At 43.6% G+C, this 72089-nt stretch overlaps 3 protein-coding genes across 4 annotated transcripts in view; all 3 read right to left on the reverse strand.

Annotated features, from left to right (window-relative positions):
* LOC143102091 (BAR/IMD domain-containing adapter protein 2-like) overlaps positions 1-14041 on the reverse strand; it is a 49665-nt gene extending 35624 nt beyond the window's left edge. Inside the window, exons 1-2 of one of the 2 annotated variants that reach the window (XM_076265475.1) lie at positions 13729-14041; positions 1544-1619 (exon numbers count right to left, since the gene is read on the reverse strand). In XM_076265475.1, the coding sequence (XP_076121590.1) occupies positions 1544-1619; positions 13729-13800 (148 nt within the window). In that variant the 5' untranslated portion in view covers positions 13801-14041. The remainder of the gene's footprint in view (positions 1-1543; positions 1620-13728) is intronic. The other variant, XM_076265476.1, reaches the window with a different exon arrangement.
* A 1133-nt stretch (positions 14042-15174) lies between these two features.
* On the reverse strand, positions 15175-20192 carry LOC143102092 (charged multivesicular body protein 6-like). Its single transcript, XM_076265477.1, has 8 exons — positions 19624-20192; positions 18936-19045; positions 18179-18266; positions 17921-18007; positions 17148-17213; positions 16609-16689; positions 16068-16134; positions 15175-15953 (listed from the first exon to the last, which is right to left on the reverse strand). The coding sequence occupies exons 1-8, from the start codon at positions 19687-19689 to the stop codon at positions 15904-15906; spliced, it is 615 nt and encodes a 204-aa protein (XP_076121592.1). The 5' UTR covers positions 19690-20192; the 3' UTR covers positions 15175-15903.
* A 7889-nt stretch (positions 20193-28081) lies between these two features.
* ttyh2l (tweety homolog 2, like) lies at positions 28082-55936 on the reverse strand. Its single transcript, XM_076266864.1, has 14 exons — positions 55555-55936; positions 50759-50931; positions 45345-45456; positions 41445-41665; positions 39867-39962; positions 38384-38456; positions 34241-34310; positions 33983-34038; positions 33238-33330; positions 32739-32831; positions 32436-32578; positions 31842-32030; positions 29973-30051; positions 28082-28400 (listed from the first exon to the last, which is right to left on the reverse strand). Exons 1-14 carry the CDS (start codon positions 55681-55683, stop codon positions 28320-28322), a joined length of 1608 nt encoding a protein of 535 aa, XP_076122979.1. The 5' UTR covers positions 55684-55936; the 3' UTR covers positions 28082-28319.
* Between the last annotated feature and the right edge of the window lie 16153 nt (positions 55937-72089).

The following is a 72089-nucleotide window of genomic DNA, read 5'->3' on the forward strand; positions in this document are numbered from 1 at the left end:
TCCAATATGCTCTTAGATTAAGTGTGCACTCCTCCTACACACTGAGAAGTGTGTGTGTGTGTGTATGTGTGTGTGCATGCATAATGGCTCTTATTCTGATTAGCTGGGGATGTGGAGGTGGATGCACCGGGGGGGGGGGGGGTGGGGGTTCCCCCAGACAAGAGCCCAGAGTGGGGCGAGAGGTCCTGGGGTGAGGTGGGGGCTAGACTGGGGGGTTGTGACAGTAAAGAGGATTTGGAGCTCAGGTTGAGGACAGATCCCCCGAAGCCAAGAGCCTGCAGTGTCCTTGACTCACTTCCCTTCAAAGCTACATTCATTCTTTCATCTATCCCTCCCCTTAACCCATTCACACATACCAGTTTGTGAAGATATGACCCGTTTGTTTTATCACACTTATCTTTCCTTCCCCTGATCTTCCACCTGTCCTCCTCGTGTCATATCTCACGTGTGCTAGAGTAGTGGATGTGGGGGGCAGCAGATGGACCTCAGCAGCTCCAGTCCTCCAGAGTCCCTCACCAGACCAGACCAGACCAGACCAGAGCCTCTTACCGTCCACTGACAATCTGCCCAAAAGCTAAAGCTAAAGCCTCACCAAACAATAGTGCTCCATTTAGATCAAAGGGATCCTTTTGGGTGTCTGCCACTTTGTTTTATTATATTCACCCTAATCAGCAATCTGCCAGCCACTGCTCTCCCAGGGCTTTGATGCTGAGATCTCACCCTCTAGCTCTAAAAAAAAAAGGGGGGGGGGGGGGGGGGGGGCAAAAGCCACCTCTGGGTGTTAACAACATGTGATCTTCCCTGCAATTGCTGTTGGGCAGCATTGCCACCTGGCCATCCTGAGCCTACCCAAGAGTGAAGCCCAGGGACAAAGCGAGAGAGAGAGGAGAGAGAGAGGAGAGAGAACAAGAGCGAGAAACGGTTCCTTTATTAACAATCAAATGGAAACCAAGTAACAATAAAACCAGCCCATATTAAAAACTCAACCCACCCTACCCACATACAAGAAAAACAAATAAACCAACAACCCAAAAACAATCATTAAACCAGAGAGAGAGAGACAGATACAGAGTCAGAGAGAGAGAGAGAGAGAGAAATCCCTCCTAGCTGTTTATCTTGGCTGTGATTAGTTGTGTCCCTCGCCAATCAACAAAAAGAGGGCTGGGAACCGCTATATCTGCACGGGCAGATCTACTTATCGGGGGGCTCTTGTTTGTGTTCGGACCCTGGGCAGTGGAGATGCCTGCGCTGCAGCAGAGTCCTGCTGGGGGGATGATAAGGGTCTGGGCGGCAGCAACGGCGGCAATGGTGGTGGAGGCTATCTAACGTGTCGCTCTGCGTGATAAAATATTGTCTTTTCACTTTGCGCAAAATGGAGCGGCACAAAGGAAGCTGGAGGGTTTGGCTTTCTGCCTGGATCTGGTGAAAAATGAGGACAGAGGGAAGAGAAGAGAGAAGAGAGGAGAGGAGACGTGAAGAAACGAGAGAGAGAAAGGAGACAGAGAGAGAGAGAGGAAAAAAAGAAAAAGAGAAATGCTCTTACTGGAGAGGGACTTCTCGTAGTTCTTCCCCATGGCAACGAAGTTTCGCAAGCAGGGGTTGAACTGCTCCATGATGTTCTGAGAGAGAGAGAGAGAGAGAGAGAGAGAGAGAGAGAGCATCAGCTGTCTGTCTGTCATGCCGAAGGAAACATAGCAGTACGGAGGACAACTGAAAACGTCATACATTAAACAGACTAAACACACACACACACACACACACGCATACCCCTGCTCTCCCATACTTACTCTCTGCCACACACACACACACAGAAAAAAAAGCACAAACACAAATACAAACAACACAAACACAAATAGACATAAACACACACACAAGCACATTAGAATTCTTCCCCTCACATTCTCTCCTGTACAAACACCATTTCAAATACACAGACATTGTGCACACACACACCATACAATGTGTGTTTCGGAGATAGCGGATTTTGTGTCAGACTTTGATGGCTGTGCATAGAATTGTAAGTACAGCCTCCTTTCACCAGTACAGGGGACATTTAAGTCTCAGTGGGTCACCACCAAATTGGTGCAAATTTCACCATGCGTGTGGGAAACAGACAATGTGCATTCAGAAAGATTCAGCAAATCCCTACCAAAATAAATTTCACCTCCTGAAATCATCTCCTTGTCCATGGAGTCCAAATTGAACGGAAATAAATGCATTTGGGAGAGTGCGTTGTGCAACCTCACAGTGTTGTGTAGGGAGACAGTAAATGGAGCAGACACCTGTCATAACAGCCCAGCCTCCCTCCATTCTCCCTGCAGCCTCCACTCCAATTAGAGCAGCTCCAACCAGCCAAGGGCCTGGGGTTAATAAACTACTCCCCCGAAACACACACACACCCCAAAATCAGTAACATCGCATTTCGCTCTACACGCTCTGTCTGGGCTGTTTTGACCTCTACCTCATCGGTGGCTTGAGTCCACAGGGGGAATTGTCCTGAAGAGACAGAACATGTGCATCTCACAACCTGCCTCCACCATTAATGTAACATCGTCCCGCCCACAGAACATGTGCATTACATTACATTACATTACATTACATTTGGCTGACGCATTTTTAACCAAAGCGACTAACAACATGGTAAACAGTTTAAGTTTTAGAGCGATTCTCAACAATATTAGGACAATTTAAAAAAAACATAAGAATAAGTACAGTAAGAATAAGTGCATCAGTGAGTGCTGTTTTTAACAGTTACGTGTCCGTTTAAGACGGCTGGTGAGTGCTAAGATCAGCAAGACTTGTTGTAGTGTTGCTATGAGAGGAGATGTTCTCTAAAGAGCTGGGTCTTCAGGAGTTTTTTGAAAATGGAGAGGGATTTCCCTGCCCTTGTAGGAACTGGCAGTGTGTTCCACCAACGAGGAACAACAGATGAGAAAAGTTTGGATTGGCCTGAGCGTACCGGAGGTAGAGATAGACGTCGTTCGTCTGAGGAGCGCAGCGGTCTGGAGGTAGCGTATGTCTGTATGAAGGCATTCAAGTAGGTGGGAGCAGAACCGGAGACTACTTTGTAGGCAAGCGTTAGAGCCTTGAATTTGATGCGGGCCGCCATAGGTAGCCAATGTAGCTGGATGAGTAGCGGGGTAACATGTGCCCTCTTGGGTTGGTTGTAGACCAGGCGCGCCGCCGCGTTCTGGATCATCTGAAGTGGTTTCACTGCGCAGGCTGGGAGACCTGTCAGGAGGGCGTTGCAGTAGTCAAGTCGTGAGATGACTATTGCCTGAACCAGAAGTTGGGTGGCATCTTGAGTTAAGTAAGTCCTGATTTTCCGTATATTGTAGAGTGCGAAACGGCATGACCGGGCGTGCACTCACAACCTGCCTCCACCATTAATGTAACATCGTCCCGCCCACAGAACATGCGCATGCGCATCTCACAACCTGCCTCTATCATTAATGTAACATCGTCCCGCCATGCAACAGCCCCCCCCTTCTTCCCCTCTCCTCAAGCCCCATGTCATAACTCAATTCATGTAGCAATTTTATTGCCTTGTGCACTGCAAAGAATAGCACAACATTGAATATTTCTAAAAGACAGTTAGTTGATGCAAAAGCAATACAAACACACACAATTTTGTTTTCAGCACTCTCCATTGAAAGTGGGAAATGAATAAGCATGGCTGGGAATCAGCTGTTCAGCTGGGGGGGGGGGGGTGGGGGCAGGCCTCGTCGTCCCACTGACATTAATAGGCCAGAATCAAAGGTCACCTTCCCGCGCCTGCCAAAGTTTCTGCACAGCCGAAAGTGGGTCTGGCCCTGATGGGGGACACAGATAAGGAGTCTGCGAGGAAGCAGCATCAGAGAGAGAGGGAAGGAAAGAAAGAAAGAAAGAAAGAAAGAAAGAAAGAAAGAAAGAAAGAAAGAAAGAAAGAAAGAAAGAAAGAAAGAAAGAAAGAAAGAAAGAAAGAAAGAAAGAAAGAAAGAAGAGTGGAAAATAGTTACAGTAAACCACCAAACTTGAAGATTGATAGAGGACAAGTAAAACAAGAGAAGAGAGAAAATAAATGGACGAGATGGAGAGTAAAGTGATCCAACTAATCTGCAGTATGAAGAGAAGAGGGAGCTTTGAAGAGCTGTGTGCATTCAGAACATCACTGGTTTGAACACACACACACACACACACACACACAGACACAGACACAGACACAGACACAGACACAGACACACACACAGACACAGACACACACACCATTTTCTTTCCCTCCTTGGCATCCATCCATCAGAAGGATGAAGGCAGCACATGCAACTCCACACAAGGACTAGAACACTCATTAAGACACACACGCACACTCGCACACAACACAACACAACACCGCGCTGATTGCAAAAATCACAAATGGGAGACTTGGTAAGAATCAACTGGAGTGAGGCTGAGTAGAAAAAAAAAAGTGTCTTCGCCGCCTTCATCTCAATCCCTATCTACAGCTCTCCTCACCTCTGTCGCTGCCTGTATACCATTTCTATCCATTTCTCTCTTTTCTTACATAATAAAGTAGCATGAGCTCCCCTTGTTGAGGAAGATCAGTACAGAAACTCTTCCACTACACAAACGCGCACACACACACATAAAGTCTCTCTGTTCCACATAGACACAGACACACGCACTGAATGCATAGAGCAGGGAGCCGTGTTATGTGGAGGTGGGAGGCTTATGTAACGTACGCCCAAGCCCAGGCCTGAGCTGCGGTGGCAGGACTCCTACAACCAGAGCAGGCAGGAGCCCAGGGCCCCACAGCCAGCAGTGGGTGGCAGCAGCGAGAGAGAGACCAATCCAAATGCTTCTGAACGTGTGAGTGTGTGTGTGCTTGTTTATGTCTGTCTGTGTGTGTGTGTGTGTGTGTGTGTGAGAGTGTGTGATACGGGCTCCTACTTCCAAGCAACTCATGCAGTTAATCGACAGGGAGCTTCTCACCCTCGCCATCTGAAAGGCCTGCCATTTCTAAGGTCAGGGAGGTTAATCAATCTCAACCAGTCATCGCCATAAATGTCTTATGCCATTGGAACATGCAGTGAGCCTCTCACAAACACAACCGAACGAAGTCTAGCATCCAATGGCATCTGCACTCCATATCACCAGCTTGTGATTAAAGATGAATTGCATTGCCTCGGTGAAGGGATCACTGATGAGCTTACTTACTGTCAGCATATTTTGCCCTCTCTCTTTCTCTCCCTCTCCTTCTTTCTCTCTCCATCTCTGCTCTCTCTCCCCCCCCTCCCTCTGCTCTCTCTCTCTCTCTCTCTCTCTCATAATGAATGTGATTATCATAATACTTAAGGGAGAAAAGAACAACAATATCTGAGCGGTTAAATAAACGTGTAGGCAGCACAAACCGCACCAGTGCATACGAAGCCAATTATGGGCAGTAATTTCTTTACATGCTTATGTCATGCATGTTCCAATGTGACCGTGTGTGTGTGTGTGTCTGTGTGTGTGTGGGTGTGTGTGTGTGTGTGAGTGAGAGAGAGCGCCTGTTGGCATGCCTAGTTAATGGACCTACCTAAGCCCACTTAAAGGACTTAACTGGCTGTGGAATACACAGCCAGTAAAGTGAGACAGGCGTTGGAAGGAAAGAAGGAAGAGACTGGAAGTGGTTTCTTTTCCCTGTTTGGTCACTGTTGCTAATTTTACCATCCCAGTTCTCATGTGCTACATCTGCCACCCTAATTGTCAGAACTAATTGGACTAGGGGGCCAGGAGGCACATAGTGACATCAAGAAAGAGAGAGAGAGAGAGAGAAAGAGAGAGCGAGCGTTAGAGAGAGAGCGAGCGAGCGAGAGAGCGAGCGTGAGAGAGAGAGCGAGCGAGCGATCGAGAGAGAAAGAGAGAGCGAGCGAGAGAGAAAGAGAGATGGGTTATTCCTAACTGTTTGGGGGAAGGGGGGGGATCAAACTTCAATGACATAGCGAGAAAGTAATGGAGAAAATTAAGGATTTGTTTCCCCTCTGCTGTGTTAGCAGCAAGAATAAAATAGGATAATATGACAAAACAACTGAGTGGAGGAGTGCATTCGTTTAGTTTTGGACTTTGCCACTGAGAGCTCTGAGCGGCACTGATTATGTAAGAGGGTCCAGCTGATGGCCCAGAGAGTGGTCAGATATGGAGGTCAGCACATGCACGAGCAGCAGTGGATTGTCTTCTTGTCAGCGAGGCGTTTCACAGGAGTCCACTTGTGTTAAGGGGAGAGCGTCGCAAATTCTGCGTTCCAGAGGAAGCAGGCCATTGCGTGCTCAGCAAGAGCCCAAACTGAGGTCTTACTAACAGGCCCTGGGCCAAAAGATTTCCAAGACATTACCCTCACCTTCAGTGCCCGCTGACTGCCCTCTACCGCACCCTCCCTCGATCAGATTCTATCCCCCTCACATATACACATGCTCATCTCCCTTTCTCTTCTGCTCCAATGCCTTCTCTTTCTCCTCCAATTTTCTCTGATTCTCTCCTTCCTTCTTACACAGTCTCCAACAATTTCCCCCATAAAAAAAAATATCCCATGTTGCTCAAAAGCCAAACAAATTGAACATGATCCACACTTAGCACCAGCAATCACAGCTCTAAAACCAGCTGGCCTCACAAGCTGTGACATAAATCTTATTTATGATCACGACTCCTTCCCCCAAATCAGTGTGGCAGAGAACCCCCACACACCACACAGGCGCACACACACCACTCGGGCTTCATGTGGACCATGGTGGAGGGATTGGGATTGAGGAGGGGGTGAGATGGGGGGGGGTGGGGGGGGGGTGAGATGGGGGGATGGAGAGAGCTTGTTTCTGTGCGCGTCTTCGCTTAGCTAATATGAGTTAATCAGAGAGGAATGTGCGGGTTGAGCAACTGTATCGGGATAATGACGAGCACGCTGCCTGTGCCTTTCCCTCCCCCTGACCTGTCTTAATCACATCAGCAGGACACGCTGATCGGGGGGCCGGAGGAAGGCCTAGCCCAGAGGAAGAGGGAGGGGGAGAGGGAGGACCCTGTGGAAAGAACTGCAGGGTGTAATGATCTGAACAGCGAGAGGTTGAGCTTTGAAAAAAAGATGGGTATTGCACCAAGAATCTGTCTTCTGCTATGAGGAAACGTTTAGGAAAAGGAACAAATGCCGTTTGGCTTTATTGTGTTTGCATGTTTGCGCATGCGTGCGCGCACGCGCGGGTGTGTGTGTGTAATTACCTTTGCAGGGCTATCTGTGTGTATGTCTGTGTGTGTTTCTCCACTGCTCTGATACTCCCTGAGGTGTAATGAGGCTCATGGGGAAGCCAGCGCTCGTGGATACCTGTGGAACAGCTCGTGTATGGAACATCAGTGTGCTCATGTGTGCTTCTGTGTTTACTGCAGTAGTAAACCATCATGTGTCCTTGTATTTGCATACAAATGCTTCGCACACCTCATTAGACCATAAAGATCAATTTTTCACACAATAAAGTAGATCTGCAACGTTCTAAGCATTGTGGTGCTCGACCATGTCTTGGCTCAATGGTTCAGAGCCTGAAAACTCACTCTCAAAGTAGTGACTAGCCAATCAGAAAGAGGAATGGGGAGTGGTCCTTCTAATCTTCATGCCATTCAGTATAATCTAAATTAAAAAAAAAAAAACATTAAACTATTGTAGCAGATGACTCCCTTCAGATGAAAAAGAACGAGGTCTGAAACTGGCACTCACACTCACACATGCACGCCAGCATTGCGTAGGACCGCCCTAGAACCCAAAGAAGGTTTGAAAATACAGAGAATTTTTGCTCTCCGCTCGGTCACCACCAAAACAGGGCATCCCGTGCCAAGCCACTTCTTCTCCCTGATCCCCGCCCCCAACTACCCTGCACTCATCCCCATCTCCCATCCCCCCACAAGGCTAAAGGATGCCCCCACAGCACTGTATTATGCACAGGAATGCCCAGAATGTGCTTCGATCGAGAGAAAGAGAGAGAAAGAGAAAGAGAAAGAGAGAGAAGAGAGAGAATGTGTATGCGCCGTAGCAACGTCCACTCTAATGGCCCCCACTCACCGCTGCCAGAGACGCTCAGCAAAGGAACCCAGCTGCCAGGGACCCAGATTCAGCACAGCGTTATGAGTGGGTCGGGCCAGGTTGGGTCTGGCCTGCAGCTTAGCTGAGCGCAAGCATGCAAACACACACACACACAAACACACACACACACACACACACACACACACAATGGGGCACGTGTGCTGCAGTGGGGAGTGCAGCCAAGGTCAGTGTGCTGGGTGAAAGAAGGGACCGGATGCGGTGATGGACAGACAACAAACTGCCCTTCAGAAAAAGCAATTCCACCCACAAGGGACTACATAACCCTGAGAAAAACATTCTACAAAGCAGTTTACAGTGAAGAATCCAAGGAGACTGACAGAATGAGAGTGTGTGTGTGTGTGTGTGTGTGTGTGTGTGTGTGGGAAATGCTCAATGAAACAGCACCACAGCAGTCCATGGCCACAGTGGACTGCAGGGACCCAATTAAGGTTTTAGACCGGAAAGCAAACCTCCATCATCTACACCACATGACAAAATCAAACACCCATCATGTGGCCAGGTGAAAGCAAACTTTTACACCTAATATCCACCAACTCCCTCCTTGCCCATCCAAATAAAATGTTGAGGGCTGCAGGGGAAAAGCAATGATGATCCAGTGGACATGCAGTGATCTTAAACAATATTCTCCTCCTACTCCTACAGACAGACAGACAGACACACACACACACACACACACAGAGCCTCTTCTCTCCCACAAACCCTGCATTACCTGTTTCCATGGAAACCCCCGATCATGTTCATCGTGTCTTTTTTTCCCTGCAATGATTGATTATTTGCCTTTGAGCTTTTTATTGAGTGCTGATCAGAAAGGGATATTTAACGACTGTGTTGTGCATTGTGGGAAGTGATTGAACTGAAGATGTAAAAAAGGCTACTGGAATGGTTTTTTTAATTCCAAGACAGAGGCTATTTTTTTCCCCATTTGTTGCACGGGTATAAATAAAACTATAGCAACATGACTGATAAGATCCTGTATATCAGATATCACTTTATAAAATTTGACTATCAGATTGGTGCATTACATTAACATCTGATTTCAAGTATGTCAATTACCAAATATAGTGATAGATTCCTGAAGGAGAACCCAATGAAAAACACATCTATCAACATTTGTGGCTGCAGTATAAAGAGACCGAGCACAAAAAAAACCCAGCAGCAACAGCTGCTCTACACTTGCATGCAAGCTGCTTCACAGCAGATAAAAAGAGAACCATTCAAGTCAATAAGCTTCAATTGAATGTGTGGACAGGGTTCCTGATAAATTGAACATTAGTGCACTTTACCCTGACTCAAAGCTCATGCACTTTCAACCCCCATTCTCATGCATGCACACACGCACACACACACACACACGCACACACACACACGAGACTTCTACACTATGACATGGCAGGATTCTCTTGCATCATGATGTCAGCGCAGGCTTCTGACAGTTTTCTCCCGCTACATCTAATGTAACCAACCTCTGTCAAATTGCCCAGAAGAACGTTGACAAAAGGAGATGAACATCCTTTAGCAGCCCACTCAGTCGTTCCTCTACTCCTCTGTTCCTCTCGCCCCTCGCAATAATTACAGCGCTGTGTCTCCATGTAGTAATTAGAGACCATTTCCACAAGGATGTGAATCTGAATCTCGCTCTTTCGCTCCTACCCTCTCTCTCCCTCTCTTATGAATCCCTCCTTCTCTAAAGCCCCTTACAGTGAAAAAACCTCACACCTTCCACTCGCCATTGTAGCATGGTAGAGATCACAGGAGAACCAGAGAGAGAAAAGAGAGGGAGACAGAGACAGATAGATAGACAGATAGATACAGCAGATAGCTAGAAATAGAGAGAGAAAGAGAGGGAGACAGAGACAGATAGATAGAGAGACATAGATAGATACAGCAGATAGCTAGAAAGAGAGCGAAAGAGAGAGAGAGAGAGAGAGAGAGACGTGACCTTTATTGCAGACATGTCTTAGGTAGTTTGCATTGCCATTAATTTCTCATCACTGATCCGTCTTGGTAAGACTTGTCAAAACAAATGAGCTCTGCTTGTCTATCTCCTTCTCTGGCAAGGCACACAGAGAAAACCTACCCTCAGGATGTGCTCTTATCAAAACACAGAGCTGCTGCTTTTTGTTGCACTTTCTGCTTAATTTTGTTTCTTTTTTGAGGGGCTATTCTTCCAGATGCCTGGCCAGCTCATAAATTTGATGGGCTAAGGAAGTGCATTTTATCCTTGGAGGCTCTCTCTCTCTCTCTTTCTCTCTCTGAGAACATAAACCACTGACAACAAGACAAGAGAGGCTCGGAGATAATCCACCCCCGTGGTCTGGGGGAGGGTGGGCGGCAGGCAGGCTCCGAGGCCATATTCACCTTGTCTTATGAAACCTTCTCCTAATACACTTTGCACAGCACCAAATTAATGTCACTGCCTCTCCTCCAAAGACAGAGTCTCACAATGCCCGAGGCCCTGTTAAAAAATAGCTTTTATTTCAGTCCAGATACAAAAGCTTTATGCGAATGAAATTCAATCTGAAAGCTTTTAAAGAGCACACAAAGGGGATAGGGGAACTGATGGTCCAATAATGTCCTGTATAGCGATACAGACGTAAATGTCTAGTGATCTACTTCATAGTCGGTGAACGTGTCTTAAATATGCATGGAAATCTATCAGGGTAAGACAGAGGGTTGTGCAGGGAGATTGGTAGTTTAGTTGTGCTTACTAGCTCACCACAACTGTTATAACACACACACACACACACACACAGCTCATATTCATGCATGCATGTATGCATTCACACACATTCTCACTGGCACTGGCATCTAAACTCCTACATCTCACCAGGGTGACATGACAGAAACAGTTAATAATATGTTGTTGCTAAGAAACTACCTGTCCAGGTCTCCCACATGAAAAATAACTGAACTGCCATGCTCACAGCTTTAGGGAGGGGGAAAAAAGTAATGAATGATTTCCCTCTTCGCTCATGGACAGATAACACGATAAAATGGAGTCCCTGCCGAGAGTGAAAATGATATACCTCTCATCACCTGCAAATTGCTCCAAAAAAGTGAAAGTGCACCCAAATGGGATTAGAAAAATGAGTGTTCGAGACACATCAGTCAATTCACAGGAGAACTTATACGCGAGTCTGTTTCAAGAACCTGAATCTTTCCATTCTATTAGCTGTGGCTTCAATGGAAGTCATGACGACATCTGAGGGAAAAAATGACACGAGGGAAGCTCGATGGAAGCCACATTCCAGCGAGTATTATTTACATGGGGATTTATACTGTAGAGGCACACCTTAGTCAAGGAGAGGAGAAGAGGGAGGGAGTGAGCGAGAGAGACAGAGAGAAAGAATGGTCCTTTGTCCTAAGGGGAGGTGCAAAAGGAAAGGCCCAGATTAGGTCTTAAGACTCAGCTCTCAACGAGATGGAAGATCCCCAAGACAGCGCTAAACCAAATAGCCAGGTTCACCCCGCAGGTCTGCCAATTGGTTCAGTCAGGGGGGTGGGTACATACAGGAAAGGATTGGCACTCGGCAAACCGGGACTGACCGCACCAGCTCTTGACCCTTCTCCTGTCCACTCCTCCGCCTCTCCCCTTCTGAGTGATTCCTTCCTGCCTTGCTCTCCCAACCCCATTAACTTCAACCCACGTGCTGAGACTTATGCCATACTAAGAGGCTTGACCTGACCTGAGCTCAGCGACTTGGCCAGACAGCCAGGTGGATCCCGACTGGTGATGTCACCTGTCTGGGGAAACAGACGGCCGGCGTGACTCCCATCACAACTGGACCACTGAAGCGTGTGCCTCAGTCCAGTCTGACCAGACCAGATCAGAGGGAGCCTGTTGATCCACACGCTAGAGGATACTGACAGTGACAGTGATAGAGATAGGAATAGAGAGTCTATATTTTGCATACAGCCGTACGCAGGGATGAGGAGTAGTCCGTGCCTGGGAGCAAGGTGTGCCTCTGGAAAACTACACATCCTTCCCTCAGGTGTGCACACCCTCAGCTGCTCCACATTCTCATACACCCACACACACACACACACACCTCCTGTGAGAGCACATATACAGGCACATACACACCTCTGCAGTCTGTCTGAGTCACAGCACTGCAGTTGGCAACCTCTACTCCTGCCATTAGAAAGCAGCTGTTTGACCAGCTCATCACCTCCGCTCGGATGTACTCACCACGTCTGCCCTCACTTCCAACAGCCTCCACACACACACACACACAATATATATATATATATATATATATATATATATATATATATATATATATATATATATAAATATAAAAACTCTCTCTCTCTCTCTTTGTAAGCTAAACATTGGTAGCCCCTTAATAGTGTATAATCACAAATTCATTTGAAGGGACGTGGCGCGCCAAGTCTCCCAGAGTGTCAGTCACACCCTGATGTCATTTGACTGGTGGTGACAATCAAATCAACAGTAGGGTTATCATGCCATGGCTGTCTGCTCCCATCATGTCATGCTGCACCACTCTGGACCATTGGGCGAGCAAGAGTGTACCTGCCTGAGCTCCAAAATCCACTCACTTACTTGTGTCAGTCATCATTACTCTGTGATCTGTGAGCCTTTGGGTTGCCATGAAAGCCAAAATAGGACAATACTGTGACCTGTTGGTGTGAGTTACTGATGTTGCTGATATATTGATCTGTGGGTTGGAGAACAGGGATAATTGACAATGTTGTCATGGATTCAAAGGTTCAAATAGACCACTGTCACCATTATGATGGCATGGGTATTGGTCAGCACATGATGCGGTCACCAAACATGGAGTTTGATTCAATTGCAATTACACTCAGTTAATTTGATTGTATCCTTTTCTCATCACAGCCTCAGCTCTCACTACGTCAACGATGCAGACCTAAGGTGCTACAGGGGGGTTAAATTGTTACAGTGTCTTAGCCAAACTTCAGATATACCTGTTGCGACACAGCCGCCCGACCTCTTCTAAAGAAAACACACCCTGGAATGTCCCTCAATTCCCAAGTGCAAATGCCAAGAGGAGTTGTAGGCCTACGCTTCTATTCTTTAGCAACTGAGTGCTGCTCGACATGACTGGTGTATCGTCAATCTAGCCGTGCAAAGGCGCAAGTTGTGTGCGTATCCGTGAATCACAGAGCGGCCCTATCGCTCTTTCATTGATCTACGCAGGCAGACGCGGAAAGACACTTCTGCAAACAATGACTCAACTTCGCAAACTACATGCCACGACAAAGTAGACAGCCAACAAAATCCCTATTCAAACACCGGTGCGCCACACACCTAATTTGTAAATAAATCGTCTTAGCGTGAGATATCATTTCCCCAAAACCATAGCCTTTGATGAAACAATATAAAACATTCAAAAGCTATACATTCATTAAAATTCAGGACTACGAACACTACAGTGAAGCTATGACCTACATGGATGCAACATAGCCTATGGTTGTCTTACATTCTGGGAGTGCCAGATTTCATTAGACAACCAGGTACACCCCCTCAATTGTGCGCTCAGAATCGAGTCAAACTATCATGATTTAGAAAATCTAACATGTCAAATGATTAGAAATCTAATGCAATAGACTGCAAACAAAAACTTGTTTGGGCAGTTCAAATACTTTACCTTGTATACATTCTCCGTTATACGGTGGACCTCGTCTGTACGAGACATCTTGGAATCTTCTATCAAAACCATAAACTGTGCTATTGTCCTTGTGCGGGAGTGTTTATCCAACAGTCACTGTTTGGTGAAAAAAGGGGTGTGATGAGATTCAGCTGCGAGTGCTCCTGTAAAGACACGGCAATAAGGCAACTGCTGTCGATGCCACTCACCAACCCCTACAAGACAGGCGCAAATAGGTGGAGAGTCTGCCGATCGCTGAAGCGTAATCTAAACGCACAGCTCTCTTAATGCAACAAGGATCCACCTCCAACCGCTAAAACACCGCCCTATTCTCCACCCATTGATCCTCCTACACCTGCGCAACGGAAGCGATCTTTCAAAACCAGATAGAAATCATCGACTTCTGTTTAGACATTTAAATAGACCCATAGGAGTTCCTGTGCACAATCATTTGTATTTCATTCCAAAAGCAACCAGTTTTCTATAGAAACATAATCAATGCATTATGTTCTAAAGTCTAGACAACAAAACAGCGTGAAATACAGATATTTCCTAGTCATATTTCACTGCATGATAGTGTTTTCAAACCCTAGTTTCAACCCCATAATTCAAAACTTTGAGGTAGCCTATTGGCCTTTATGTTTTGACAGCAAGAAAGTGCAGTTTGCAAACCTTCATCAAATACTGCACAGCAACTCACTGATGTTCTGAAATCCTGTTAAATGTACTGCTCTCCTGCACAGTCACTGATCTTGGCAGAGGCACAGCGCACAAAGGCTTGTGGGTGGAACATTACCCCGCGCCTACATTAGTGAGAACCGAGAGCGACTGTTTTGTGTGCGAGCCAGACAGGTGGGCAGTGCCTGCCTGGAGATGGTCCACTAAAACACAGTGGTAAAATACCACTTCAGTGTCCCTTGCTGTAAATGAACAGGCCAACAGATGCTGAGATGGAGGTCCACTTGTTTGCCTGCATCCAAATACAGCGGATCTTTTTAACAAAAGTTAAAGTCCCGTCTAATACAAGATGGCAGAGCTGTGCTACAAACACTTCATCAGTTAATGGCACAAACAGATCATAAACATATGCTGATTCTCATTTTCACACTGTGGACACCGTTACCATTTTGTGAGGGCCATCCTTTCCTAGATAATTAACGTAAGCCTCATTACCCATACTAATTAAAGTCCAAATGTTCTTCAGAGGCCAATAAACCATGCCTTTGTTGTGGCTGCGTTTATACAATAGAACCCATAAAACTCTTCATCAAAAGGTCCATCCATCCAGGAGTGCAATTAGAGCAGCCAGGCAGGGAACACCTGTTTGGGAATGCGTTAGGTTACCTGTATCACCATCCTCCATCCAACAATTGGTGCTACATCCCTCTTGTGGACATCTGCAGTAAGTGCAGATGCAATATCACTTCAACAGCTGCTCAAACTGGGTTGTTAGAAATGAATTACTTTATTTTACAAAAACGTAACTGTAAAGCAAAGGAACTATTACACTTATCTGATGCAATTATTCTGCCACTTCAGTCTTCTGTTCTTTCAATTAGGTTGAGAGGGAAATTCAAGAGTAGATTTCATTGTGTTAACAAAACATGCTAGTGGCAGCATTTACATGAAAAAGGTTAAAATGTTTCTGATAATGATTAAATGAACTTTGATGAAATTGTATTGGGAGTTATGTCACAATCATGATTTCGCCAATATATTACATGTGGATAAAAACCTTCACATAAACAAAAGATTAAAAACTCATTATACAATGACTCATGGCTCATTAGGTCAAACCAAAAAACAGCTCGCCTGCTGCACTTCATTTACTTATAATACTGCACAGTTCCTCTATCAAACACTGCACTGGCAAATCTAAACAACTCTTAATGTGAAATGCAATGAACTGACAGTACTGAATGGCATGGGGGTAACACAGCAAAAAGGGGGATTTAGAAGTCGTAACCATTTGTCCTATGCATATGAATGTGCAGATACAAAAGCTGCTGCCGAAATCTGCATGTGTGTTAACCTGAATGCTGCCAATCATATGCAGACGTGCCTGCCTTGATCTTCTCGACATTACCAACTACGGTACTTTTATTACTAGGTAAAGTGTCAAGGGGAATTGGTCCGTGTTGATGTAAGCGGCACAGAGGATGGCACCTCGATCACCTAAGCGGCCAGCATCTCTCTGTCAGCGTGGCTTCTTGATGGCGTTCTCTCTGGAGATGACAAAGAAACACGACACAATGAGGCTACAACCCTGCAAGAAGATGCCAAGGTTGTGCGCGCACTGCTACAGAGTTATAGGAGGCAGGATCAACAAAACAACAGACCTGGCTCTGGCTGCGAGACCTCTGGCAAGGGTTCTGCAGGTACTTCTGGAAGCTCAACTTCTTCTCCCTTCTCAGATATGGAAAGACAGGAACAATCACAACAGTATTTCATTCATAACTCAAGGTGTCACAATAACTTTGCATTCTAGTTCAGCATGATCACCATAAGCACACTTAAAATAAAATAAATAAAATGTAGTCTGGAAACAGCTGTAAATTAAACGGTCAGATTTTACAAACTACTTTGGAAGGCACTAGGAAATACTAATTATCTGATTTAAAATGTTAGAAGTTTTGAATAATGAAAGCATTTAAATTAAAACTGGGCGATGTAATATGGGCCATGGTGCTCTGGATATGTTTATTGCACCCATCAGTGCTCATACAATTTTGTGAAGCAGACCTAAGAAGCTGGCAGACGAAACAAGCTGTTAGCTCTAAATCAAGCCAGTAAACGCAGTATGCGGTGATCAATTTTGACTGTTAAGTTAAGGGCATTAATAGGCCTAGCCTCGTGTCTGTGATGGGCAGGTGAGCTCACCTGAGTAATGGCCTCCAGCTCCTGTAGCACAGCCTCCTCGTCCTCTTGGGTCAGAGAGCCCGCCAATAGCTCGTCGATTTGCTACAAGATTATTTAGATCTTCTTTACCCAAAGCGACTTAGCAAAACAACACCTTCTAGTGTTTGGGCTGCCAGGGTATTTGAAAGGGAATGCTAGAGATTCATTAATACAAAGCAATAGGTACAGCACTTGTTGCTGTACACGCTCTACAAAGGTGCATTTTATTCTAAGGCACTCTGAACTCTTTTCTTCTAAACAAGCAGGTAATTGTGCAGTTCTGCAATATTCCTGATATTCATCGTTAGACGCATAACTTTGGCTCACATGGATGCATTACTTAGCAAAGGGGATAAGACATGGACAATGAAAGTCGCTACACAACTTCATATGGATTGATAAGGGGTACTGACAAGGGATAGACTATGGGTAAACATTAGCTTAGCTCTTACACAGTAGTTCAAATGGCAAGCCCATAACTGATAACGGATGATTTTAAAAAGACTAAAAGAAAGGTTCACCTTCTGATACTCTATGCCCTCTTGGGTCTCATCGAGAATTCTCTCCACCTCCTCAATGGACATGACCTAAAGGAAAAGAGTATAACACATTCACTGTTCACACAATCTACATAGATGGATTAATTAACTGCTTTCCTTCGGTTTCAAGCTCAAAGCCATTACCAGTAGGCCCCCGGCTGCACTAAAATCACAATATCTTGCTATTTTTTCAAAGACTATTTCATTGTGAACATGAGCCCTAACAGACTTCTGCTGGCCAGTGTTACTGAGTAGGATGGATGACAACAGTGATTTCCCTTCACAACTTTTTTTTTTTATTTTTTTTATCGCAAGCCTTTCATCAATTACAGTGGTGGTTAAAACAGTCAGAAACTGGAAATTCTGATTGTCAGTTGAAAATGAGTGTCAACTAAGGATCGGCCAACACACAGAAAAGGGAAGGGAGAAACGCAGAGGTTTCCTTTCAAATCTGCAGTTAGCTCAATTACATGCTGTCACTTTCAGATGAATGTCTTTGCAGAGTAAATGGCCAGGCAGGTGTGTGAGAAAACAACTTTTGCAGAAATGGAACACAGTATCTGAGCACAGCAGCACTGCTGCTTCCTGGGATTTACTTCTTAATACTTTAATCTCCAAACAATAGGGAGCTCTAGCTCATAAAATAGAAGAAGGGAGAATAACACCCTGGGCACTCTTTAACCCCACAGAGCATATGAGGTTGACATATCCTGAAACACTAAAAAACAGAGCGAGAAAGGGCAAAGGAACTGTACCTCGTGCATCTTCTTGAGGCATTCATTTCCAGTCTTCAGTCCCTCAATGACTTTCATTTCAATCTGAGCAAATTCAATGTCTTGCACCTAGACAAAGCGAATGCAAACAATGAGAAAAACAAGCTGGGATCATCACTAAGAAGGCATTAGACATAAGCACAGTTAAACAAGCCAACATAGGAAAAACAACAGGTGTTTGTTTATTCTAAACAGGTACAGCGACTGACACGCATTAACTCAATAGTTGTGTCTCCTCACCATGCGCTCCAGATTGCCTATCTGATTCTCAGTCTTGTCCAGTAACTGGTCCTGGTAACGCTTCTTCTTGAGCAAAAGAAGGGCCCTCCTGGACAACAACAATAATAGATTAATTACCAAATGGTGGTCATTAAGTATGCTGAAATGTGTATCCTTCAATATTGTTGTGTCCTATTAATCCATTCACTGTCTGTTGTCTTAAAATTAGAATGCAACTAATCAATTATAGGGACCAAGTGAGATGCTGCTACTGTAGGTCATAGACCAGGAAGAAGAGGAAATCAAGACACTGGCTGTGCATGTGAATGTGGTTTTGTGCAGACACAAGTGTAGCTCCATGAGGATCTTTATTATGGAGTTCAAAACTTGTCATTGTTGGCCTTGTCAGTAGTGAAACGTCAGTAGTGTTTACTTTTGCTTTTGGTTTTACCAACACTTTCATTATAATGGCCTTCGAGGTTGACAGAATTAACATTCTTTCTGACTCAATACAGTCTATGTTAGACACACACTAACAATGACAACCTAGATGAGTTACACATTAGCACATATTCCAATAAGGTGCGTGTCTCCTTCAAATCAAATGTCTAATTGAAACATTAACATAGGGATAGATAGTTGCTGATTAATTTAGTAGACTGCAAAGGTGTCGTAAACCATGGCATTTCTTGTTGAGGGTAGTTGAAATCTTCAGTCCTCTACAGGCAGCATGTGTATAATACTGTCATGTGTATAATCATAAAGTACTTGTCCTTACTCTTTCTTTCCATCCTTCAGGAGCTGCTTAGCTAGAGATCTCTCTTTCTCCAGCTGAAGAGTAATCCTCTTCTGATACTGCCTCAGCTTATCCCTTTGCTGTTTTAGTTGCTGTAACCCAAAAAACTTTGTCAGACTGTAAACAAGGAAAAATTGTACAGTTTCTCTTCATCAACTACTACCTTAGTAGACACCATGTATGACAGCTAAGCTACCTGGATGACCTCATTAAAAATACAACAGTCATCTCTAGGCCTACTACCTCTGCAGGTCCATAGTAAACATGCAAGCTAACTAAAGCCCTGGGCATGTGCTGTATTTACGTTTCTATGCACCTGTCGACTTTGCTGTGTTGGCCATGTACCGCTAACACAACCAACAACATGTTACTTGCACGTGATTTCTCACCAACGTTATTTATTTCATAAAGCATGTGAAAAACACCACCTGCCGTCTTTCCTAAACAAGTGAAATGAATACCTTGAACCAGACATGCTTACTGTAGCTCTGGTAACTTTGCTAATCATCACTTTGGCAAGCTACTAGGCTAGCTGTTGGGCTAGGTCCTAACATAACATCATTACTATTAACGGAAACGTTAACTATGTTGAGTCATAGCTACATGTCAACAGTGGGTTGAGAGGTAAGCTTACAGACACAGGCACATTTCGGCAATCATAATGACTTACCAAAACCGCTCGGTCTTGATCGGTGACTCGACTGGGGCGTCCCTTTCTTCCGAAAACGTTTCCCATTACGAAGCCACATCCCCGCCACTCAGCTGCTGATTAGCAGCTAGCTAGCTAACCTAGCTAGCCAACCTAGGTAGGTTTGTTGTTGAAGTACAAGCTAGCTAGCAGCTACTACAAACGGCATCTTAATAACGTTATCCCTTACCAACAGAATCAGATGATATATTTTCATGTACTTCAATTAGGTTTAGGCTTAACTTCTTAATTCAATCAATCTATACGGTAGCGTTCCAGTAAATCAGCATGTGCTTAATTTCCCGCTAACATCAGCAACACCACCGGAGCTACCAGAGTTAACGGTAACGTAGCTGAGATTAAATCGGAAGGCTAACTGCTAACAGAGGCAGAATTTGTTGTCCTGTGCTGCCACCTTTCGAAAGAAATCTAACTTCAAATCTAAAAAAAGAGCTGTGTGCACTCCGAGTCAGATAGAACTAATCGTTATGGGTCAGTATCATCAGAGAGTAGCCTAGCTTTTCAGCCCTCAAATTTGCCATGGTCTTATTTTTTTTGTTTTAATCATAAATAGGCTACATAGGCTAGCAGACATTCAAGTTGTAGCCTAGAAATATTAGCTGAGCTCAGGGGGCGTATTACAGAAACTTCCTAACTCGAAAATCCTTATCTGTTTGGTAACTACGGTAACAAGGGTTAGGATCGGATTTAGGAAAAAAGTCATTACAGAACGGCCGATCCTAAAGTCAGTTTCTTATCTTAACTCCAGATAGGAAATGTGTATTACAGAAATATCCTAAGTTACCAAAATCCTAAATAAACTGTCCTAACTTTAGGATGACCCATCAGCTCTCCTAACTGTCAAATTACTGTTACAAATAAGCGAGATGGCAGCTCTTTTGTTACATGTAGCGCAGGTAGCACTACTGTCGGTATAAATCGTCTTGTAAATAAACTACCAGTGCTTTTTCAAAGTTCACAATGTCTCGTTTTAAATGTCAAGGCCCTAGGAAGTCTAACAATGAAGTATGGAGCTACTTTGAGACTCGTAAATGGTGTAAAACAGTGATTTATTTGCATGGCTAGGCGGATAACTAGCGCCCTATTTCTGAGTGCAGGGGACAAGCCGAGATGAGCTAGACATACGTTCACACTCGGTATCATGTTTCAACACACTTTAGGTCAATATCACACCGGAATTCTCCTTTAACAGAGGTGGCAAAAGCCATTGGTGGATTAGCGCGACGTTACATCAAGTTTCCAAAGGGTAATGAACTCCACATTGAATTATTATTATGATAGCTGCTAGCTGTCAGTTGTGAAGTGAGGTGATCCAACAACAAGTTTCATCTGTTGCTAAGTAACAGACATAAAAGCTGAACGTCGATGCTAGATCGCCTACTTAGGATATCTTAACCTGAGATAAGATAGGATTCCTAAATTAAGATAGGATATGTTTCTGTAATACCAAATTGAGAAAAATCCTATCTTACACTTCTCCTATCTTAACTTAGGACTTAAGATAGGAAGTTTCTGTAATACGGCCCCAGCTCCCACACCTATTATGATTATGATGATTATGGGACAATATTCAGAGGGTAGCAGCTAGGCTAACTAAAGCATGACATCTGTCCACTCATAGATATAGGCTACATTAGGCCTACCATTTGAGATTTTTTTTAAGGATAAGTCCCTTTCTAAAAGCAGGATATTTGTTTTACATTGTGAGTAAATAAAATATTTTAGGTAAACCATTTGTTTTAAGAAACTCATTGAGTTCGCACACTTTTTTAAAAAATTGGGAGAATTGGATCAGCTGTTTTATTTGCATTTGTTATTCATTCCTACTTATTACGGATAGAATAGGCTACTGTAGATTTTATATTAGGCCTAATATTTCATTCATAGAAAATCTAGGGAGAACCAATGTGTTTTGCACATAGAGGTGCATTCTGCTGTCTTCACTAATGCACCGTCAGGTACATAGGCGAAGTGTCCATCCTTTCGGGCCTAATTTCCGTTTTTTGGACAATGATATTGGCACCTTCGGTTTAGATTTTTATTGTCACTGGGCCACTATCTAGACTTGTTCTAGAAGATAATTTGGTATAGTTAGGCTAGTGCATATTGTGAAAATATTGTATTCAGATCACTGCCAGTGCCAGCGTACATTTTGTCATGAGGTGGACATAAACTTCAGCGGAGCAAAGAACAACTTGACTCACTGCAGCAGGTGAAATTTCTCATCACTCAAGAGAAACGAAACTGTTGCCCTTAAGTTAGTCCTATAGGGATGACCCTTTCTCTCTCTCTTTATATATATATAGGCCTATAGTCAGGTAGAACCCCAGGATAGGTGTGACATAAGGTACTAATGCAATTTTTTTGCATACATTGATAGTTTAGGGGGTGTAGACTCAGAATCTGACGGGTGCCGCTCCGGCACCCTTGAGCATTTTTTTTTATGACCACGCCCCCTTTTTTGACCATAAAAAATAACTAGATGCACATTACTGTATAAACCCATCATGTATGGTATCAAATGAAAGCTCTTCTCAAACAGAAATCAATTATGTCAATAAAACAAGCTAATAAATTATTTCAAGTCCCTCCAGAGAACATAATAACTCTAAAGCCTGGTAAGGTCACACCGCTGAAATGGTAGGCTGAGCAACAAATTGTATCAACCCTCAACAATTAGTCAAATAGACAAAGTTATAAGGAACAAAGTAGAACTTTCTCACAGATTCTGAAAGCAACTATATACAGAACATGTTGCCAGGCTGGCCTGGTACACATCACAAACATCAAATGTCTCCAAAAAACATTCATTCAATCAGACATTTCTCCCTCGCTGTCATCAGTATCCTCCACTGAAAGGGTAGCCATCTTCAAATTTGTATTTGCACACTGTTCACTAGGGGTGTAACGGTACACAGAAGTCACGGTTCGGTTCATACCTCGGTTCGGACATCACGGTTCGGTACGAGTTCGGTACAATGGAGGGAAAAGCAAAACAAAAATGCAGAAAGCATTTTTTTTTTGTACATGTCTCAGGCTGTACCACCTAGTGTCATACAGTCTCTTCCCTGAGCTATCTGAACAGCCTGAAGTGTGTAAGATGTAGTCTAAACAGTACAATAAGTACCCAGACTCCATCTGTAACTTGTAAACAAAATAAGACAATCAGCTATAAAACTGAAAATAGGCCTACAGCATCTCTTATTTCTGAAAGTGCAAATTACATAGAAAAATGATTTTTAAAAATCCACTTAAGCAAGACCTTCAACATCTGTGTTTAGTTGTATATGGAAGGGTCTACAATTTGCCTCAATATTTTTTTGTATTGTGTGTAAAGTAATAATCTAGCCTACTAACTGTGAAAATATCACAATATTTTGCCTTTTTAAAAAAAACGAAATTGCTCCTTTTATTTCATAAACAGACTACAACTAGAAGTCACGTGACTTTGCCCTTTGACGTTAACTCACCGTAGCATGGTTTGTTTATTAGCCTGGTTAGCGTTGTCACTTTATTTTGCTGTCTATGCACTTAACACTACCAGCTCCTCATGTGAGAAGTTACAAGTTACCTCAACATAAAGGTAATTACCACGCGATTTAAATAGCTTTCTGTCATTACGAAATCATTTAATTTAAGCCATAGGTTTTGGCCCCATTTGTATGTGTATCCAAAGGCTGCTGAAGCGCAGGGTAAGTTTTTTCCCCTCGTTTCAGTGATTGGTAGCCTACATCATCTGGGTGATGGCTTCGAATATGTGTAGCATTTTTTCCACTCACATACCCAACAACTGCTGATCAACGCCGACACACAGTTTCATCTTATCCACCACTCTTTCGCCTGTACTAACGTTACTGTAACTGAAGTTCTCAAACTTGCGATCTTAAAGAGACCAGCGGATCCTCTAACTCTTGTGGGTCTAACCTTAGTGCTGCTAATGACTGACGGACTCGATCGACGTCCTGACAAAAAAAAACATAGGCGCCAATCAGAGCTTCAGAGCTAAGGCGAGGCTAAAGATTAGCGTTAGGTGTCGCTAAAGAACTCCCGCAACTCTCGCTACTTAACAGTAATTGCGCATGACATTAATTAATCCGCACACGAGTTTTATTTATTTTTATACCGTGTATTCTCCGTGTAAATTCATGCACCGAACCGTGACGCCCGTACCGTTTCGGTTCAATACGAATACATGAACCGTTACACCCCTACTGTTCACCACCTTTGCCATGGCAGTAGGTGGTGCATGGTAGTCCATCTGACTGACAGCAGCAAGAGGCCCTGGAGCATGCTGGCACTGCCTTGCATCCACAAGCAACAAGCTGTAGAACTGTTTTGGGTGCAATGTCAGTGTTGCCATGAACAGGCACAGGAGGTGTTTTTTTTTGTCAGCTGCTCTCCACAGAAAGACTTTTGATGTGTTCCACTGCATATTCTCTTGTTGGAAGAATACTCTTTATTTTAGGATGGTCTCTTTTCTTGGTGAATAGCATTTATCTCAAGTTACTGAGGCTTTCAAAAGTCTTTCCATAGTAGAGGCAAGAAAGGAAATCCATTCCTGCCTTTATGCTCATCTGCTTCTACAGTACATCTGTAAAATTCTTCCAATCAAGATTCCTCTTGCGCATCAAATTGATTGCTGAGTTTTTTCCTTTGCCATATGGATATGACACACTGTCACAACCAAACAGTACATGAACAGCCAACAAATCATAACATTTGTCTCCTAATTTGTCAGCCATAGCATTAATGTCAATTACTCTGGGCATCCATGGCCTACTGGTTAGGGAATCGGACTGAAGGGTGGCCAGTTCGATTCCCGACTGGTAGGAAAAATGAAGGTAGAGGGAGTGACTTAACAGCGCTCTCCCACATCCATATCAATGGATGAGGTGCCCTTGAGCGCCAGATCAAGGGCTGCCCACTGCTCCGGGTGTGTATGTGTACTCCTAGTATGCTCACTGCTCTAGGGTGTGTGTGTTTGAATGGGTGTTCACTGTTTGTGTGGGTATGTTGTACACTCCCCCACTCCCCCCTTGTACACTACACCCGAATGGGTAAAATGCAGAGCACAAATTCCTTGTATCCGTGTCCCACATTTATTGGATTAGGGTTAAGGTTAGGCCTGAGGTGTGGGTTAGGGAACATAGGCATGCTCCCGTACTGGTATATGTAAGTATACTTGGGTAGCCGTGGCCTACTGGTTAGGGCTTCCGGCTTGAAACCAAAGGGTTGTCAGTTCGATCCCTGACCAGTAGGATGTGGTTGAAGAGCACTGCTCTCTCATGCCCACAACCATGGTTGAAGTGCCCTTGAGCAAGGCACCTGACCCCTCACTCGCCACTGTAGCAAGTGAACACTAGTTTGTGCTTCACCTCATTTGTGCTCATTGTGTGCTTCACCTCACTGTGTGTTCACTAATTCATGGATGAGATAAATGCAGAGACCAAATTCCTTGTATATGCAAGTATACTTGGGCTATAAAATTGATTTACATAAATTATATTTGTTGTTGTAATTCCAAATGATACGTCTCATTCCTTGCTGGAATATATGGAATACTGGAAGAAATCATTTTCTTGATTCGGTCCTCTCCTCCTGTAATCAACTTTGCAGTTTACTCTGTAATTAAGGGGGCAAATTCAAGGACTGTTATAGTTATGTAATGTGCTGATTAACTGGCAAGTACCTCATAACTCAGACTAGTTTGTATCAATCCTGGACTGTGGTCTGTTTTTAAAGCATTAAAAAATGTTAGGATGAAAAATATTGTTGTCTTTAATTCTGGGTGGAAATCCAAGGACAGTTATAATTATTGTGCTTACTACCTGGGAAGTACCTCACAACATTGCTGTCTGAAATTCAGCGACTGATTCAAGGGAAATTAAAGCTAAGGTGCTAACTAACCCGCAAGTTGGTGAACTAGGGTACATCCGACTTGCTATAATATTCATATTAAAATGAATTACTATTGAATGATTGTATTCCTGTATGTATTAAGCTACATGGCAGTTCAATAATTTATTTTATTTAATACCAAACATGACACGATTTAGAGGTATAAGCTATTATGCCGCAAAAAGGAACCTAATTTGACCTTAAAGGTCACTTTGCAAAAGGTATTTTGTTCTCTGGAGGGACCTAAACTATTTTTTCTACTTTTTTATGGTCTAAGCTGATTTCTGTATGAAAATAGCTTTAATTTGATACCATACATGATGGGTTTATATGTTAATGTCTATTTAGATGATTTTATATGATTAAAAAAGGGGTGTGGCAGCTGATGCCATTTTAAAGAAAATGCTCAAGGGTGCCGGAGCGGCACCCGTCAGATTCTGAAAGGTCACCCCCTGACCTATCAATTTATGCAAAAAAATTGCATTAGTACCTTATGTCACACTTAAGCCCAAATTCCACAAAGTTCTACCTGACTACTAGGCTATATACAATACTCGTTGTATTGTAATGTTGGGGACATGGCAAAATAGCAAACTCTTGAAGCTGAAATCTGAAATAGATCGATGTAACTCTTTCATATTTTATGTTGACATTGCAAATTAGTTATTCATATCCAGGGCACCAAAAGGCACCCTTTACGAGAATGACTCAGTAGCCTAATATGTTTTATGAGACTGATGGCTAGGCTATTGCTTTAGGGAAATGTTTCTCTAAAACTGTATGGCAGTCTTTAGTGTTTTACTTTCCAAATGAATGACTAGAAATGCTAGCCTAGGCCTACATGCATTTTTTGCATTGCAGATTGAGACTGACATGTCATGCAGTGCACAACTGTTAACTATTGTGACATGTTAATATTGCTGGAGCGATTCAGACATGTTTTCTAAGATTCTTCGAAGTGTCAGGAGGATGCAGTCACATTTTAGTTTTGTAGAGAAAGAAAACCCAGTGACAGAACTTTTTGGTCAAACGTTATGATAGAGCAGCAGTCATATCATTTCTTTAAGTAAAAGCTGTTCCATGCATGCAGTTTGTTAACCATTATGCACACCAGTTCAATTTACTTCTAATTTAAGAAGGAAGTGTATGCCAGAGGCAATTTGTCTCATATATTGAATGTACTTCACCATTTTTTTTTATCACCAGCTGCCACTGATGTAGGCCTATACAAAATACATAAATACATACTCAGTTAATTCATGCCCTTTTCAGTGTGTGCTGATGTGCTTTTACATCCTACAAAAACACACCATAACATAATCAACTTAAAATTCACTCGCTCATTGTACAGTCTATTACCTAGGTGTGCAGCACTTCAGATCAGTTGAATTCTAATAAATCCAATCAGGTATGCTTGGAACAGGGGTGGCAGATTTACAAAAGAACGGTTTATTATTATATATATATTTTTAGTAAAACTCACAATCATTGTCCCCGAGTTTTGACAGTAAAAAAACAGCACTTGAGGGAAATATGTCTCAAAATGGAGGTCAGCTGAAAAATGAGGTGAAAATGTGTCCATTAGGCCTACTGTCTAATTAACTGATGTAGACCTGTAGAGTCTTCGGAAAATGTGGCTTGCACTGTAACCTGTAGAATTAGATTTTTTGCCATCTAGAATAGTTTTGTACTTGGCTGATATATGATATGATGTTATTTTATTCTTGAATGGATTTTATATTTACCATAACTTTTACCAACAGTGTTTTTTCATTTCGTTCCATTACATATCTGCCTGAACCACTAAAACGACCAAAAACGGGAAAATAGACGCAGATTTGTGAGGTTTCAAAATGTACATAATCTAAAATATAAAAAGGTTTCAACTTTCATTCTTTAACAGACATAATCACTCAAAACAACAGAGGCACAATTAAACATGCTTTTCAGTTTTGATTTCAGAAATCCACTGTGCCTAACAGTGTCAAATTTTTAAACATCCTCTGGCAGAGCAATCTAGCTGATTTACACAGGAAAGGTAATTACACAGTGACCAAGCTTAGTATTACAACACCGGAACATACAGGAAAAAAACACTGCACACACCAATGCTTATTGGATCTGTCTCCAGTCTTTGGTGAACTGAGTACTCGCATGATAAGGGAAGTCGTCATGCTGCGGTAGCCAGGTCCAGAGGGTCACAATAACAATTTTCTGCCATTTCGGCATCAGCAGTATGATCACAGAAACCCAGTAGCCATTTTCACAGCGTAATTACAGCATAAATTAGGTGGGGCATAGCCCCCCCCCCGTCAAGGATTCTTCCACAGGAACACAAACTTTCAAGTCTGCATAGGTATTGGGGGTATGTAATGCCTTACAACTCAACCGTGGGAGACAACCAATTTATTTACATCCTGTATATGTTGTATGGCCACTGTTTGTGCAGTGTTGGTTTATAATGTGTGTGTGTGTGTGTGTGTGTGTGTGTGGGGTGGGGTGGGGGGGGGGGGGGGTCGGGGGCAAAGCCAGCTTAATGTAGATCACCATCAGACACTCACACACAGTGCTATGGCAGGTCTTTGAGCTGATAATGTGGCTTTCTCCCCACCCGCTGGTCAGTATGTGAGATCAGACAGGCAGTCAGATAGGATCATAAAGGACCATCTATGACACCCTGCCGTCATGCCACTTGCATCAGGAACAGCAGTGTTCCCCACACGCAGAGAGGCTGGTGGCGGTGAGACGATGTGCGTGCTCTATATCTGGAAATCGGTGCCAAAGTGTCTGATCTGAGCCTCAGTCATAGATAGGTAGGTGGTCCTCATACTGGGAGAATACTAAAAGCAAGAGTTAAGAGGAGAAAAGAGAATGGTTAGATATGGAGCACAATGTTGTCAGACACAGCCAACATCTAACAAAAAAAACTCAGTATATCAGTAACATGTGACTTGAATAGGGAAAACATAGTATTCAGAGATTGGGGAGAGCGATAGGCAGAAAAGTTTTGGAGGGACAAGTTCATGCAGATGACAGAAGGTTAGTTGAAGGGCATGGCGTATAGGCTGATGGTACTTTTAGGTAGTCAGTAGCAACCTGGGGACAAAGACAATGAGATGTCCTGGAGGTGATCAACCTTAAGCACCAGCATCAGCAGCACACAATCATGATCATTTCACCAGGTTTAACCAAGCTGTTATTGAGGGGGGGGGGGGGGCCAAGCGCCAGTGATTGGGCAGAGTGAGATACGAAGCAGTCTCCCATGAGGCGTGAAGGTGGTCTTGACGGAGGAAGCCGAGGTGAGACACAGGAGAAGTGGTTCATTACGGGGAGGAGTGAACAAACTTACTGTTTTTAAATGTCTGGGGATAAAACTCCAAAAATGAAGAGTAAAAACAAGAAGACAAGAAACAGAATACAATTAGATATAAAAAGCATGTGTCGTTCTCTCATTAAAGTAAATTCCATGGCAAAGGTGCTTTTTAATCAGTTAGAGTCTATAGTATTAAGGCTTTTTAAATAAAGGTGAAGAATGGGGCAAATTATACAGTCTCTGCATAATAATGCAGTAAAACTGCTTTGAAATCAGTGACGCTGTGGACAATGCTACATCAATGTAATAGCATCTATAAAACAGAACAGGGCTAGTCCCCTAAGTTTAACATTGACTAGATGCAAAAACACAGATGACGCGTGACTGCTGGTAAATTAGTTTATCCACAAGCTACAGCTTTCACACCCGTGTTGGTACTAGACAAGAGTCATGAAAGCTGGCCAACTTCACACCAGGACCATAAATAACTCCTCACTTGTTGACCAAGCCTAAGCTGACCACAGGAAGTAATCCCTTGGTCAACAGGGGCTGGACAGGCCTGGAGAAAGACTAAAAGGACCTCCAGGACAGGCAATCTTGCCCGTGGATTACACATGTTCCTCTTCAAGTCAGCCCTGGTCCAGAGACTTGTGACACTAATGCAGGGCAACCATCCAATCCCATTAAAACAAGAGATTGGACAGAGTAAAAAGCTGCCTGTGACGTCTTTATCCACTTGTAATGCATGCCCTCAGGGCACAGGTCAGTGGAAGGCCTGCCCTGTCTCTGGCACAGGCGGACCTGCCACTGTCCTCTCTGTACAACATTCCCACCTTTGGGCTAAGTAGAATTCATGACAAGCAAACAAACATGAAATAAAAAAAACTAGAAAACAACCAGACATGCTACAAAATTTAGTATAGCAGGGATAGGGGTAAGAAAAGCCCAGTAGGTGGCAGTGTTACACCACAGCTGAGACACAATAGGAGCTGCACAGCAGTTAGTTGAAGGGTCGTACAACTACTGGTACTTTGCAGCCATGCTAAATATAAATATCACTATTTGGGTTAAGATGAAGGCACTACTGAAGCCAACATACTGAGGGTGGTGGTGAACCCCTCCCGATCAAAGGAACGTTTTCGTATCGAGGATTCCCTCCAAACAGCATGGACTGATTCCTGAGAACACAGAGGAGACACAGCGGGGTGAGACATATGAATGCATGTTTTCAAGAAGACACTGTGATCCACAAGAAATGTACAACACTCATTTCAACACAAATACTTGCATATACAGTAACAAAAAACATACAGTAGGCTATAAAACAGAGGTTGAGTACCATCCTGTGCAATATCATTTGAATATCAGATTATCAAAATTGTATCTCTTAATTGTTATACCTCTAAATTGACAAGTAGAGTATTAACTCTTATGATCAGTCAAACTCAAGTACTGTACCATAGAAAGATTATTTTAGAAAAACAGGCTTCTGGAAACATAACAAAAATGAATGCACTCGTGATCACTGACACATACAGTAACGTTAAGTTAGAGAACCTGTGATCACTGAAACAAAAGTCATGATAGCTGCGAATTCCAATTAATCTGATTGCATGAACATGGTTATAAAATGACCTTTGAACACAAGAAGTTTCTCCATTTTGGACCTGTGGGCTTTCTCTGCCTGCCCCTATCATGTTGAAAATAATACCCAGTGGGATTGAGAATTTTAGAGGAATCAAATTTTGAGACTTTATAAAGATGGAACATATTGGCGAGCCACTATAAAACAATCAGCCAAAACACAGATCCAGCAGTAATCAGGAGGTATACACCTAGCCACGGTACCACTAATCAGTGCTACAGTGGCTGCCATGGACCGTGCACTACAAGCACAATCGGGCGGGGGGGGGGGATGGGGGGTTCCCCGTGATTTTCCCAGCTATCATGGAAAATCAGACCTTTTGTGGGAGCTCAGACTGTGAAGAGCATTGCATAACGTCTACCTCTATGGTCGGTGCCAAGAAAAAAACACCTTGCTTGCTCTTTTACACAAAACCACAAGATTAGACTTTGCTGAAGAACATGAAGAGAAGCCTGGTGAATAAGAACACAAATTTGTCCAGCTCAGAACAACCTGGCCAAGACTACCACAGTGAACTGATTGTCAAAGTGAACAGTGAAGCCTGGAGGTGGGAGTATGTGCTGGTTCCAGAAGCTCGGCAGAGGAGGAATATTCCAGCATGATAACAATCCAATGTACGGTGCCAAAACCCACACAAAATATTCTAAAGAAGAGAAAAGCAAAAACTATGACCTGACCAAGTATGTCACCTTATTTGAATCCAATAGAACGCCTTTGGGTTTTTATAAATAGAAAGGTAGAACAACAAAAACCCCATCAAAGAGCAAGTGAAAAAGAAACTCTCTTGGATGGCATCTCTCCAGGAGTTTGTGTAGCACTGAATATCCTCCATGCCAAGGAGAATTTGATTTTTGTTATGTGGAGTTCCAACTGTGAGATACCTATTCTCATTTCCTTTCATTCAAATTCTAAACGGTTTGATTTTAACTTTACTTAAGAACCATTGCCTGCGGTTCAACTTACAACTGCTGTGAATCAATAAATATGTCACACATGCGACTGGACATACACTGTATGATTTTGGTCTTTTCCGAAGAAAAGAGGTAACAATCAACCTTCCAGCTATTTGATCTGAGTGGATATTTAGCATGTTGACTGTCTTGAGGTCTGAGCAGTTCTAACACACAATCAGACACACAAACAGTGAGCACTACAATCGTAAGTTTTGGATTGTGAGTAGGGACCGATTGAATTGAGTAGTGCAAGTTACCACATTGTATGAAAAAAAACTTGCACAGTCTCTGTCCGACTTAAGCTTCATACACACAGACACACACATAGACAGACACACACACACACACACAGACAGACACACACACATACATGTATTCAGAGGTGGTAGCGCTAGAGGTGGCAGCCTGTGGGGGTGGGTGCAGGCTGTTCTGGCTGCTCAGGCTGCTGCTGTAGCTGCAGAAGCTGTGGATGTGAGAGCGGTTGGGGTTGTACGCAGCCATGCGCCGGGCCTGGGGGTTGAACGGATCCTCCTCATCTATGTCATCATAATCCCTGTCCCTGCAAACAAACACACACACACACACACACACACACACACACACACATCCATTATTATTAACTAGGTCTACAACAAAACTCCACTCCACATAATTTCTTCAACTTCTGCCATTCCCCTCTGTTTGCTTTAGGCTTATTCCAGGGCTTCTCTGACCATAAAATACTGATCAAATGATCAGTGTCCTCCTTAATGTGATTTAAGGAGGATTAAAGTAGATAAACAATTAAACGTTTCAAACAAAACAAACAAATGACACAAAATCTGTTAAGCTAAATGCAGGATTAGACATTTGCAAGGTCTTTTTCACTACACCCAAATAAATACTCGGATCTCATCCCTATTTTTTTCTGTCCTATCGTATACTCCTGAGGAAGAGGTCAAACTGAGTGGATTGTTTTTGTTACCTGCTGGCGATGAGTGTCCAGGCGCGAGGGACAGCACACAGCATGGCAGAGAAGGCAATGGCAGCCAGCAGAGAGAAGAGGGACAGGTAGAGGAGACCCTCCACCCCGTCATAGCACACGCCCATCAGAGCGTCCAGGTAGTCCTGTGGAGGTATGTGAGGACACACGCACAAACACACACAAACACAAATACAAACATAAACACACACACACACACGCACATGTGTTTCTTTCTATTCATTTATTTCTGACAGAAGTGTAAATGTTGTGAAGGGGAAACATAGCTCCAGTGTCTCATCTCACCTTGTGCAAACTGCGGCACTCAAGCAGAGCTGTGAGCCGGTGCAGGTTAAACTCAGTGGTGTTGAGCAGACGCTGGATGCCCAGCAGGTCCCTCTGGAGTCACACACACAGGGCACCAAGACAGTGGGACAGAGGACAGGAGAGAAAAGAGATGGAGAGGCAGATAAAGACAGCACAGAGAGAGTGAGAGACAGAGAGAGAGAGAGAGAGAGAGAGAGGGAGGGAGGGAGAGAGAAGGAGCGATGTGTGATGATGAAACAAAGAAACTTCAGATGGGGAGGAGAGAAGCAACAAAAAACGAGCAGGGCTAGAGGCCACACAACTCAATTATGCAGAAATGTGGCAGACAGTGAGCTGAGCGCACTGAGCGCGCACTGTGTCTCGCCCTCTGGGCCTCATGGTGTGGGGCTGTGGAGGCCGCTAAAGAATGCGTTTAGATCAGACCCACTGAGATTAGCATTGTCTCGTGAGCCTCTGGCACGCTAGCCCTGTCGCTCACCTCGGCCGTGGGGAAGATCGACAGCGAGAACTGCAGCAAGCCCTGCACCTGGATCTGCATCGTGGTCAGAGATCTCTGAAAGGTGGTCAGAGACTGCAAGACACGGACAAGCGCACACACACACACACAATAAAACCATAAAAACATTAACTACATTACACTCCAATAAACGCACAATAAAAACATTACCTTATATTACCCTACCATCCAACACAATATAAGGACACGGACCAGGTCAGATGACCTCAAATCTGGCACACCACTAAAGACATATACATTTCTATCTGAGAGACCAGATTAATCAAACAAGCTAAAGCTGTTAATGGATGTGGATTTCATCCATAAGTGTAGCTTTTAGTGGTTTAGGCTTAAGCATGTGCCAGCAGGAATGTTTACTTAATGTTGGAAAAACAACCCCCCCATTAATTCCTATCTTTTAAGTAAAAAAAAAATCTGCGGATTTATAAATAATTTGTATAAGAAGGCCTGGAGGCAGTGTGGAGAAGCCAGACACAGCTAATTAACAGGGAGCTGGAGACAAAAGCGATTTACTTTGATCAACGTTGATTTTCCTATCGCCATTATGTAATTAAATTAGGTCCCACTGAGCTATGGAGCCGTTATAATGGATTTTACACGGATTCCGTCTCTCACTGAACCAGCGCAATGATTTTATTAGTCCTTAATGACGTGTAGGCTGCTACTGGCATAGACTCAAAGGACAAGGACATGAGGGGGACAGTACCTGCTGGAAAGGGTTGGGGAGACTCTGCGAGCAGTACAGGTAGTAATGGACTATGTCTGTAAAAAAATAATGAGCAAAAACATTAAATATGTATTTTGTAGGAAAACTAAATTAAAGTCATAATATTCAGAAAAATTCCAAAAGCTTTAGCAGAATAATTATAATGCCAGAGCTTTCTCAACTCATGGTCATTTTGCTACCCTACTCACTGAAATAAAAGACTGCATTGGTTGTGATTGTGTTGGAAAAGTCACTTGCCTGCACTGATGAAGTCCCTGGTTTGGTTCACAATGAATTTGTCTGGAGACACACAGAAGTCACTGGTCCCCTGAGGAGGAGTCCAGCCATTTAGATTCAACACAAATTCGTCTGAATTTAGTTTAGAATAGATGGAAACAGTGAGACTCAAAGTTCTAAACATGTAATGCAATGAAGTGTTAACAAAAGGAAAAGTGTCTGACGGGACCAATGAGAGAGAGAGAGAGAGGAAGAGAAAGAAATAAATTATACCAGAGATAGAAAAATGGAGAGAGGGAGAAGACAGGGGTCAAGAGAAATATTTATTGTGCTTTTTGTTGGGGACTTCAAAACGCTGGCCAAACCTTTAAATGTTACATTACTTAAAAGTACCCATACCCAACCCCTAGCCAAAGTGTCCCATTACAGCAGGGCACACTACAACCACTGTATCAATACTGAACAACAACAAAGACTGTGTTGTGAGCGTTTTATTGGCGTTGTCAAGTGGACACCTTCCTTTGTCAGCCTTTCACTGAATTAGACTCTCATGACCTCCAGAAGGCTTGTGGTGTCTGGTGCCCCAGAGTCATTTCCCTTCACACTAAGAATGGTTTAGGAAGACAAGCCAAAACCACAGACAGCAGATACACCTCGACATATATCCAAGCATAAGCATGGGACTTCCCCAGAACAACCATAACCGAACTCCAGTCCAACCATGTTCTTCAGCCATAGTTATGCCTTGTGGGTATGTCTAGTTCTAAAAGTATGGCCTGTTCAGCTAATAGTGATTGATTCCCTGTTGATGTAAGCTCTAGGAAAAATCCAAGTTCATAACATCTTGCAAAGTTTGTAAAAAGTATGCTAGTATGCCAACTTCCAGAACTATTTGCAACAACTGGCTACTTCACGTCAGGTTAATGTTTCTCACTTCAGATTAATGTCTCCAAGTAGTCTGTGAGCGTCTTTGCCATTCCCACATCTCATATCCTCTTTAATCTTTTCAGACCACAGATGACCTGTACATCTTGTTCACCCATGTTAAAGGGTCATTCCACGTCAATTGAACCAGGGCCCACGCACTTAGGTCTCGAAAAATTCTGAAAAAATTACCAGTTGTACCTATGTTACCCAGGAAACACACTGTAAAATTACTCTTCGGTAAGATCAATACTTTCCAAGATACAGCCAGTTTTACAGGGGGAGGGGGGTGTCGATTTTGGTCGGCCTCTTTTTTTTGTCAAAGTTCACAAGCCCACAGCGCAAGAACTAAACCATGTAGGAGGCTCAAATTTTGCATGCTGGTACATAAATAAGAATAGTATGTAGAATAATTGTCATGTTTGGTCTGGATACTGCATGGTCATAGCTGTCCCTCAAAGTTGATACAAGTTTTATTGGAGTTTTTGGCTGGGCTCTGTTTAGGCCTTCAGAAGACATAATAGTACTCAACATAGACTCTTGATTTATTTTCCTTACTGAGATAAGTAGAAACACTCTCACAAAAAGCAATGAACAGAAAATAAATTCCTTCAGGGTCTGAACAGCAAACCTTACAAGTCTGAAAAATCATTTTGGTTCTCATTTTCAGAGCACCCAAACACCTTGTGGGAATATGCAAAGATTTTTTTTATATTTTTTTCTTTATTCTCCATGAGCCTTTCTTTTTAAAAACACCAATTTGACTTGTCTTATGCAAATCTTTCTTTTTCACTTTCCACCCTGAACATGGGCAAAATGCACCATTGAGATCAATATGTTTTGTATAGAGCTACCACAGGTTACTCTATACAACCACAGGTGGCACTGTGGTAACTCTACACAAAACATATTGATGTCAATGGGGCATTTTGCCCATGTTCAGGGTGGAAAATAAAAAAGAAACATTTGCATAAGACAAGTCAAATTGGTGTTTTTAAAAAGAAGGGATCATGGAGAATAAAGAAAAACTATTCCCACAAGGTCTTTAGGTGCTCTGAAAATGATAACCAAAATGATTTTTCAGACTTGAGAGGTCTGCTGTTCAGACCCTGAAGGGATTTATTTTCTGTTCATTGCTTTTTGTGAGAGTGTTTCTACTTATCTCAGTAAGGAAAATAAATCAAGAGCCTATGTTGAGTAAAAATATGTCTTCTGAAGGCCTAAACAGAGTCCAGCCAAAACCTCCAATAAAATTTTGATCAACTTTGAGGGACAGCTATGACCATGCAGGATCATCCAGACCAAACGTGACGATTTTGCTACATACTATTCCTATTTATGTACCAGAATCCAAAATTTGAGCCTCCTACATGGTTTAGTTCTTGCGCTGTGGGCTTGTGAACTTTGACAAAAAAAGAGGCCGAACAAAATCGACACCCCCTCCCCCTGTAAAACTGGCTGTATCTTGGAAAGTATTGATCTTACATAAGAGTGATTTTACAGTGTGTCTCCTGGATAACATATGTACACATGGTAATTTTTTCAGAATTTTTTGAGACCTAAGTGCGTGGGCCCTGGTTCAATTGACATGGAATGACCCTAAACCATGTTAAACCGTGGCGAATTTTCTGAAGCAATCCTACTGACCCTCTGCAAGATGAAGAAAAACATGGTCATAAATAAATACACACCGTTTCACACATCTTTCTAGTAGACATTCAAAAGTGTTGAAAGCAAACAGACGTCATGTTTCACAGCGGAAAGGTGAATTATGTCTTCCTTTGCTCTAAAATAGCTTCCTCGAGTAAGTAATTTCCTGGGCCTCCTAGGCCTTACACTGGCATACAGTCAAACACTGATGCACAATTAAAAAACCCCAGCTGCCAACCCACTCCTACAACAGTCTTATCTGTCAAACTTTGAAAACATCTGACAGGGCAAACTCTGGATTGGAACTAGTTCAATATGCCTCTTTATTTGCTCATTTCCACCATAACGAGAGCAAGCATACGATTGCTGTACAACAAATTAAGTAGTTCCTTCAAAATAGCAGATCTATGATCAAGTGCCCTAAAATAATGATTTCACAAAAGAATGCATTTCTTCCCTCTTCCTTCCCAACACTCATCCATTAAAAGGGAGCGTGACATTGTTTCACCAGGGGTGCATTTGTGACAGAGACAAATTCCCCAAGGACTAGTTGGGAACAGGATGGAACAGGTGGCAGGACCCTTACTCTGTCCCCACGGCCCCGTTACTCTCGGACCATTAGCGGGAGGAGAGGATCACACTGCACAACCTGACTAATCCAATTCACATGAGGTAACTGACCTCAGTTATTCCCCCTTCATTGACAGGGATGATCACGCAATCAGCAAAAAACATCAAGTGACTTTGTCACAGACCCAAAATAAACCACATTCAAGTCCATGTGTAGAAACTCAGTGACATTGGAAATTAGGTTTGTGCTTCTAGCTGACTTGGTTTGGAAAAGATTAGACACATTTTAGGTGTCAAGCTAGAGACATCAAGCTGTCTGAGCAGCACAAAACTCGGCATTAATCCATTGACGCGATCCTGCATATCGCCGGACGTGATTCTGGACATAGACTCTATCGCTCACCTCACTCACACTGGCATGGCACATCTGCCTCATTACACATCTGGCCAGTGATGAAAATTGAATGATAATTCAAAATCCACAATCCATGATGGGGATTTACTGAAACATCCCACATCCGGGATGTGCACGCGTTAAAAACCACAGACACAGAAGGAAATGAGGTGGGGGGGTATAAATACATGTCAGTGGATGGAAGGAGATAGAGAGAAAACAACAGAAAGAGAGAAAGAGAGAACGAGAGAGACAGACACAGAGAGATAGATTGGCTGGCTTAGTTACTGATGCGATGGTAGCCTTGTTTACATCAACAAGCCTACAATAAACCTAAGGGGTTACTCTACCGAAGTGACCTCTGCCTTTTTAATCTGTTTTGTAATGCCTGCTAGCTAGCTAGCACCCGGTAACTCAGAATATTAATGCAAGTGAGGGGCAGCCTGAGCGCTAGCCAGCGGTAGCTTCCGGGTTGTGTGAACAGCCTCAGATTAGGGCTCACTGTGCCATGTTACTTTCCAAGCTTAGTGATGTGTTTATGCCATTGCATCTGTGCTCTTGTGTTCATTACCTATGTGCTCAACACACTAACATTCTGCAGGCTGCATGTGAGGGGTGTAACTTACCACTGCTGTGGCAGTGCCTGCTCCCAGGGACACCCAGCTAAGGATCAACGTCAGCACCCCAAACACCATGATCCTGAAGACACACATGGACACACTTACTGTAGACATCTTTTTCTTAATGAAACACCATAAAAATGACATATAATGTTTGTATATTCTGTATGTATACTGTACTATTTGTATGTATACTGTAGGCCTATGGCTTTTTTTTATTCCAAAATATTTTATTTGTACATGTTACTACTATGAACAAGTAGTTCCCCTAATAAACCAATGTTCACACACTACCCAAAATAACCGACTTCCTCCCTCTGTGGTAATGTACAGAGATAGATGCACAGGAACACGAATGCAGTCAGTCTCACACACACACAGGCACACACACAGGCACACACACACACACACACACAGAACCCGCTGACAGAAATACTGGTCTAAATGAAACAAGAGGAGGAGGAGAAGAGAGAGAGAGAGTAGAGAAAGAGAGAAAATGACCCTCTGATGGATACATAAAGGCTGCCAACGTTTTCTCCTCCTAACTCACTCAAAGGCTTGATGGTCTTAAAAGCACCAATAAAATAGATTGGAAGTACTTAATAATTTGTTAGGAGAGCACACACACACACACACACACACACACACACACACACACACACACACCCTGGCAAAGAGATCGATAGACATTAGTGTGGCAAAGAGGGGAAGAGATCTTGAGATTCCTCTGGTAACCTAAGCAGAAATCCCGCTGAATATGTGGGACAAGCCTGCTGGAAGTACACCGTATGTCAGTGTCATCCCATAAACACCCAGTAATCAGAGAATTAACTACTGCTATTCGACAAATAAACACCTCATGAATTCAAAACAATTAAATACAAACAACAGTGAGACTACATAATGTGAATGAGACAAAAGGTGAGGCTAAATGGGTTCATAGAACAGGCAATATGAATACTGCGCTCATAGTGCTCATTAGAGTATGTATCAAATAATTACCCAGAATAATATACATGCCACATGACATGGATATGACTCATTTAATTTAATTCACTACATAGTTTGGCTATACCTCCATAGGAGAATTTAAATGTATTGATCAACTGATTGAAGTGAGTTAATGAGTGCCATCATTTCCATGTATTTGCCTTCGTCCCAGCATCTCCAACAGTCTACCCACTGGGCCCTTACCTAGAGGGGCAGACGTTAATGGATGACTGAATGATGTAGGAGTAAGGGGATACAGCATTTAGGAGCCCCATGGGGGTGGAAGCATGTGCCATTCAAAATGGCGGTAGCACAAACCTTCAAGATCCAGATCCAACACTTGGTGAGATGATGCTCACATTTCATGGTACGTATGCATTCTTAACAAGAAACACTTCCGCCCTGGTGCTACATGTGTCTCTACATAAGTCTTGTTGGAAAGTCTGACAGGAATGCAAGCCCCAAGACTGACCTCAAAGAGGGAGAAGGATGAACTTACGAAATGAGTAGCCATCTTGAGTGCTTGGCCAGTCCAACACACGCTGCAAGGCAAATGACCAGGTCCAGGATGAGCAGAAGCAGGTATGTGAGCCATCTAGGAGTAGAAAGAGGAATGCACGTTTAAAAATAATAAATCTTCATACATACATCATTTTTAATGCACTAAATTTGCTATGCTCCTTGACATTATAATCCATAAGATGCACATTTGTAAAGTCTGACAGTTACCGCACATCTTTATTTTTCCTTGCAGCTGTCACTTCCCACACAATGAATAATTAAATAGAAACAATCTATAGATATTAATTCTTCATGGATAAAAGTCTGTGGTAAGCTGTTTCTAAGCTTATTTGACACCATTGTGAGAGAAAAAGTGTTGTCATTTCTTTAAACTGCAGGGGACTAAGTCAAGTTGGCAAAACCAGACTGAATCAATCAATCAAAAGGAAAAATAAACCTCAAACATACTTCTGATATAGTAATTAAGACCAAAGCCGTATCTGCAGATAATATGAAAGATGCAACATGATCTTTAATGCACACAGCAAACACAGACAATGAGATTAGTAACCCTACACTACACGGAGCCAGCATGCCTGCACATCTCCACACAGACACGCCTGAGAGAGTGTGTGTGTGTGTGTGTGTGTGTGTGTGTGTGTGTGTGTTAAAAATGGAAAGCAAGACAGCTCTGTGGCCAGCGATTAGATTGGGTCTCTGACTAATGCATGCTGAGGCAGGGACAAGAGGCAAAGAAGAAGAAGAAAAAGAGACAGTAGTGTGCCTTGTCCCATGATGATGATGCCGTGGCCCTTTCAGCTGTCTGAAACACTAGCTCCTCATCAATAGACCCCCATTGCCCATTCCTAACACACTGGCCTACAAAATGGAAATTCAATCTACACGGAGGATGTGCATGTCAAGATCTGGACGCTTAATGGCTCTGAGGCGCGAGAGGCGAGAGGCCGGACATGTCAGTGGACAGAGTGATGGCATGGGGAGGTCAGTGCTTCAAGTAGGTCAGTTTTCAGTCAGCCCCTCTGAACTACTCTACCTATTCATGGGTTTCATCCGGTCCCTTGCCACAGCTACTGTATATAAAATAAAGCACCTATGAATGCAGACTGCATTGTCCTTAATTTTATACACCTGTGGCAAGAGACTTGATGAAACCCAAGAATACGGGACTTGTAAAAGTGAGGTGAATATGCCGGTACTGTATATTGTGAGAATAGGACTGCTTTGTTTTGGTGTGAACTATAAGAATAGGACTGCTTTGTTTTGGGGTAATTTGTTTTGGTGCACTTTTTCTAACAAAAAAAAGATCCACATATTTTTATTAGCTAGTACACTGGAGTTTTGAAGATGATGAGACCATAAAATTACTTTTGAGGCTACATGAAGCTTGTGCCACACAGAGCAGTTGTCATCAAAGACAGAGTGCGCCAGCCCCAGCTGCAATGATTGTGTGAGTGCATTCACATTGGAAGTGTATTGCATCCTGTGGAGACCTATGCACTCGTTGAGTGGTTTAAAATTGGAACACTTGTATGGGTGCGCTCGGTTCCTCGCGCACCTGTAGTACTCCACAAAAGCTGTCTGGTCAGCGATGGCCGCCAAGTCCACCTTGGCTTTGCTGATGTCCGGGAGGGTGATGAGCTGCCTGATGATGTTGTCAGCCATCTGCCGCATGAAGCGAAGCGTCTGGCCGTAATCCCCCCGTGTGGAGAAGATCTCGTCCAGCCTTGACAGGTGCTCCTCTAGTCCCACCTGCATGCTGTTCAAGGAGCCAGTCACCTGGAAGGGGGAAGAAGAGATTTTACAATCCAAAAACAATGAATAGGCTCTATGCACGGATTCACTTCCTGTTTACGCTGTACACAGTAAGCTATGACAGAAAATGACAGATTACTGGCCTGTCAGTTTTAATATAGTAGGCTATTGCTAGTTGAACAACGTAGCTAAAGTTATCTTATCAGTTCAGTAACATCAGTTGATTAAGGTTAAGAACATTGTAAACCCTTTTCCCGTTTTCTGGAGGGAGTGGCACACATTTTCACAAAGTCGGTCTACATTACCGTGAGATGAGACCCTGAACACAATGACATAAAGAACATATTTGCCAATATTTTAATGTAAACGGGAAGTTGATATGCCAGTACAAGCAAAACCAAAATGGAGTCATGCATAGAGCCTATTAATGTGGTACAGGGATGGATTGGTACTGTCTTGGGTGTGACAGAGTTATTAGATGGTTTAATGACATTAGAATAAGATGTAAGGGTACTTGAAGACCGGAACAAGAAAATGTCTTGCTGTTGAAAATAAAAAGAGATCATGTCAAAACCTTAAGTTTCAATGATATATCTGCTTTATACAACAACTCTACAAATAATTAGTTCAAACATCCCAACACAGTAATGTTGAGATACACACTATTTCACACCACATTTACTGAACACTGAACAGTATTAACAAATACAGCATGTGGTGTTGTGGCAACCACCATTGTGTGAGAATAGCTTTTGCTGCCTGATTGTTCCTCATCCACTGAAGAAACTTTACAAAGTGAAGCCCCAGACACTAATCCTGTGGCCATGTTAAGCCATACTGGAATCTCTTCTACAAATCTTTCTGAAGGAAATGGATTAGCGTCATGAGGTCACTTTCAGTCCTTCAGAAAAATACAGACCAATCCGAATTTCTGGAGTTACTGCAATGATGATACTGAAACGTGACCAATACTATAAGAAGCGTGTGTGAGGAGAGACGATTGGAAAAGTCAAGTGTTGCACCTCACCCTCCTCCACCACTTCAACCTTCCCACAGTCAAAACAGCAATGATAGACTTACTGCCCCCCAAATAAATTATTTTCAGTGCTAAAAAGAGCTGAGAAAACAGACAGGATTGACTGACAGAAAGTTTCATCAACAGTCACTGCAAACCCTCGCTTCCAATTAAATCTATATTCATGAGCTCGGAGTGGCAGTTACGGCGGAGCCTGGGGCAGTCTCCCCATGTTGTTTGCTTCCAATTTAATATAAAAACGGAGGGATTTTTCACCCAGACCTCATCAAATGTATGCCATTCAGAGGAGTGACTTTCTGTCACTTGCAGTAGGGCTGTAACAATGAATTGACTAATCGATTCGTTTTCAGTTGTTAAATTAATCAACAACTATTTTGGTCATCGGTTAGTAAGTTTATGCCATTTTTGCCAAGAAAAACACCTTAACAATCTCAGACTGCCGCTTTTTTAATCTTTTCACAATTTTCTGGAATTTAATCAATATAAATAACCGATAAGATAATCAAGAAAATAATCAACAGATTAATTGATTATGAAAATAATCGTTAGTTGCAGCCCCTACTGGGCACAAACGCGACATGCATACCATCGAGCACCTGCCAAGGTGAGAGCCCTCCAGTAGTCGTAAAAAGCTGATGCATGAACAAGTGAGGGGCAGGGAGGCATAGGAGGAAAGAGATGCCGGGGAAGTGAGGTGGCTTCTGCTCTCAATGGGTTTCCAACAGAGAAGCAAATGGCCATGCAGCTTATAAAGGAACAGAATCCATCCAGTCCAGGGCTGGGAAGTGAGAGGAGTGGAGTTCTGCCAGTTGGCCCCGAAGCGTGCCCCCACAATGCAGTGCCAAGCAGCGAGCGAAAAACACATTCATACCTTGCGTGCCACACGCTGTTAGCCAGCTTGTAATTAACACACCGCCACTGCTGGCCGTCTGCTGCTCTGCCTTGTGGGTCTGTTCAGCCAAAGTACATGGGATAACAGAATTGGGTCTATATTAGAGAACATGACCTAGCACTGCCCTCGCGATTAAGAACATGCCCAGTGCTTTTTAAAAAAAGGCTCTCGTTACATGATGTTCAAGAAATAGTCAAAAGCGCTCATTGTAAACATTCACGCCCCTAAGCGAAAGTGTTCATGATAATTGTTTCAGCTTGCTGTGGTTAGCTAAAAGGTCTTCTGAGGATTTGTACAGGGGGGTTTCCATGGTGGAGCGGAGAGGCTGTGACAGAGGCCTTTGCATACCAAGTGAACACGGCAACATAAAGCCACAGAATGGTGTTTGTGTCTCGTCCTCTCCAGGGCCACACATCTGTGATCTGAGATCCGTGATCTCTATGGTGATCAGGATGGGAGCGGTGAGGGCTGGCCACAGTTGCCTACGCAAAACATGGAATCTTCACAAGCCACGTGACTCAGTGACTCAAGGATATATTGTGCATGTATGCCTGTACAGCATATTACTTGATTGCAAAAGCCTGGTCACGTGCATGCATTAGGCATATGACCAGAGCGAGGTGAAGAATGACAAGATTGCAGAGCAATGTGTATGTGTGTATATGCGTGTGTGTGTGTGTGTGTGTGTGTGTGTGTGTGTGTGTGAGACTGTAGAAAACAAGAGAGGATGGGGGGATAGAGTGAGCCAAACAAGCCAGAGATGGGGGGGGGGGGGGTTATGTATGTGTGTACATTCCCATGCTTGTGATTGTGTCTAATGTGAGCATGCATGTGTGTGTGTGTGATCGTGTGTGTGTGTGTGATCGCGCGCGCGTGTGTGTGTGTGTGTGTGTGTGTGTGTGTGTGTGTGTGTGTGTGTGTGTGTGTGTGTGTGTGTGTGTGTGTGAGAGAGAGAGACTGTGTGCATGCATGTCTGTCACGGCTTTGAACAGAGATACAGATACGGGAGCATAAATCCCCATTAATACAGATGGGGAGTTAATCCCTCGCTTTCTCACTGTGATTAAAGTGCTACCCCGTCAGACGGGAGGCTGCGCTCGCTGCTCTCCTCTCTCCACGCTGTGGGGATAAGGGCCGTCAGCCACAAACTCATTCACTCCAGCCTCCACCTCCTCCACCACCTCCTCCTCCTCCTCCACCACCTCCAACTTCTCTACCGCCTACCTGTCTGCCTCCCTGGCCAGGGCTATTGGGGGGCGGTTGAAGTAGTTTAGGTGAGGGCACAGACAGGGATAGTCCAGAGCGCATGCACTCACTCCAGTCTCTGCCGCTCCACAGGCAGACGAGGAGACAAAAAGCCCTGCGGCTAGAGTGCCGGTCTGGGTGTCCAGCAGTGATCGGTTCAGTCTGAGTAGAATTATAAAACTGGACACCACAGAGGGGGGTCGTATGGGGGTACTGAATAGCATTGCAGATGTGACGTTGTTTGCACTGTGTGCACTGTGAGTGTAAAGTGACCTCCTCGTCCCCTGATGGCCATAGAATGGGGGCCACTGAGCGTTGAATAAAAATATAAAATAAAATAAAAAGGTATGCACATAAAATCCAGGCAGGTGCTCAGAAACAGCATCAGGAAAAATAAAATCTGCACCAGTGATCCTCCACAGCATTACTTTATTGACCAGAAGTAGGATGTTGACAGGGAGGATCGGTGTAGCCGATTTAGTTTTTCCAGAAGAACGTAGGATGGCTAATTATGCTACACCAGCTCTTACCAGACTATCGATGCCACCCACTGTTTGATTGGCATTGTAGAGGGAGTAGGTCAGCTGGTATACTCCGTCGTTGGTTTCGCTGTTTCCATAGAAACCCACCCCAACAGCCGAGCTGAAAAATGAAAGCAAAAAACAATTTCAGATTCGTTAGAACATCCAAACACACACATTAAACATCAGCACTCATTAAAGGCCATCTTGGAGGGGAATATCCCAGCATGCTTTGCGTCGACACAGAGGTCTCTTATTTGTTTACATATATTTCAGTCAGTGTGTTTTGTCTATCCCTCGCTTTTCCTCCATCCCTTTTTTCTGTCTCTACTAGGAGTGTATCAATCTCACCATTTTTACACAGATCCCACCGTAAATCCATTTGTCCACAAAAGCCTTAGAGTGACAGAAGATGTCAGGCCCTTCTGTCATGAGTTATGGTGCAATTTCATCCTATCAGAGACTCTGCAGTCAATTTTGTATGGGGGCCAGAGGCCAGAGCTTGAGGGGGCCTTGGCTATCAGGGAGTCCCCCTGGCCGCACAAAGGGAGTGTCATCAATCTCTGACCACTTCCCTTCCCTAACACACTCAGCCGCTGCACAGCAGGAGCTCCATCCTCCATCCTCCAGCACAGGAGACTAAACCCCCCCCCCCCCCGTGAGAATACCAGACCAGTGTTGTGGGAGGGATGGAAATACCTCATGGGGGCCTTTCTCCTTCTTCTCTAGTAAACAAAAAACAGGAAGTGCACTCGTGACCCCATTATTGGAACATTACTGTTTTTATCCTCATTCACACCATGGATTAGCAACATGTCAGATTTCACACTGTTATTAACAAAAGGCTTCTTAAAAAAAGGGCGACCAGACCCCAGAAATAGGACATCTCCACAGGAAGACAATAAAACAGAACAGATGGAGCCTGTACAGTACACAGGCTGCTATTGTTCCCCACAGAGAGTGTGTGCACGAGGGTGTATGTTGTATGTAAGTGCGCGTGTGTGTGTGTGTATGTGTGTGTGTGTGTGTGTGTGTGTGTTTGATAGTATGAGTGGTGTTATGGCTGACCAATATCCCTTCTGAACATCCAAGCATTGTCTCCAGTTACCCAACCCCTGAAATACAGCTTCTTTTCACATATCTTAATGTGCTTAGTGTGTATCCGTGTGAGCCCGTGTATGTGCGTGTGTGTGTCTGTGTGTGTGCATGGCATGCGCAGCGCACTCATGTCCCACTGTGCCTTTGTTCACTGGAGAGGCACTAGACCTTCTCCACTCTCCCCCTCAGTGTATGCGGTCCAGCACGACAGCAGCTCACTCTGCAGAGCCCACCAGCCATGATGGATACCAGGTCCGTGAACTGAGCCATTACCTTCAGCTCCCAGAGGCCACTTCCCTTCAGTACACATTAGCCAGCACATTTAGGATGCCATCCCACAAAGTCCACACACACACACACACACACACACTCGCTCACACACACACACACACACACACCTAGTCTCCTCAGTGCAGCAGCAGGATCACAGCACTCATTGCATTACCTCACACTCAAAGGCTTCTTGCTGGCCATTTACTTGACAAAATCCAATAAAAGAACTAGAGGAAGCCAACAGGAACTGGGACACACACACACACACACACAGACACAACTGGCCTCCAGAGGATAGCAGACATGAAGTGAATTAGACCTTCCTTCTGGGTTAGACCATCCTCCAGCTAAAAAATTGTCTGCTGTGATTCTGGTTTTTAAGTACCATTTGTCGCAACATCAATCGTGGCGGCGAAGGCTGGTTTGGGGATGTAGAGTTGCAACATGGCAGAAGATGTTACAGATACAATTTAGTCACATTTGTTCAACTCCAATGGATGACAGGTTCTGGTAAAATTGGTAAAATATTCTTACCGGTATTTTAATAAAAATTATAATATTGACCGGCGTTAAAATATATCCTATGGTGCTATGCTGCGCAGCGCAAAGGTTTTGAAAGATACAATCTTGCAAAAGGCCCTGTATTGGAGTTGTAAATTTACACTTTTAAAGGTTGTATCAGCTAAAGCGGGGATACGTCACTTCTGTTGATGTTCAAACAAAACAGAGAGCTAGCTCGCTACTCCCTCCCCCTCCCTCTCGTGCAATTAAAACTCTCCTAAACGCGCATTTCGTCGGTTATTGGTTGAAACACTTTATTTTGCCTTTGAGTGGGTTGCCAACCCTTGTTGATAGCAATTGTTTTTGTGTACAGATCTCAGAGCCTAGGCTGCCTACAGAGACGCGTTTTTTTGACGGCCTGCTTATAGGGCAGGCAGCTAGCGGATCGTTAGGAAAGATTAGATGAATGTGATCATTTATGTTTGAGCCTTTTTTGGGCCTGAAATCGCTGATACAACCTTTAAGGTATATTGTCTTGGATGGATCAGTCAATAAATTGTGTTAATGATGTTTAATTGTTTGTTAATATAATTAAATGTTACACTTTAAATGTGAAATCCAGGTGTATTGCTGTTATTAGTGTCTCTTGTAAACCCATATAAGTGTGAGAATGAACTTGAGCCTCTCACACTTCTCCTGTGGGTTTATGTGACTTTCTACTGTCCTTGGCAAACTACAGTTGAAGCCTAGGGTGGCTTCATTACCCAGACTTAAAAAAGGAAACCAGAGCAGCATAACAAGTCCCCCCCAAACCATCCATCTCAACTAAGAGCCTAAGCATTGCGGCAGCAACTGATCACTGGGAAAATTACGGTCAACAGCCGTCAGCAGTTTCAAATCCGCCTCCTAATGGCCGCCAAGGCTCTTCCAGCGCGAGGAGCTGGAGATCAGCTGCTGCTGCTGGATATCAATTAGAGTGTCTTGACCGTGCAAGAAGCTTTAGCTGCAGCTGAGCCCCTTCCCCGTCCCTGATGAGGTCAGTTATACCCTTAATGCTCCACTCTGAACATGCCCATCGGAAATGTCCCCCCGGAATACAGATTACATGCCAATTTTTGCAATCAGTAACGTAATCCACTGGATTACAAAAACAGTGTAACTTAATCTGAATACTTTTGGGTTACTTCAAAATAAAAGACTAAAAAACTTGAGAAGACAAGCTGCTTTTGGTCTCCCTGGGTTTCAGGGGGCCAGCGCAGAGGGGTGTGGCCCCTAGGGACCAAAAGTGTCATTTCTATGTCAGCCTAGTGGGGGTACATGCCCACCAAGTCTCAAGTTCCCCCAGTGTTTCAGTGTCCCGGAAATCTTCAACCAAGAATCGGTGGGAAAAAAGAAAAAAAAAGCTTTGACAAATCCTATAAAAAAAGAAAATGCTTGGCTGCAATGCTCTACAGAGCAGAGGAGAGTAGAAAATGTATAAAAGCATCCTAGAACAACACAATCGAATTAAAGAAGAGCATTGAAGCAGCCAGTCAATAACTCAATAAAGCCCCTCACTTAATTACAAAAAAGACGGAAATAAGATATTTATTATTAGATTAGCTTTCAAATACAGACACATATCTTGAATCACAAAATCTGCTTTTTTTATCATTACAATCTGTAAAATTATAAAAGCTACTTTGGTCTCACTTTACTCCCAGAAGGCAACACTTATGGTATAAAATGACATAATAAAAAATGTGCCTGCATTATTTAACGTCCAATCACCAGCCTTTGTACCTCACACTTCTATTTAATGTCTAAGTTCTACCCTTAAGACTTCAAGAGAGCTCTGCTGTTCCAAATGCTTCATATCCACATACATAATTCTCATATTTTAGGCTGAACTGGCGGAGGCAATATCACGACAAACCCCCCAACCACCACTCCCTTAACTACATGTTGAAGAAATCTATCCCTGACAACTGGTTAAAACACAAAATATGCCTACTCTAGTCATTAAACACTCTGTATGCCGCAACAAAATGTACAAGAGGAGTACAAACACGAGAGGGTTATAGGGTGCTCCCTCGTTAAGTAGCGTCATGCCCTAGCACTTACCACGAAAAGAGGCCTTGTGTAAGGGGCTGGAATGTTAACAGCAAAATAACTCAATCAGAGCTCCGCACTTAAATAACTGTCACAAGATTAAGCTGAACCCTTCTCCAATTCAATTAGGCACTTTGGCAAAACCATTTGTTCTCCTTCAATTGACATTATGAAAACCAAACGATGGAAGCCACAGACTAACCCTTCCCTTCTTCTGCTTCTGCTAAAACTTGCTAACAAGTACAGACAATGCATTATACCAGTGTCATTATACGTGTGTTTTCAGATGCAGTTCAGAAATCATTCTGGACATTCAGCATTTGATTGAACTGCAGTGTACAATTGAAATATGAGTTGCATTACATAAGGAGGAAGTGTGTCAATAGAGTTTTGGGAGAGAAATCAGAGGGGTCATTCTGTGTCAAATCAGATAAGGTTGTTGCTGCACCGTCTCAGATTTTGTTCAAACCTTGAATGGGTCCCAAAACCAAGGCTGTAAAATATTTCTGTTCAAATCTTATGTGCATATTATTTTCAGCCCTTGACATTACTTCAGTTTTACAGCCTGAAAATCACCTTGTCTGGTAAGCAATGGTTTGGCATTACTATACTGAAAAGTATTATTCATAGGCACCCAAACTTAGGGTGGACTGAACCCTTACAAGTTTAGGCCCTGGATTTGAAAAAAAAGTGCAAAAAAAAGTGATATTAAGGGTGGTATAAACACATTTAAAATATTAAATATATTTTATTAATGTTAATACCCACATATAACTGGCTTGAAGCTTTTCAAGATTAAACAAGGTCTTAGCTTTGGAACCTAAATATTACATAGACAAACTCTGAGCAAAATCTGAGACGGTGCAGTAACTATTTTCCTGGATTGTGTCTGATGTCACAAGGAATGGCCCAGAGGGAAAGTAGGCGTACATGCTACTCCAATTGAGTTCAGGTATATTCCATTAAATCTTAATCTGCATGGAATGCCAATAGGTCAAAAACACTGCACTCTGAAAGCAGGGTACTTAGTAACCTCCTTCCATAGACATGTACTTTCCTACAGGCACAAAATCCAGTGTCAGGACAAAGCCACCCTCATCAGATCAGACTGGATGACAGGCTTTAAAGGTCCTACACTGATCCACTTGGCTCATTCTACTATTAAGCAAATCCAGTCAAAATATAAACATCTCATTATTAGTCTCACTGCTATCCTAATTGAAATGTAAGACTTCAGTCTTGTAAGAAAGTCAGTCTGCCACAAGTGTCTAAATCCAGTGAGCCAAGAGAAACAACTGGTCTGGGATTACAAAATTATATTATGTGAGGGATTTATGTGTCAGGTAAATTACTAAATGTGAAGTTCAAATAAAGGTGAGAACGTCACCACCAGTGTAGCCGTCTTCATTGACGAACAGCATGAACTAAGAACATTCCAAATCCTCGGGATTGGCACTTACCAAATGATCAGGCCAGTGATGACCGCTGCCCATGTGACACAGCATGAGTCTGGCCTCTTGGTCTCCTCCTCCTCCTCCTTCCGACAACAGCATATGACGCTGAGGTAGACGGCTAGCAGTAGCAGGCTGAGGCCTAGACCCACCGCTGACACACAGGCAAGGAAGATCAAGGACTGGGCAGGGGAGGAAAAAAAGAGTGATTAGAATCACAAAAACAAAAAAGACAGTCAGTGTCACTCAGAGAGACAGCAAGGGCGGAAGCGCGCGCGAGAGAGAGAGAGAGAGAGTGTGTGTGTGTGTGTGTGTTTAACCGGTCAAGAAAAAAAGGAAAAGGATAATTATCCAAAAAACTGCAGTAAAGAGACAGCGAACTTTCCATACAATAACGAAACCATACTTCCAGAAATTCACTAAAGAAAAACCAGTTAAGCACATGATTCCTTATGTCCCCAGAAAACCTGTCCCCCATCACAAAAGTAAAACAGTAGCCATGAGACAGGGCCATACACTTCCATGGCAACCCCCAAGGGCCTGAGGAGAAGAACAGCATCCACCCCAAGCCCTTTGAATTGAGAATCATGTGACACAGCTGGAAAGGTCCAATGACCCTGAAGTCTTGTGATCCCTGAGAGAGTCTGTAGGCCTGGAGAAAGAGCAGCAGGAGTTGAGGAATGTAAACACTTCAGAAGCGGTAAGCAGAGAGAGAGATTTTGTGGATATATCTCCTCTAACCCTTTGCTCTACATATACTGTAGATCAAACACAAGAACAGGAGCCAGAGACAGAGAAGGAGAAGGAGGAGGACACAGCAATTTTACAGAAGACATCCTAATAGGAGATCTCCTTTGCCACAATCCTCATGAACAAGATGAAGGAACTGAGGAACGCAGAGGTAGTATGGTGTGAGATGCTGTTTTGGTGCAGCTACTAACTTTGACTAAAGCAATTCATACTGCACATTACATTGAAGTCACCTCTTACACAAACACTATTCCCTTGAAGGTCATATTTCTATATTTGTATTTATGGGCAGTTGGTCATTAGCCTGGGAATACCCATGCAAACCTTCGGGATTTGTACCAACTAGATTACCAACTTATCAACATAACAACCTAACATAACATAACTTCTAACAAGAACACATGCTTCTGACAGCATGAAATGCCCCTGAAGTCATTTAATCATGTGACCTTCCCAAAAGCCATATTCATAAAAAACATTATACACCATTAGCATTGTCTGTTACTTTTGTGATTCAAATCAATAAATAGTGGTCTTCTTCACTAAGCTCACATTGAAATGAAGTCATACTAAGCTAATCATTGTTGTGCAACATGGGACTCTGTTAGATATTGGATGTCCCAGTCACATTAAGGCACTGGTTTTACAGCAGATAAAACTGAAGAGCTGTGAGATGATAAATGGGAAAGGAAAGAGGAAACAAGGTTCTGATACACTCAAGTTTTCCATTTTGGGATTAAAACCAAAAACTGATTTTGGTGATATATTAGATCTATTGTAATTAAACCATTTGAGAAGCTGCTTTTTGTAAAACATCAGAAACCCAAAAGAGCGGAAAACACTGGTTTAATTGTTAAAGTGTTGCTATGTACTAACATCTTGTGATATTACCCGTTGTGTAAAATCTTCATCTAACTAGAGCTGTCAAAAAAATGTAGTGGAGTAGAAATACAATATTTCCCTCTGAAATGTATTCAAGTGGAAATATAAAATAGCATATAAAGGAATTACTCAAGTAAAATGCAAGAACGTCACATTTAACTCTGGTACTTAACTAAATACAGTATATGTTGTTACTTTTCACCACTTAAATCTTCCCCTTTTGAATTACATTAGCTAATAGACAAGGCAGTAAAGCTCATCAATGATTTGTGAAATGCACTAGCTATTCGCTCCAAAAGCCCTAACCTCAGTCAGAACTAGATCTCATGTTGGCCACTATGACAACCTCTATTGAGCTAATGGTTACAATTAACCACACAATTAATGCTAATGTCTTTATGCATTCAGATGTTCAAAAAACAATTGTCTACTTTAATTGAGATCTTTAACAGATATTGTAATTGCCAATTTTCAAGCAAAACACTGGGAAAGTCATAATCTGTAACCAATAAATAAAAACTCCAAGAAAATACCATGCAATAAACTCAATCTCAGAAGTACAGCTGAGTATCCCTGTAATGTAAGCAAATGTTTGGTGTTATGTTACCAGAGGCTGATCAATGTCTGTCAGAAACAGTAACCTGATCTATCATAAAATGGCCCTGCAGATTCTCGTCTTCGTAGACAATTCTTAGAGCTATTGACCAAAATTACAAAATAATGCCTTGATGTCATACTGGAGCCACAAGCCACAATTGTGCAGTGTAATAGAGTAAGAGATTTTGTATCATCATAATGTCCAGTTTTAGTCTTTCAACACAGGACAATGCATTCAATGGGAATCTGTATATTATACAGTAATGTCAAATGGATAGCACTGCGATAGCAGCATGGCTTCAATAAAACAGCTCAAATAGGTCAAGCTCAGTTCAACATAAGTGCAATTATTATCACTCTCTAGACCTCGGAAATAAAAATTTTCTCTTAGGGTGACAGTCTGTTGCTTTTCAACAAGCTTACATGAAACTCCTGAATTCCTGAATTGAGCAGGAACTGGTCATCAGTGGTGTACAGAAAATGAGAAATAAAAAACTAAATGTCCCTGAGATTGTTGTTCTGTCATCTACTGCCATTTGCTGTTGCTTACAGAGGCTTTAGATAGAGGTTTCTAACTCAGTTCTCTTCATACACCATTCATGTACACCATCACCTGAGTGGTCAAATTCTGAAACACTCTGAAACAGTGCTATGGCCTCTGAGAGAGAGATCAACTGTGGATCCGACGGGCCAATCGTGCCTCAGCCTCTGTGGCGAGTCTGGCTACAGTAAAGGTCAGTGACATTTTCACTTCTAATCTCATTGGACCATTTCAAAGACCAACTTCCAATTTCCCAGCCTATTAGTTCTCAATTACACATGAAGGGTAATGAAATTCAGTGACAACAGCAGTGTCTCACTAAGGATTTTTACAGGAACTGAGGACAGTGGGAGGACGCTAGGGAAACATGAGCTGTAGCCTACCACACCACAGTAAGGCAATAGAGGAATTGAGGAATAAAACTTCATAAAGTGTAAATTAGATTAGATTAGATTAGCTTCAACTGTATTGTCACTGTGCAGAGTACAAGTACAAAGACAACAAAATGCAGTTTATGTCTAACCAGAAGTGCAAAAAAATCAGAAAAGTGCAATGTGATACAAAGTAATAGTGAGGTCCAAACACCAGGGCTTAACCCAGTTCTTTAAAAAGGCACTACTTTCCTTTATGGGCAATTCCACGCAAAACTGTCACATCCATAGGCAACACACAATGCCATTGTATTTAATTGGCATTATGGACGTGACAGTTTTGCATGGAATTGCCCTTATACAGTCCCAGCACTGACCTGGATCCTCTCAGCACTGACTTAGACCAGCCCACTGTACACTTGTTTACAAACAGAGCCTCTACACACCCTGGGAATGTCATCTCTTCAGTTTTCACAGACTGCAGCTTTATTGAGCGCAACAAACAAGCTGGAGATGGAGAGGGGGAGGCAAAGTCATCTCAGTTAACATGCCATGCAAGTTTACAGAACAGGAAGATGCAGGAGTGTCTTGTCTCAGTCACTATATAAAAAGCATGTCTGCGGGTTACCAATGCATCCAGCTTGAAGACACCAGAGTTGTGCTTTGTTTTTCCCCCTTTCTGCTGACTTTCATTAGTGGGAGAGCCAAAGTTCAAAACTCTCTCTCTCTTTGGTCCTTCTCTCAGACCTGCTATCTCCTAACCTTATCAGTCCATCATACTATTACTAACACTGACATGAGGGGCACATACACGTCAATATTATGCCATATGCCATATTCTTTGCCCCAATACTGTTAAAAACATACTTCCAGAATCCTAATTATTGAGAATGATACTAAACTACAAAAAAGACTAAGAGTGCAGTTTTTCAGGAGTGGGGCATATAAAATGGCTGACAGTAGGCTAGGTACTATAAGCATTGCAGTAAATATAGAAGAGGGAACACATTAGGCCACATTGCTCTTTCATGTTACTCCTGTGGAATGAAGGTCCTGACTGAAGGTCATGCTGTGAAATTACTTCAAAGAAAATGCGAAAAAATATAAGCTAAAATTGTTTTAAAATGTTCTGTCCTTTTAAATCAAAAGACTGAATTGCAACAAAGTAACTCCTGTACATCATGCACCCAAAACACACTAGGTAGACAGGTGCTTTGAAGGAGAGCCACGTCAACTGGGACAGAATAGCCAGGCTACCCCAAACATCCCACATTTTAATTATGAAACTATGTAGGCTAAACTTTGAGGACAGAACAATATCGAATATCAATGCCTGCAAAATCAAGGATACAGCAATGTTTTAACATTTTAGGGTGAGTTTAAAAAGAGCTCCAAGTTTGGACATGATTATTATTTCATTGGATATCGTTATTATTTCATTTAGCGTAGACGAGTACAATGAATCTCTGCAGCTACAGAGTTCAATAATGTCAATTTCACGTTAAAATACAGGTTAAACTAACACTTCTACTTCCACTTTAGAAGTTTATATAATACTGCATCGTAAATGACACTAGCCTAATGAGAGAAGAGTTGAATTTTGGTACCAGCATGCCTGTCAATTTGTCTCTCGAAACTCGAAACTCCTTGGGCATACAACTGACCTGCTGATAGCTTGCCTCCTCCGGTCTGAACGTGTTGTCAATGGGCTGGAAATTTAAATTCAGATGAGGAAAATTGTGCAGCCAGTAAGTCCACCATGGGGCAATGTAGTCCTGCCGTGCCAAAGCCATCTTAGGCTCGGTGATGTTTAACACGCGTTTAAACGACCTGACTCCCAATCGTCTGGATGTTATCTCGGCCCCTCTAGTAATAATCCTTCTCCACTAAAACTAAACAGATCGACCTGATACCAAAACCATACGCCAAATGTAAACGCAATAAGGGAAACACTACAGAAAAGTATTTCCCCCTGTATTTTGCGCTCAAAGCCAGACATAACAGCACAATCGATGCATTGGGTCCATGTTTCAAGTTTCACCTACAGGTCGCACGGTAGTAGGGTGACTTTTACGAGGCGGGCTCAAACCTTTGAGTGCACACTCCTCAAGCTGCTTTTCTCGGGACCGCGCATGATCACTCGGAAGCACGAGATCGAGGGCATGATAAGTGAGCGTTGAGAAGATAATTTTGCTCCCATTGTACTCAAGGTAAACCAAGTATAAATGACCATTTTATTCTCAGTTTTATTTGTAGGCTATGTCTTGGGTGGCCTCTGCATAATGCATTTCATTACTAAAATGGCACCGTGAAAGGAGAAATTACTATTCAGATATTCGTGTTTTCACACCTTAATTCATTGGTTGTAGGCTAGTTGAATGTAAAGTGAGCAGCATGGCCAAGTCCTATATTTTTATATTTTTTCTGGCACATAATCAGTAATTATGGATGGATTGTCAAGGCTCTTTTGTTAACACGGCCATTAAGACCCGCAGGTGAGCTAGCCTACTGATATTCCTTTAGGCCCAATATTCGCTCAACTAGGTCATTCGACTTCATTTAGATTAGATGTAGCCTTCTTCCAAGTTCACGCTGTTCTAGATTAGTTTAGGCTACAAGTTTAATTGTGAAACACTTGTAATTACAGATGTTATATCCTTATATGTTGCCTACCGTGCGCACCACTGTTCACGGCTCGCTAATCACAGCTGAGGGAGAGCCACATTCTCGTGAAGCTTAGGGCCCATTCACTCTGACCACGTGTTCAGTTACACCCGAATCACAGTACCACGCTCGATCACAGCGGTGCGATTCAAGACTGACATCTGGTGGATGTAGATTGATCTTGTTTTGAGGCGAGCTATGGTCCATGAATAGGTAGGCACCAAATATAACAGCACCACAGATTGATGAAAGGGGAGGTCAACAATCATATTCAAAGACAATCAAACACATATGTTTTCTGTGAAGAGTGACATTTTTCGGTTGACGTACATTTTACCAGTGATATGGAAACAATTCAAAGTGACCATTATGCTATCCAAACAATTAGTATGGGACTAGACACCAAAAGGGGGCAGCATTACATTGTTTTCTAGTGTTTGTGTGTGTGTGAGTGTTTGTGTGAGTGTGTGTGTGTGTGTGAGAGAGAGAGAGAGAGAGAAAAAGAAGAGGGCAAGGGCAGTGCATGAGTTCTCTTTCCCTGAATATACACATTATTACTTGATGTGGTTAATGTGAGATGTGCACGACAGCTTTCAGTTCTCTGTGTGTAATGAGAAACATGGAGAGATTGCAAAGAAGGCAGTGGAAAGCTAAGGGAATGGATTGAGATAAATCATACGACTGGGTGTAAAAGCATAATCTTTTCGAGAACATTATGAGGATGAGTGTACAAAATAAAGACCAAAGCTGCTATGCAGTGTTCTTTTATGGCACCTGGTACTGCAACTCTGTAAAATGAAGTAATTTCAGTTTTATTATAATATGGCATGGCATGATTACAGTACGAGCTGGAGGTAATTATACCAGAGAAACCTAGAAAAACCGGATTATTCCACCTAAGACTACAAACTCTAATTACACCATGTTGGGAGCTGTTTTTGAAGTTAGAGGTATTCAGAAAAGGAGAATGGAAACTCACACTTACCCCTGAGAGTGACGACCTATTCCAGCAGCAAGCTGTTTATGATATATCAACTTTACTAGCCTATGCTTAGCAGGGCAACAGCTGAGATATAGTATGAATAAATATGGTGATTATTGAGATAGACACAATACCTAATCTTTACAATTCCATGTCTCCGGACCTCAGTGTCCCAAGGTCAGTTAGCCTCCAGCCACTGCATTGTAATGTTGTTCTGCAGATCGGGTTGAATTTGAAATTTCCTGCAGGACATCCCCTCAGGAATAAAGGCCACCTTGACCTGCTTGACTCCGCTTTGGCTATTTATACATGAATTCAGGCTGGACAGTAGATGGATCAGAATAAAGAACAGAGGGTTCTCCATGAGCCCTTTCTACTGAATGCATGAGTTCCTATTTCCACAGTCACACGAATATAGGCTTATAATTCATCCTTCTTCAAGAACAAAACCCTCTTTACAGTGGCATGACTGAAGAGTGTAACTTTCCCTTTTGTTTGATGATTATAGTTGTAAGAGCAGTAAGGGGTCATTCTTACTCTGGCCTTCAGATGTGAGCTGAATAGGAAAGGAGTTGTACTTTTCAATAGTTTGATGTTGAATTAGAAACACCAAATGATTTTGGCAAATCACTAAATCCATTCACCCCGTGTTATTTCAGACTAATCCCACATTTCGTGCACTAGCGGCAGGGGTGTGCCTTTGATGATGTTTAGAAATATGAGGGTGTTCAGGCTTCCTTGCATTTTTTGGATTTGTGCTTGAAATCCCTTTGTTGTGTGGTGTGATTTATACATATAAAAGATTTATAACTTAAGATCAAGGTACTGTTTTTATTCAATCATATAGAAGCTCCACGACTCTCAAGATAGCAGTTCAGCATAATAGTGCTCTCCTAATCCCCAAGGCTATCTTTGGACTTACATTCTCTAAAACAAAGGCCTTTTCCTATCAAGTTTATCTATTCAGGAGCTCAGGAGATCACCACATTTCCACAAATGTCAAGAACTGAATGGAATATTGTACTTGCATCTTGCGTATTTCCAAGGCATGTTTTAATGTGCTCTGTACAGTTGCTATTCTACATTCACCGAGTTACATGCACAGAGCAAACATCTCCTCAAGGACAATTCTTTTCACTCGTGCTGTAGTAAAAGACTGGACAACAAAGGTTTTCTACTCAATACTGTGCCTTAATAAAACACTGTCACTCTTTTGAGAGCAGTGGGATATGTCCTCCTGCAGCAGAATTCTATGCAACAAATATTCTGGCATTAGAAAAGGATGGTTCATTGCCTCAATGTACCTTAAATTGTAGACATTTTGAATTGACAAGGTCATGCATTGACATACTGTTTTGTGAAAATGCAAAACCCTCAAGACTCATAAACTAAAGATGAGCTAGTGCATCCGATCCATGCTAAGGTATATTTCCTCCTGTTTTTTACCTCCTGTAGACCTATTCCCAATTCACCTGATATGGGCTCGCCCAATGTGATTAGAGCCAACCCGAGTAAAATGGCTGCCGAAAAAAAGTATAACTCTATTTCATCCTTCCCTCGCCTCTTGGACGAAATTGAGTCGGTGCGAGAGCATGGTTTATGATGATAATTGCATCAGCATTGTATTGATTTGAAAAAGTGGCGAGCCAGCCAGAGGATGGAGAGGGAGAGACAGGCAGTCGTGAGGAGTGGTTGGTACTACTGCTGCTGCTGCAGTCGTTTGTAGGCATCTCTGGGATTTCGGGGGATATGAAAGGGGAGGCAGAAGGAGTTTTGAGATAAAGCAGGAAGCTTTTAGATTTCCCTGGCAGACGGTGGAGAAAGCACTCTTGATGCCATGATTCCTTTATGTGATCTTGTCCACTGAGAACCAGCAAGCAAGTGTGTTCGTTGACGTACTTTTTCACAGAGATGTGCTGTGCTGGGCTGTGTTAGGCATTGGCTACCACAGTGGTTATCCTGTTTTTTTTTTCTGAGCACAATTTCAATTAAAACATCTCAAGCGCAAAGCACCATCATATGGTCCAATCGGGGGTGCAATTTGACATGATCATTTGTGAAATTATGGTTTCTGATTACACATCTGCATGGTGTGACAGCTCTGTGTGTTGTTGCCATGGTACAGATTTGCTTCAGTCCACACATAGATGACCCCTTGTAACTGCGCTTGACATGTTTACTTCTGTGTTCCTGGAGTTTTCTCTGTGTGAAACCATCATGTTAAATTAGACAGAAAGGTCTGGAAAGTGCTCTGTATTTGTCTCTATTAACCATGGCTTCTGTTGCATAGGCAATTAATCAGTGTAGCGGAGCTGAAGGTCTGGGAAAGACAATCTCCTAGATTCCTCCCGTTATTATTCACTAACCTCATTATCCTCCATATCATTACTTACATTACTTTCCCCTCCCAGAACCACAGCTTGTTGATATTACCTGCATGCTTTGAAGCAAAACTAGTCAGAGAACAGCATTTACAAAAATACTATTCTAACTGATCCAAGCATTATACCTACCACTGGCAAGCCAGCGACCCCATAGTAGTAAATTATGGTACACAATTTTGACAATCATGTGTTGCCTTGTGGGGAGTCCATTTTGGATGTGATGGATTTCAGCGGGTTCAAAAACTGGCCTGGAGATTGTGGTTGATAGACTCTCTCCTTTGAATGTATTTATTTATTTGTTTACCTGTGTATTTGTATGCTTATTTTATTTATTATTAAAGCTATGGGTAGATTTAGACCCTCATCAGACAAAGATGGTGTGTTACCATGGACACACATATACAGCTCCTCATACACAGAGGACAGGAGGACAGTCACATGAGATGAATGAGAAGAGAAACGATATTTGATTCGGCACCACAGGTTTTGTTTGCTAATTTATGCAACCGTGGCTGTTCCCAAATCTGCTGATATTATTCAACCGGCTATAATCGCTGAATTTTAAGTAGTTTATCCACGTTTAAAATGCAATGAATTGCATAATTAAAATAGCTAAGAATGTAAATCAATGGGCTGGAAAGCCAGTGGGTAATTAACAGATAGTTGTCCTTGTGGAATAAAGTCCAATTGTCTGAAAAAGTAGGAAAATGCTGGTACACAGCATAAAACAAGACCCTGGTAGTAGGGCATTTGTGGCTGTTCAAAAGCACAGGGAAAGTCACATTCACAATGCAATAACTGAGCATTTACTATTTTGTCACAATTCATAGCTAGTCTTCATCCATCCTCATCTGCGATCCCCACAGTCCAATAACACAACACGCATTTGTCAGTATGCGTGTATTTCTGAAGACATATTTGTATGTGTGATTGGACGTGTGGTATCCATATGGAAAATGGAGATGGAAAATCCATAGCTCTCTCACAGACTGTATCTGTAAACCTGATTATTCACAAGCCACATCCATCTGATGACTGGTCCAGTAGCTTGGAGCAGTAGTTTCATGCTCGCTCGCCTTTTTTTTTAGCACCTGATCAAGTGCCATAACACACTTCACACTGCATCATAATTTACAATCAATTTTGAGCCCTGTAATTGTTTCTTTCTGGCTGGAGACAGGTTGTGAGTTTGATTTAGTGAACCACTACCCCCCCCCCCACCACCACCACCACCACCCCCTCCACCCCTCTCACTCCACCCACCCCCTCCTCCCTCCCTCTTTCCCCCCCCCCAACCAGAGTATGGGCCACTTTGGTGTCTAGAGTCGCAATTTAGATTTAGCAGATGGAGGCTCAGCAATCAGAGAGAGGCAGTAATCAATTTCTGCTGGTGTCTGAAGCCTGGACCGCAGCCATGGAGGATGGGCCCGGCATAGCAGACCAGGCCTGGCCCAGAATGGGATAACAGCGGGGGCCTCCCCATAGCACCGCCATATAGGCATCGCATAGCCTACTTTCAGCGCGTTAGCAAACTCTCAGTCCAGCTCGGTGTGCGGTTTTGTCAGTTCTCTTGTTTGTTTTGCATCTTCAATTCCCTTGTTTTGTTTCCAGGTCAGTCTCCATCTTTGATCCTCTCAGATTAAAGCGAGGTGAAATAAGATGTAAGGAGTTCTGGGCTCAGCTGCTATCGACGGTGCATCAAATGATGCATATTTGCCACGTGCTTGGTCTATCAGCCTGTTTTGATTTGAGTTATAGCGTCGGCATTTCAATAGGCTAGACAACTGTGCAAATAGATCGCAACATTTATTCTTCTCTGTTAGACTTAGAAACACACTGAGTCAAAACAACTGATTTGGATGAATTAGCAAAGGGAAATAGGGTCCATTTTTTTTAGCTTTTTTTGTTTAGTTTGTTTCCGACATGACTCCTACTTTTCGGAAGATCAGATGATGTTTGTGTTGAGTTCCATGGCGGAGGGAAGGGGTGGAGGGTAGGGGACTGAAGCGTGGGGGAAGATGAATGGCCGCACGGCCAGGAGTTGGTTTTCACCTTGAACATCCCATCACTCTTCCTGACTAATCCCCCACACCGCAGAGCCTGGGTGGTACCAGCCATCCCTTACTCAATGACACGCGCAGACACGGGGCTGCATCTGGAGTAGACCACACACATACATCACCATCACCACCACCGCCGCCACCACCACCGGTGGGCTCCTGAGAGTGCTTAACAAGGCTTAGCTCACTCTTAAGCCTCCCAAATCCACGCGCGCACACACACACACACACACAAACACACACACACACACAAACCACCCCCCTCCCAAACCAGCCCAGAGTATCTCCCCAGAATCTTTTTATTGTTTTTTTCTCTCTTATCCACAAACACACCTCACCAGAAACAACACATTATGGGCACACATGTGAGATTTCTCACTGTGTGATTGCACTTGTTGGCAACTTTTCCCCTCCTTAGGTCAGTGACTAAACTGCGAGGTAAGCACATGGCGGGAGTCTAATGAGCTGAGGGGGCAGGCAGGCTCTTACTCTCCCTCACACCGGGCAATAACCTGACAGTAACGTTAGGTGAAAAATGGCACGGCTTAACTCCTCCATTTTGTCAGCCTCAATAACGTTGCTGAGGGGAGGGAGGAAGATAGACAGGGCTGAGGTGCAGAGAACAGGAGAGCCGTGAACGCGCGCACACACATACACACACACACACACACACATACATACAAACAAAGAACACAGGCACTGTGACACGGAGCAGGGAAAGAAACTGAAGGACAGCCTTCGCCATGGCAATCAGAGTGCCCACGTTGTTGCCAGGGTTGCGGTCATTGTCAGTGCATTGCAGAGGCAGAGATAAATGTGTGTGTGTGTGTGTGTGTGTGTGTGTGTGTGTGTGTGTGTGTGTGTGTGTACACGTCAGCTTGTGTGTATGTGACTGTGTTGTGTGTGTGTGTGTGTGTGTGTGTGTGTTTGTTTGACTCATCATCTCCCAACTCCTCACTTGGGGTACAACAGCTAAGTGGCACTTGAGAAAAGGTTTTGACAAGCTAGTGCTGGAGGACAGTTGGGTAAACACGCAGGTTGAAGCCCAGAGTGGACGCTGTAAATGGCGCTTCTGAGACAAAGGTCAAGCACAAGCGGCTATGCCACCGGTGCCACCCACAGGCATCAAACAGCTGGCCAGTCCATTTGTTCTGCCCATAGGTTTCTTGTACCCCCTTATTCTACAATGCAGTGTGATGAGAGCTTATCCCTTGTTACTCTTGTTATTTCTTATGAATTAAAATTTAATAGAAGCCTTATTGGCAAGACCACAATATTGTACAGTATTGCCAAAGCATTGTGTGTGTGTGTCTGTGTGGGGGAGGGGGGGGGGGGTGCGCAATGTATACACTAGGTATATCAGATAGATCAAAAGGGAATGGGAGTCTCTCTCTCTCTCTCTCTCTCTCTGTCTCTCTCTCAGTGGTGGTTTGTACATGTAATTCCAGCCTCTGATGCCAGAACTAAAATGGGGACCTATTCTCTTGTCTCATTACTGCTGATGGACTCTTTGGCAGGGCACCTTGGACATGAGTGACGAGAATGTGATAATGACAAAGTGGCTTTGGAGACAGCTGGTGATTGCGGAGACCAGCGTCCGAGATTGGAATGAAAAGGGACGTGTGAGCGCCGTGCACAAACTGGAGTGGATTCAATTCATTACGCGGCCCTCAACTGGGGTTTTTACCTTTGTAAGTGAAATAGGTGATTATTCCTTCTCTGCCAATTAATTATGCATGTCTCTCTTGATGAGAACTGTCTAGCGGGATTGAGCTCATATTTAGCATATGTTTCAAAAATCCGCTGCCTGTCAAGGTTATGGGGCGTTGACGGAGCTATTGAAATTCCTGACACACAGCTTTTTGGGTGCGTCCCGGCTGCCACTGCCGATACTGCCTCAGCTCCTCACCGCCTCAATCTCCTCTCCCTCGTCTGTGGGTTTTTTGTTTTGAAGGCGAAGTGTACGGCGCGATGCGGCTGGCTCAAGGCTGACTGCAGTCCACCTTCAGCTCGGCAGCTTAATAACACCTGGCTCCCGCTGACATGAAAGGTTAGAGCCTCTGTGGACAAACACACTTCCTGCCTTTGAGGTGGGCGAGCGAGCGAGCAGGGCCCTCTGAGGACCCCAAGCCTCTGACGGGCGCAAGGGGCTCCGTAAACTCCCCCACCTCCTCCACCCCACAGCACCGCTCGGCAGCGCAGCGTGAAGGCTCAGGTCATCCGGCAAGCAGCCTGCTGGCAGCTCACCCCTGCCTTTCTATTGCTCTCTCTCTCTCTCTCTCTCAAAAACACACACACATATATACAAAAACAAACATTTATACACACACAAACACAGACAAACACAATGACCATGACCGACATAGCAAAACCCACACACATACACATACCGGTATACAGGAGCACACAAATTATGGCCAATGCAGTGCAACATTCACACAGACACAGACACACACACAAGCATGCCCACACAACAGCCATGACTAATACAGCATAAACCCGCCCCACATCCACCCCGGGCACACAAACAACCAGAAAACACACAACACAGCCACACACATAAACACACACACACACACACACACATGAAAAGAAAGACAAAAATGGATATGAAAATGAAAGGTGTCTGCCTTTGTTGCCTCCCAAGCCGCGGCGGCTCAGAGAAAGTGCGAGGACGTTGATTACAGAGGGGCGGGGGTGGGAGCGCCACCGGTGTATTTGACAGTGATCATTACCCAAGACTGAGAGAGCGATCCCGAAGACGAAGGGAAACAACGACATCACACACGCCCTCAGTAATGGATTGAGCCCTGGGGAGAGTAGCTGAGAATCTGGCCTTGCATCAGCTGTCTTGTTTACAGAGAGTAAAGAACATCATGCACGCCACCTGAAGACAGCTGAGCAGATGCATTACTACAGTGATCCATTTGACTTTTCCCATTTGCTCACTCTTGTGTTTGTTTCGCTCGCTCGGTTTCCCTCGGCGTCTGCGGTGGGAAATGTGGGCTTCGCGAACACACTGCCGTCGCTGAGGAACGGAATGGAATTCGGTTTGTCTGTGTTCATATCTCAAGACACAGAACAGTTCAAATCACCACATTGTAGTCAGGCTTGTGCAAAATTCCAGAATTGAATTGAAACTGGCTCTTAAATTCCAATTCAATTCTTGAATTTTACTTGCATTTCAATTAAGGTAGCAAACAGGAAGCAGGATTGAATTCGAATTGTGCACAACCCTGGTTGTAGTGGATGTTCAAATCATCACATTTTATTGGAAGCTTTACAATGACAGTTGCTTGTTATGTCTCTTAAATTGTGCTTTTGCACAACAGAAGTCTACATGGTTGATGTTTTAGACTTGAGGCTCTCTCTTTATTTCACTCTCTTTTCTTTCTCTCTCTCTCTCTCTCTCTCTCTCTCTCTCTCTTGCGTCTGTCTTTTCCTTCCTCCTCCTTCCTTCCTCTTCACATCAGGTCTTCACACTTGCCTATTATCATTGGCGTAGAATGCCCTTTCATTTGTCTCAGTCACTGGCTGCAGTCTCCCGTTGAGGAGCGGTGGCGCTTGCTGTTGCCAGGCAGCCGTTGTCAAGAGTGAGGAGGAGAGAGCGCTGACGTGATGATGGAATGACAGCAGCGGGGGCCTCCAGCCTGTTGCCTCCAGGCCCCATTGTTGGCTCCTGGCCCTTTGTGGAGAGGGAAGGGGGGGGGGGGGGGTGCGGCATGTGGCAGGGCGGCAGGTTATGAGCGCCCGGCTCGGGGAGGGAGACAAGAGCCCCGAAGTACTGGCTGGGCTCTGGTTTTGATTAATGGACCTCTCTCGGCCCCTGAGTGAACAATTATCAGAGGGCCGGCGCGCTCGTTCATCACTGTTACCGAGCGAGTGTGGCCCGGGCCACGGAGCCGCAGCCCCTCCGACCCAAGGCAGCCTCACCTCAGCAACAGGGCCTCGCCGATCCGGGGCTCCGCGCCGCACCGCTCGGCAGCAGGGAAGGGGCATATGAGCAAGCGAGGGAGGGAGAGGGCAAGACAGAGGAGGAGGAGGAGGGAGGCAGGCAATGAGGAGGAGGTTAATTTGGAGGAGTGGAAAGCGCGGCGGTAGATAAGATTTCCCTAGAGTAGGGAGTTCAGCTGGCCATTGGCCTGTCTCTCTCCCTCTCTCTCCCTCCCTCCCTCTATCTCTCTCTCTATTTCTCCCCCCCCCCCTCTCTCTCTCTGTGTCTGTCCCCAGCAGCTCTGGTATGAGCCTGGTCTCTGATTGAGCTCAGTGTTGTGGCCCTGGACCTCAATGTTTTTTGTGTGCTGTTCATCCCCAGATTGTCCTCACGCTGCTCTACTAAGCCAACACAGCTGGCAGCGTGTCAGAATTTTAAAAAGCATAATTCTCAACATAATCTAGAATGATCTTTTCTTTCTGAAAACCCCCTGTGGACACACACACGGTTTTGCTTTTTATTTTACAGCGTAGGTTATTTTCAGTGTGACTCTTATTAGCTTATTGCGATAGGTAAGTAAGTGAAAGATATTGATGAAGTCCTCCAGGAACTGGCCAATTCGGAGACCTGCCGATAGAGAGGAATGTTATTACTTTTATCTCCGAATCTGCTGTGGACATCTGGCAGGTGCCATGCGTGCCGTGAATGAAGCCATAAACCACATTGACATAAAAGGCTTTATTAGTCCACGAGCAAGCCATCAAAATCCCGGCGACATATGATCAATATGTAATTTGCTGCGAGTATTATTTCTCTCGCTTGCGTAACACATCGTTGTTAGATTTAAGTTTGAATAAGCTCTTGCCTGCACAATAATTCACTTGGCCAAATGCTTCATTTAGCTGTAAACTGCCTGACCTGCTGACCGTGGAGTGGTGAGTGAGAGAACATGGCAGATCTAAAGACAGGAGACATGCAAACAGATTTTTCCTCCTGTGACCTGATTAGTGGGCTACATACCCGTCCGACATGTCTGATGCATAGAGAGGAAGGCCTATGCCTGTTCCCTCGCTGCTGTCAGAGTTTGTTTGAAGAACTTTTTTTTTTTTGGTTTATGTTTAGAATTTTCCCCACGTTTGGATCATAATCATTTTTTTTTTCTTCTGTGCGGAAATTACCATTTCTTCCAATGAATCATGCCTAACAAGCCTCGTAGCTAATGGCTGGGATGATTTATACGAGGCAAATGAAAATGAATTGTTGTAGTGCAGAAGTATGGCAAAGTGTGTCACTGGTGCTTATGCAAGTCGCGGAGTAACTCATTATTTTTTATCTGTGTACTTCCTTCTCTCTGCGATTGCACAATAAATATCCAATACAAGTAATAATTGCAAATAGAGGAACCCAGCAATTTGCCTGTTATTTACCTGGAGTCCATTAGTCAATTAACACTGACCTCAATGGGTAGAGGAGGAGGAACATAGAACTCTAATGGGCTGTCCAGCAAGACATTATTGATGCTCTGCATTGCACCTAAACCACATTGCACTGCTATTAAAGTCTTTTCCCTTACATTGATTTCCCTCTTTATGTATACATAATGATCCTCCTCCCCCCAGATTATGTGTACTGCAGTGAAATCTCTTAAACTTTTATAGCCTGCCGAAGAAGCCCTCAGCTTTAGTATGCAGCTATTTCCCTCTGTGGATCCTCAGTGCTGGAGTATTGATTAGAGGTGAGTCATATTCCAGCTCTCTTTGTTGTCTTTTGGTGCTGGTTGAGATGACGTGCTGGTTTGTGATGATAAAATGGCTGATAATGAGTCTAATAGTGTTCTTCTTTGGTTGTAGTGTGAGATGGTTATTTGCTATGCTAGTATATTTATGGGGCAGTTAACACTTCCTAGCTTCTGTACGTTCACTAGGAATCTCCTTACTGATTTTCTCCAGAATGTATGCATGTAGATGCTCTCTCTCTTTCTGACTCTCTCTCTTTCTCTTTCCTTCTCACTTGCTCTCACTCTCTCAGTGCTTTCTCTCTCCATCTCAACATCCCATCATCTCTGACGCAAGATGTGTGTTTTAAAAAAAACAAACAACTCTATTGCATGTGTTCTTTCCATCCTCTCTCTCCCTCCCCCTTTCCCTCTCTCTCTCGATCCTTCACTCTCTCCCTCTCTATCTCTCCCGGTCCACTCCTTTCTCGCCTCTGCCCCCCCCCCCATCTCTCGCTCACATCTTCATTTCATTCCATTTTCCGAGGAGCGAGATGGAAATTGAGTGGGAGGGCAGGGTGAGCCTGGATAAGATGGAAGTGTCTGAAAAAAGAGGACAAAAATAAAACCCAATTTCAGTGGTACCCCTGGACCCACCTCTCCGCCGCGGCACCAACGCACCATCCACGCCAGCGGATCCAACTCCGGTTACACCGGCAGAATCTCAAGCACTGACAGCCAAGTGAGTGGCGCTGCACGACAAGGGCTCTCTCACTCTCCCTCCTCCTCGCACTCTGCCCACAAACTAGGGCACCAAATATCTCCCCGCAGGCGCATTTGTTGAACAATGTTGTAGTAAATTGACTCTAGGAGGAAACCCAGAGGTTTTTTGGATGGTTAATGGAGTGGAGTGCTGGACATACCTTTAAGGAGGACAGACAGAGAGAGAGAGAGAGAGAGAGAGAGAGAGAGAGAGAGAGATGAGATAGAGGGACGGATGAAATAGAAAGAGAGAGCGGGAGATGAGGGAAAGTGGGCTGCAATATAGTAGGAAGGATAAAAAACTAACATGGTCAGGGGGAAACAGAGTGTGTATGCAATGCATGCGTGTGTGTGTGTAGGTGTGTGTGTTAGCAGATGTGAGTGAGAGAGAGAGAGATGGCTTGCACCTCTGACTTTGTGGAGACTCTGTGGGCCAGATTAAGTGTAAGCCCCTCATCTGGAGAATTATCAGCCCCGAGAATCAGCCCTCTCAGGTGCTCTGCGGAGCCCAGGCCCAATATGACAGCAAATGACTGTGACAAAGTAGAGAGCCGGCCGAGCATCTGTCAGGGAAGGGAATAGCTTTTCCTCCTCTCCTGATGGAAACACCGCTCTATTGCTTCCACCATCTTGCTGACCTGGTCAGAACCAGAGGGAAGGTTCTGGAAGAAGACTGACAGGCTGCACCGAAAAAAAAAAAATCATAGGAGAGACACTATTTCCTCCATGGCATGTGTATCTTAGAGATAATTCAGTTGCATACTGAGCGATCTATAAACGGCACAGTCTGCAGGTGATGACAGGTATCAGTCTTGCTCATCATAGTGGAAAAGACCTAGCTTGAAGCATTTATGGTAGTTCTGATAGCTGATATTGCTGTGCCAAGTGGTCTTACTGTGCTCCTGATTCCCATATGGGTAGGATTGCTGATGAGAGATAGGAAATGGAATTTGTGTGTCTGCTGTGTGGTTCTTGAGGGAGAGAGACAGCCAGATATCCTCCTACACCAATCATTTTAGCTCAGCATATCAGCTCAGTTGCTAACCATCAACGTATCAATACCGCGCTGTTATTTTCTTTTTTTGTACAGAGTTGTTGAAAATTAGGCCAGTGTTCGCCATCGATCTCCCACTCAAACACACTTGCACTTGTACTTATTCTCCTCTTTTGGTGTTGAGCGTTGAAGTATTGCTCAGACCAGATGACTGACAGCACTCAAAGACATCCCAGAAGGACGCAGCCGCTCTGTGTTTCAGAAGAAAAGGGGGGAAAAAACATTCTCTGAGAATCCAATCTCTCTGCGAAGGCAGAGAAAATGATGTCTGTGTGTGTGAGAGAGAGCAAAAAAAGGGAAAAGTAGAGGGAAGAAATGATTCAGTGAAGCTTCCTCACACCTCTCCTTCCTAAGACCTCCTCTCTGAGCGCCCATGTCTCTGGGTCATGGATATCATCATTCTCATACTCTCATGACACTTGTATGTTGAGCTGCCAGGCCTTAACTGCTCAAAAGGCTTTATGTTCATATGAAGTCCTCCTGGAGGAGGCCTTGAAGACCCCAGTATTGTGCACCTAATGATAATGCATTGGTGAGTTTCAATGCACAACATTATTCTTAAAAGAGACAGTGTTGAAATGAAGACATTAATTAATTTGGACATGAGCACATGACGCACACACATATACACACACATTTAACAAAGGGCTTTTTATGCAAGCATCCTTTTATTTCTTGAAATCTGCCATTACAACTGTAAAATGGTAGAAATCACACAAGCCTGAGAACGAGCGAGGTCACGCCTCCACGCTTGTTTCCTCAAACACATACTCTCTTTGCTCTGTTTTCTCAGAAGATAGAGGACAGAGATCACAGATCTCAGTGGGGGACAGGACAGACAGATCTCTCGAGATAAGGGCTAAAAAGGAGGGGATAGTGTGAATGCTGACGTGTCTTAAATATTTGTTTTTCACCGAGCACAGCAGGGCTCCAAAACCCACATCCGAATGGCACTAGTACATTATTCAGTCACACTACGTTCAGAATATATTCGCTTTCCCTGGGTGGTACTCTAGCAGCAAGAGCGCGGTTCGTTGTTCAACTGTGATTTTGCCTACAGGCAAAACCCTGAAGGCTTGGAGCATTGTGTATCAGGGAAACAGCAGTAAGATATGATATTATTCATCATTGCATGATTGGTCTACTTGCCCTCTGAGACCAATTTGTCCTTCATTTTAGATTTGAGAAATAACTTATAAACAAAAATTAATATATACAATCAACTGACAGACTGACTGACAGACTGACAAGTGCACGCACACAAACACACACAGATACATTCACACAAACACACACACGTAGGTACACAGCCTAACTTCCTCATTCTCCATTGTGGTATGTTTTGTATCACACTGAGACAGAAGTGTTCGGTGTATTGATAAAACATCCAAAGAAATCCAGTTACTACACAGCATACAGACACCAAGGACAATAGTCCAACTCTACATTTCCTGTTGAGATTCTTCTAGGTGTGATGAAAAGTCGACACTCAGGTATGGATCCAGAACTCTAAAGAGAGAGAGACACACAAAGAGGAACACACATTACACCCTATGCAGGGGAGAAAGTTGAGGTCAAAGGTGAGAAGATGAGTAATAGGTATTTTGTCCAGCTGGCTGGCTGTGGCAGGGCTAAACAGGAAATTACAGTAGGATTTTGGACTTTAGTGAGTGTAATAACACATAAATAACAGTTAAAATCACAACTGGTATGCACAAGCACTAACCAAGTCCCTTTGTATATATTGATCCTCTACCATGGGTGCAAGGGTCACGAGAGGGGTCTATAGGCCTACCTCATGTGATCTTGAATATTAGGTCATGTAGTGTCTGGATGCTGTCTTGTCATGACTACACAAAGGCAAATCCCTAGCAACGACTAAGCTGTACAGTAAATATAGAATCTTGAATCAGTGAGATGGTGTATTCGCAGTGTGAGCTTACAGACAAACATGCGCAGGCACATGCCGCACATGGCGACGACCGAAGCGATGTTAAGAGCGCGGCCGCACTCGCCGCTCATCAGGCAGCGGTGGGTGCCCCGACAGCACTGCACACAGCAGTTGTCCTCGTCCTTGTCGGCCTTGGACTCGGTGGAGTGGGCCTGCGCCCTCGTGACCGGCTCAGGCTGGTTCGTCTTCACATTCTCCACCCGCTGGACTTTCACTTCCTCCTGGTAGATGTACGGTGAGTTCTTCATGTTCTCCGCGTAGACCTCCTTGTTCACATAGTCGGACTCCATTGCTGTGTAAGATTTTGGTCCGGGCCTACACAATTAATCAGTGATACAAATTGTATTCCCAAAATGGTGTTCTGATGTTAAAAAGGGCCCTACACTGGCACCAGACTCTCACCTGGAGACCAAAAACTGAATTAGCATTTACATTGTAATAGGCCTTTATCACGGCAGCTGAAGCAGGGCTGTTCAGTTTCCTGTTGGCAGGCAAACCACAGGTGTTCCTAAAAACATTAACGAGGCCTCTGGTTGAAGTAACTGTGGCCGAATCTGACACTTAATTAGAAACACCTGTGCTCACACAGGAGCAGGGCTGTTCACTTCCTACTTCGGCTGCCGTGATAAAGGCCTATTTCAATAGAAGGACCAAAAGGCTCATCTAGCCAATTTGGACAAAGGGGGTTACCAAA

The sequence above is a fragment of the Alosa pseudoharengus genome, unplaced genomic scaffold (genome assembly GCF_046254945.1).
Source record: "Alosa pseudoharengus isolate Yale_2024_CS ecotype anadromous, Long Island Sound unplaced genomic scaffold, YU_APseudo_1.1 YU_APseudo_1.1_scf_4, whole genome shotgun sequence".
NCBI classification, from domain to species: domain Eukaryota; kingdom Metazoa; phylum Chordata; class Actinopteri; order Clupeiformes; family Clupeidae; genus Alosa; species Alosa pseudoharengus.

Coding starts and splice junctions, on each gene's coding strand:
- LOC143102092 (XM_076265477.1), bottom strand. CDS start 19,689: ATGGGAAACGTTTTCGGAAGAAAGGGACGCCCCAGTCGAGTCACCGAT. Junction 17,214..17,920: donor GCCTCAAGAAGATGCACGAG/GTACAGTTCCTT, acceptor CTTTTCCTTTAG/GTCATGTCCATTGAGGAGGT. Junction 16,690..17,147: donor AGGGCATAGAGTATCAGAAG/GTGAACCTTTCT, acceptor ATAATCTTGTAG/CAAATCGACGAGCTATTGGC.
- ttyh2l (XM_076266864.1), bottom strand. CDS start 55,683: ATGGCTTTGGCACGGCAGGACTACATTGCCCCATGGTGGACTTACTGG. Junction 38,457..39,866: donor TCAAGATGGCTACTCATTTC/GTAAGTTCATCC, acceptor GTGTGTCTTCAG/GATCATGGTGTTTGGGGTGC. Junction 30,052..31,841: donor GCTACCACCTCTGAATACAT/GTATGTGTGTGT, acceptor CTGTGTTCTCAG/GAATCAGTCCATGCTGTTTG.